The sequence below is a fragment of the Leuresthes tenuis genome, unplaced genomic scaffold (assembly GCF_036924035.1).
Source record: "Leuresthes tenuis unplaced genomic scaffold, fLeuTen1.0.hap1 SCAF_11, whole genome shotgun sequence".
Lineage (NCBI taxonomy): Eukaryota > Metazoa > Chordata > Actinopteri > Atheriniformes > Atherinopsidae > Leuresthes > Leuresthes tenuis.
In genome coordinates, this window is record NW_027325365.1 from 7618201 (window position 1) to 7690289 (window position 72089).

The window sequence follows — 72089 nt, forward strand, 5'->3', positions numbered from 1 at the left end:
TATCACATACCGTACGTCAGCACAATAAATTAGGCTACAGACGTTGGAGAGAGTTACCTTAGCGTTTTACCCTTTGGGGCATAGACAGGATAATAGTATGGCTTTCAATAACAAAGGTAACAATATAAATCGGACACGCATCGAATCCAAACTGCTGTCTTCAACTAAATCTTTTTTAAGTCAGCCTCACAGTCCAAAATCTAGTCTTTTTAGGTTATTCAAATACCTTGTTTCTGCCAACATGTCTCACTCATTGTCCCTTCTTAGAATATACATGAAAAAAGATTATATTTAATTATTGTACAAACAAAAAAAAAATTATATAACTAACATCAAAACAACACAACTTGAAAGAGACAGCTGAGAGCTGTATTCTTCCAAATATGTCTATTCTATCCGACAAAATCATTTCACATTCCTCACTGGAGTTAAATTTGCACACTGATGACAGCGGCCTCCAGTTCACAGCACCACTACAACTCACTGCACTCAAACTGAATGAGTCAACTGACACTGAACAGACAGTACACCCAGGCAGACTTCTCTGCTAAACAATAATCACCATTTTCGAGTAATTCAATCATTAATACTGGCTATGTATTTCTAACTTCTGTCATTTCGACAGACATTTAGAAACTTCCCTGGGTAAGTTTGATCGTATAAATGGCACAAGGCTTTATCAGTGGTATTTCCTGTTGTTCTGTACTGAACTAGGCTATGTTACATTAGAACAGCACTTAGGATCTAGGATCCTAGGATCTATTAAAGTGCAATAGTTCTCCAGGATTCTTGATCATCTCATCATCATTTCCCCTCATTTTCAGTCCAGTCCTGGTACCTGCCCATTTTCGGGGGAATTTGTTTATTTTTCCAATTTATTTTTGTTTTTTTACCCAATCAGTTTTGAATTGTATTTTTAGGCACTTTGTTGCTGCCATCCTGTGATAAAGACATATCATGCAATCCCCCTTTTCTTTCATTGCATCTGCAAAAAATGCCAAAGATAACACAGTTTGACAGGTACAAAATAGTATTCTTATACCTACAAGATTATTGCTAAAGAGCTATTAGGCATAAACCTGGCACATCTTAGCAGGGTGTGCAGTGTATTCTTAAAATTAATTGAGGAACTTGGACATGTTGAAGACTACAGAAGAAGAGGAAGGTCTAAAATAAATATAGTGTAATATATGCATGCATACTCCATTTTTAGTACAAAAAAAAATAAAAATGTAAGCATCTTTACATGTATACAACAATGCTTAGCCACCAAAAAATGCTTCACTGGCATCTAATTAATTGTGTAGAATATTTCTATTTCCACATGCAATGCTGCAAAATTATAGTGATCACATAATTTATGTCAGAGATACTAAAGACTAAAAAAAAAAAATCTATTAAATGTAGGGACACTTATATTTTCTTTCCATTTTAATGATTCGCTATTTTCTTAATTAATTATTACAAGTTAATTTCAAACAAATAAACAGGTGTTTGGTGTCATAAGCTAGCTAGGTTAGCAAAGCACTTGTTTAAACAAAGTCAAACATTTCCTCGTGTTGTAATACTATGTTTTGTTTTGTTTTTCACCACTTTTGCAATTAGTTAATTCTCATAAAACGTATAATCTTTATAATCTTAGATGAGCTACAATGACCACGATACACTGTATGACAGTAGTAGTAGCTTTAGTAGTATGACACTTTACTTGAATGTAGCAGTTGAGAGCACAGTTAGCTATTTAGCCAATAATCCGTTTAGTCAAACTGGCAAATTCAGCTTTAAAAAAGAAACTCAAAGTGGTTTCACACAGCGGGATTTGTCTTCTTCCACACGTATTTCCCTATCCAGTCACAGCAAAACATCAAAATTGCCACACATTAGGTGAGAGTGTTTAAATCATAGACATATATACATGTTAACTATATAATAGTATATATGTCTATGGTTTAAATCCCTCAAGAGTTTGAGGCTTAAACTCTTTACTCTTCCGGGACCAAACAAAGATGGCACCCGGATGTGACAGAATTTTGTAGTACAACGGAGAGAAAAATGAAAGGTCACTTCTGGTTTGACCTGAAAAGTTTTCACTGTTTGAGTGGTTATATTAAAATCCAGGTATAATTAACCACAACTATATCATATAGTATAATTTATTGGCTTTGGGCTTTAATGCTTTCTTATTTTTTGTAAACCCACCCCCTCATGTCCTAAAAAACTACTCAGCCCAATTCAAGCTAACAACTTAGCATTTAAGGTGTGATGATGAAGTATCAACATACTTCAGTGATTTAGGAAAAGTCAATATAGCATATAAAATTATCACAACTAAAAGGCCTGCATTAAAGCTCTTTCTAAAAAAGTAGCAACATGTTATTAAAGGTACTAAAGTAAAATAAAAAGACCAGTATTACCAGTTGGAATAATGTGATTATTAGATTAATATTGTAGAAAGTTTGACATTCTTAGATGATTAATACTAAAGTGTGTAAGCAGCATTTTATTGCTGTAGCTGTTGTAGTTGGAACTATATACATTTTATATCAAGGGAAACATAAAATAGGTGAGATAACTACTGAGGAAAGAAAGTTCGCAAATTTGCTTTCAATCTTTGTTTTTCCACAAACTTCAGATGTTCAACATTTAAACAGACATCTCACTGAAAATGGATGGGAGGTTTGGAGGGATATAATCTCTTTTATTGAGCACAGAAAACTGAAATCTGACCCATACAACACACAGGGTTGTGTGCTACATGATATCAGAAGCCAACAAGGCTGGAAACCACTGTTTTAGTCCTATTGTGTTGGGTTTTGAAGCCTTATTTTACTGTCAATTGTTTAAAACACTTGCTTAGGAAGTATCTAGTCATTGTATAAATGTAATGGATTAGAACTACAATGTTTATCTAAGAAGTGTAGTAGAATGTGGAGTGGATGTTTACAGGTACATGAGATAAAGACACTTGTAAAAATTGTTCTTAAATACGTAGTTTCTGGTTTAATGTGCACCTGTCGCTTGCACAAACAATGTACCAATATTTTTTAGGAGTGTTAAGAACCACATTTTTAAACACAATATTTTTTAGGAGTGTTAAGAACCACATTTTTAAACACGCAAAGGTAAATTGTTCTGATTTCAAAAGAAAGATCTTTTCATTTAACAGTTTTACACAAATGTAGTTAGTTTCAATAATAAAGCTTTATTAGACAAAGCACCACTAGGGGCAGGCCAGTACAGTTGAAGTGTACACAGATCGGATTCCAGTTGTAATAGTGTATTGCTTTTTCCTTAATAAGCCCATTAGCCTAATTATTCATTTTCCATTAGTCACATGTACCACCAGCAAATTGTATCAGGCATTGATACACAATGATTTTAGTTACTCAGGTGGTACTAAAAGAGTAATACCAGCTGTAGAGATCAGGCGTGTAGCATGACTGTTCCATTACTGCTACACTGAATCAATGTTTGCATGCATACAAGCTTGTGGTCAGCTCATTTGGTGAAATACAGTATGTTGACTATCTAGAAGTGATAATCCCCTGTAGCCTTTCTAAATATTGTTACTTGAAAAACTGCCAGCTTCATCTTAAACTGTGTTTTTTTTCTTTTTAACTTTCAGCACCAAGAAACTGATTATGAATGTATATGCAATACCAGGAGGGCACAGACAAAAAAGTGAACACCACAGGTCAACTTTTTGCACACTTTGTTCATACATTAAGTTTCTGAGCAACAATTGTTTTCTGACACCGAAACAGTGCAAATGCACAATAGCACAACAGACACCAATTAAGGATACATACTATTTCTTCAATACAGCAGTTTTTGACAATTTGCATGTTTGATTTTTTTTTTCTTTTGCTAAACATGAACGTTTGCCCTCCGTTTATCCCTTCAGTGTCCATCAGACTGGTTTTCCTCACTGGTAGGGACCCTTTAACACAGAGAAGTGTCTGGAAATCAATGGCAGGCAATTTCCCAGGTGTGGTCGGCAACTTCTGCATGGTCAAGACAAGAGGTGAAGCAGGGCACTGTCAGCATCTGTTCCCAATCATGGCTAAATGTGGCGTGTTCGTCTGAGCGGTCCAATCAGCTTCAGTCTGTCATTCATACTTTTTTCCTTAATTATCAGCCATACTGTAAACTGGAGAAGATGTTAAACATGTCTAATTGGTTTTGATATGCATATTATATTAGAAAGAGATAGCCTGAGACCTGAGAAAAATGATAACATTTCGCAATGTAAGACACAGACAATACAGTGCTGTTCACCTAATCAGTTTACATCAACCACCAACACTTCAGCTTCACTCACTCACCAGCGTCTCCAACTTTTTCTGTCAAAGATCAAACCAAAATAACAAACACGAACAACAGAGAGACAAAAACTCAGATGGCTCACGTTAATGCTGACGCCATCCATCTTCATATGTACCTTCTTTTTCATGTCAATAATAAATAGTTTCTTGTAGCAGACGTCATCTTTTTACTCTGATAAGTTTATCATTTTGTCATATCTTAGTTTTTTTTTTAAGTATTTAATGTGAATTCAAAAGGGGAGGTTTTAAACTAGACAACACATGATGGCTTTTGATCATGATGGCGCTGCTTCCTCTGCAATCGCTGAAGAGAAAAATCACCTCAAATGTTTTTTTTTGTTGTTTTTTTTTTTAGATCTGCACATTAGTAGTAATGCTAAAGCACAAACACCAACCATTTCATGACCCTCCCATCCCCACAATACACCCAATCTCCTGGCCTCCATGCCACATCTCTGTCATCCCATTCATCTTCCAAGTTATTGGTCCCTGTTCTCCCTTTTTTTCCCTCCAATCATCTCCCTTCTTCCCATACTTTTGGCATTCTTCTACTCGCTTTTCTTGCCGAGAGCCATAGCTGATGATTTGGACTTGCCGATGTAGGCTTCAATGAAGAACTGCACAAAGAGCACAAAGTAGCTGAGGTACATGAGGGAGGACCACACAATGTTCTGCATGTGGGATGGACACTCCTGGCCCTGCTGCATCCACGAGTAAACCAGGTAGTTGACCACACAGCCCATCAGCATCTGGGTGATCTGGGTCAGTGTGATGAACATGGCGAACTTGCGTGACAGCTTGAAGCCGGCTGCCCGCAATGCGTAGTAAGAGTACATGACTGCGTGGACCAAGTAGTTCATGGTCATGAACCAGCCGCCTCCAGCTACCATGTCTTTGTATGAGTACCAGGAGTAGAGCAGCACGGTGATATGGTGGTACCAGTGGAGGAAGATGAGCTTTTGTTTCCTCAGGACGATGAAGAGAGTGTCACCTGCAGGTAGGACAGGTTTGGATGAGACATGAAGAGTAGAAAAGGGAAAGAGATCAAGGTTTGTCCAAGCATTGCAGTGTTCAACAACTTAAGCAGCATGCCAAGAAAATAACAAACAAATTGCAGCAAAAGCTTTATTTATTACCCTTTTCCACCATCGATACTGATGCAAACACCAAGTGCTGTTCTCATTATTTAAAACATAAAAGATGCCACGATGGAAAAGATTCCTAGCTCTTAGTTTTCAGCTGCTACAAATATAACTTCAGACAAACTGTCTCATCAGTCGCTGTTTGTGATTTTATTTTATTTTGTATATAATCAGAAAAATAATATTTCTATTTCACAAAGAAAACTGCTCATTATTGTGCAGCTGCACCATTCATTGAAAATGAGTACGTGTGGAGCAACTTTTGATTGGTACTTCATGTGTTTCTGCTTAATGCGAATGCTTTGAGTTTAATCTAATCTCTGGTTTTCAGCCTAGACATGTTTAATTGGGCAATTAACGGGTAAAAGAAACAGGGGATATGAGAGCTGACACCATTCATTCCCACAGAAAGGAATAAAATGCTCCAGGTTTAGGTGAGGAGTTCAACCACGAGGGACACAGAGATGGCAAAAACACTCAAAGTTCCTCATTTTGGGAATAAGAGTAAACTTTCCCTGATTAATCGAGTTATATGTAACATTTCATGGGCAAGGTGAGAACAGCGTGTTGTTCAGTGGTACAAGAAAACATCGATGAGTTTTTAGGACTTCACTAAGAAAGTTCAGTGAAGCTGCCTTAAAATCAGAATCTAAGCCGATCACAGAGTTAAGCAACAGAAATTGATTAATTCATTCTTTATTCATTGTACCAACATAGCTTTGCTATTTGGCAATATCAAGGCTTTGTTGACTCCAAGTGTTATCAGTGAGGAGCACGTGAATAAAATTGTGACACTGACAATAATCCAAAGCGATACGCTATGTGGCACACAATACTTTTGGCATGCAAAAATTTGGGCACTGGAGGAAATTTGAGCTCTCGGATAACTATTACAAAAGCATAAGATCTTAATTAGTTCCATTTTTAGAACTGTGGCTTGTTCACAAGCATCAGTTGGATAGGCCAGGAGATACAAATTTAAAATCTCATCACACCAATAAGAACCCGTGGGCCCTTCTAAGAACCTGCCTAGTACTTTAAAAATTCATAATTCAAGCATTTGAAGCATGGATCAATTGCCCTTGAAGTCCCCTGACTTTAACATCCAATATCCCTGCATAGATCTCACAGATATTTGATCATATATTTACCAAGTTGAGATACTTGTGCAAAGGGGTGTTTCTAGATTCTGTCTCTGCAGGGTGCCTAAACGCTGGGCTTTCTATTTTTTGTCTGAACCCAGGATTCATTCACTCTGGATTAAAGATTCATTCCCTCATTTAGTCTTAGCAGAGGTATAAATCTGACTTCTCTTCTAAACACGTGAATTATTTTCTGCCTTTTAAAGAGCATGCTGTCTTTTACTCGTTTTGCAGTTCACAGTAGCAGAGGTTTTTTTCAAAGCCTTTGCATGCCACTGTATTACACCCATTACACAGAAAATATTAGACATGTCACTAGCATGTCTTGACTTACCCAGTTCAGGTGCTTTACTAAGAACAAAGGCATATGCCCAGAACTTGCTGACTGGCCCGTTGTAGAAGCTCTGGTCACAAACTGACTGTTTAAGTCCTTTCGTCATCAGGATGTACGTCATGTAGCTCCCAGTACGGATGGCACCAAATATACTACATAAACAGAGATAATAAAGACACAGAAGATCTTTGTAGTGTAAAGAGTGTGCAGGTACTACTGGCATCGTAGTTTAATTAAAGATGTCAATGTCAACTGCAGCTTTAAATGTTATAATATGAAGCACTTTTTTTTCATCTATGATAGAGATCCCATTTTTATTACAAGTCCCCACATGAAATTCCATCTAATATAATGACAGCTGTAAATACCTCCACAGATATGACATACCAGACTACTGAGTCACCTGGAAATCATTGTGAGAAACTTAATCTGTGAATGATGCAGATAGCTGATAATTCAAACGTGGATCATGTATTATATCAGACTACCTGACTGTCTAACAGTTCTTTACATTAAATGATCAGGGTAACTCTCTGTTTTTGAAGATTAAAATGAGCTTTTTATCCATTTTACCTGAATACAGCAAGTGTGAGCGACCATAGCACCAGTGGTTTTCGCAACTCAAACTTCTCCCTTTGTTTCATGACATGACGGCCACCCAGGATACAGGCGACATACAGTGCAGAGAACAGAAAGGACTTCTTCCTGTAAACACAAAAAAAATGTGTTAAGTGGACTTCTTATTGCCTTAATCACGCTGGGAAATGTGATGACTGTGTTTGGTCCTTATGAGCTGCACAGTTTAACCTTTTCGGACCAGTCAGTTCATTTTGAAGGCCCAAAACACAGAGAAATGAAAAAAGAGCACATCACAGTTTTACATGTACTTTCTGAACAAATGTGGCAACTGCCACAAAACTTAGTGTTCAACACAAAACAAATGTGATAAGTCAGTAAGTTAACACGTTCAGAAATGTGATTTAATATAGAATAGCAGCTATTCGCCTTGAATTCTTCTTGTTTTAGTTTGTCATGTAAGCTTTCGTTCAACCAGTCTGTTCCCAAACGCTTCTCTTTCAGAAATAACAGTTTGATAAAAATCAAGTCACTGCTACAAAGGCCAATAAATGTTTAACTTTCAGATTAAAGTTATTGCTGTCATAGACCAATGAAGGGGAGGCCCGGTGCTGAACCAGCACCTGGATGCAGTAAATCTAAAGAAAACACTTTTTCATGCTCTCAGCACAATTAACAAGCACAGGTGGTGTGACCTGACAGGCTGAATGCTGAGTAGGGCCAACGAAGACAGGTGCATGCTGCTGAAAACTAGACCAGCGCTGTCCAAAAAAATACCATCTGGTCTGTTGGATTGGGAGCACAGCAGCTAAAGAAGGAAAAAATAAATGGATAAAGGGATGCAGGGTTCTGGGAATAGTAAACCCAATAACTTGGGAATAGTGAAGAAATGTTTAAATAAAACAATAAAAAAACATTGCGATGTGGGGTTTGTGCTGCTGTTTAAAAGAACTTCAACATCATCATCAACAACAACAAAATGAAAAGATATCAACCAGTGAGAATTCAATTTGAATTATTTTTATCTAAATCCCTTGTTGTTTAATACTGTCTAATACCAAAAAGAAGAATTACTTCTCTGGGTTTAAACAGGGAACCGTTCTGTTCGAGTTTTCAGCAGAACACAATAACAGCTATAACCTGGTGTTGCTGATCGAGTGTGTAGCTGAACAAGAAAGAATGGGCTTTTACTGCAGCTTGTGGTAATAAGAGACTCAACTGTACACTGCATGATAGAAAAAAGATGGTTTCTGTTACAATGTGACAAAAAACTGATTTAACTGATTTATTATTCTTTTAAAAATGACAGAAGCGTTTTGTTCTTAATAAGCCAAGCATAAATTAACAGTTTTGTTAGTGCCACCAAACATCAGATTATTAAAAAATGCCATGATCTGGGTCACACCAGTGCTGCACATGGGCTTAGCACATCCGTAATGCTCACCTGCACTTACTTTTTAAATGTATTTCAGATAAAACAAGCTCAGTTCCAAGAAAATGCCATCAAAGTCGCACAGTCGATCAACATTCTTCACTTAAAGTGAGAAGGCAAATAATGTGATGCCTACTGGATGATAATAAAGCAGCAGATGAGCCAATGAAGAGAAGAACAAATAACATGCAACAATATTGCGGGTTGTTTATAATAAAAGACATCATTGTTTTCAGTGTTCCGAGGATGAGAGATGCCACCTCACTGATCTTGCACGAAACCCACAAACTGATGTGGGCCACGTCCACAGAACAAAAGACAAAGCGGTCCAGTCAAAGTCAAAAAGAGCTGCTTTCACAGAATGACAACAGGGTTGGACTGCAGAATGACATCACTGTTTCTCAAGCACACCGGGAGGAGGGAAGAACAGAGCAACACACAATACAGTGGCCTACATACTGAAGTGTGGCTGAAGGGATTGCAGAGGAGGAACAATTTCAGCATTCCTCCAGTGCTCTGCCACCCAAGCCCAAAGGTCAAAGGTTAGGGTGATTATATAGCCTGAGCTGCTGAATCTGCAGTGCTTCATAGGTATAACGGGATCCTGTAGATAAAGCACGAGCAGAGATATCTTCCCTCTTACAAATAAAAACCTGTTGTTGCAAGCCATCAAGCACATCCTCTGCTTTGCTTGCTCCGATGTAGCGATTAGTCAGAGGTGGTTAATATCAGCTCAATTTAAGGTGTTCAAATAGACAGATTTCGTGCTTACAAACATTAATGGATTTACGCACATCCAGGGGACAAAACCTAAAAGACTGTAAAAAAAAATCCTTCAGAAATGCATTTCCTCATCATTTGATCATAAAACTTTATTTCACAGTTTTGATATAGACTTGTGAGCTCATTTAACATTGCTTTATAGTCATTGTACACAGTGCATTCAAATTTCAAGCAGTCAATAATGATGAAAACCAAACTGCGCAGTCCAAGCTAACGGTGTAATCAGTTCAGCCACCGTACCAGACTGAAGTTGCGGTCACATTTCAAAATGAGTACTTCTATGTTCTGATATCATTGAGAATGTCACTGAGTGCTGTTACAAAGAATTATCTGAACACAGCCATACCCTAAGATGCATAAGAACACTGCTCTGTGTAGTTTTAAGAGATAAGTCTTGAGACAGGATCAGAGTTGTGCATTTTGAGACATAAAAATGAGCACTGTAGAGACTTTGGGACTCGTGGGACTGCACTTTTATTGGCCTGGAGTCAATCTTCTTCTGCTCTTGGCAAAATGGCTGCGACCCCATCAGCATTTTGAACAATTTCCTTCCATCTTTTCAAGCAATTTGTAAAGTTAACTTTCTCGTTATTTCTGTCCAGCAGCTTGGCTCTGCCAAAGCAAATCAGGTTGAGCATCTCTTTCTGCCTCCTGGTTACACACACACCTCTGCCATCATCACTGAAATCCATTTAATAGATAACTTAGTTAAGTTAGTCAATGAAAATGTTGCTAATTAGTAAGCCATCAGTGGCTAATTTGAACTACTTCTATGAGATTTTTATTTTTTAAAAAGAGACAATTAACTTTAACCAACAAATAAACAAGTTACATGCACCCAAGTTAGCAAAAAAGCTCATTTTCCACCCGTAGTCCCTTTCCCCCCCTATTTTTGCCATTTCTTTAAAAAATTAGGTAGTGATTATTTAACTGTAGCAAACTTAAGATTTGTTCCGTAAAGACAAATATCCAGTGAGTTTTCCTGTGTTACTGTAACAATGTGTTTCACTGTTTAATTTTGTGTGATCATCACTTGTTTTATTCCTCATACAGCATGCATCACCACAATGAATAATATATGAATAACGAATAATATACACAATAAACCTGAATCTACAGTGAATTTCATAAAAACTGTGTCCTGCTTACAATCTAAATGCAATGTTAGGTTTCCACGTGTGGCTAATATTAATAGTTTCATACACTGTGTATCTTTATTTCTAATTTCCAGTCTTTGAAAACAATGACAGCTAGAAGATAGGAACCAACTCATTAGACACATCATTTTGCAAGCAGGCAAATATCACCACAAAAACAATCATCACAAAAATGACCTCAATGACTGTTGTAGTGTATGATACTTTTAGATATATAGCCATTCACAGGCTTCATCTTTGTTCTTGATGCTTGGTAAAGTCATCCAAAGATTATGATATGCACAGCCTATTGTGGTATATTCAGAAGATGGATTACACTGCTGTCAGGAAAATAATAATGGGTAAAGAATCTTAAGGGCACAGTCAGAGCTGATAAGGTAGCTGAGGAGGTGGTTGGGGGGGGGGGCTGCTGCTGCTGCTGCTGCTTTTTGTGCAAAGGCCCTGGAGGACCAGCTACTGACTGCAGTCACAAGAATCTACGAGCCATCTTTAACATGAATCACTTTAGATTAATCTGACTGTCTGAATAAGTACCCTGGTCACTTCCCTTATGCTGGCCTTGTTAAAATGTATGCATTGTCCTTAACATGGAACAAGCCTGAAAGCAGAACAAAGACAGAAAGAAATATCTGCCCAAGTTTAAAAGCTCATCCTTCAACTCTCTTTAAAGAGGAGGTTCAAATCTTTAGGTGACCTGAATGAACATAACAAAGGAAGATCCAAATAAGTGGTGCAAAGATGCTAGTTAACAACACCATAAATCAAGCCCGGTTTTCCAGCTCTGGATATGTGCGCATCCATGTGCAGCAAGTAGAGACGGCGGCAGCTGGCCAATTGCAACAAAGCTGCTGCAGGCAAAGCAGGAAGGAAACCTGACGGCATAAAAAGAGAAAGAAAAAAGAACGCCCAGTGTGTGAATGCATGAATTAATGAGCCAATCAATATTCCTTAAAAGTCATTAAAGCCTGAGTAGATCTAAAATGAATGTGCTGCAGGTGTCTTAATGCAGCATGTCAGAAAGTTTGTGTACAGGCATCATTTGTTAAACCTTTGCTTTTGGCTGTACACTCATACACTATGAGAAAACCACAAGAAAACCTATTTCAACAAATAAGGATGATTACAGATAGTTCCAAATCTTGAAAACTTAGTAGGAACAAGCTTTCGAGTAATCTGCCTTTGTGTTAGGTTCTTTAAATATTCTTTCAACAGTGAGATTGGTGAGAAACGTAGAGAAAGACTCTTTGTCAAGGTGATGTTGTGTTTAACCGATTGGTCAGGAAGCTTTTACATGTGGTGATTTCTTATCTCAAAAGCTAATCTGCTAGGGGGCGGGTTAGAGTTTCCAGCATAAGTTACCTTGGTGATACACCTTGGGAAGAGGTGAACCAGCTTTGTGATGCTGAAAATCCAGAGATGAACCTGACGTTACCTCAATAAGCCACTAATCCTGCTTCATAACACAGGCGCCTGGTTGATGCTCCAACATGCTAGGGGATGTTATTGTCCATTAACACTGGTAGCCACCCATCTTAAAACATGGAAAACGCAGAAGAATCACTAAATAGCTACATTTCCAAGCCATTTTAACAAGCTAAAGCTGCACACACCAAGTTATGATGTTGTGACCAAGAGCAAAAAGAGCAAAAATCTCCTCCAATTTCTTATTGTCATTTCACTAGAAGTTTCCTTTTGTCTGTAACATACATACCACCACCCCCTTCTGGACTGGCAAATTATCAAATACTCTTACACAGCCGCAGATTGTACAACCATTAGTTGGATGTTGTCTGTGTGGTGTGTTCAAGTGCTTTTTCCTTTTCCCAGATGCTAACAATGTGAGAAGACACAGCAGGGGGTCACTGCTCATTTTTTATGTTTGTTTGGTGTATAAAGGGCTTTAAGTGTATCATCATAGCAAAGTTATTGCAGCATTGGGTTTGACAGTATTTTCTCTCCCCTGGTTATGTATTAGCAAGGTCAAAGAAGTGAGAGTAAGCCGGGGATTAAGGTCCGTTAATACTGTTTGAGACAGTGAATAAGACAAGAGAAGCAAACACGAATGGTGGATATCAAGATTAGGGCATCATTAAATCACCAGCTTACTTCACTGATAAAGAACTGTACAGTGGCCAAGGTTTCAAGGACTGATGAAAACAGTTGTTAAAGTTGTTCAATGCAAGTGTCTTTGTTTAATTTGACGATGTATTGATGACTGAGCCTTGTGGATCAAGTAGAAAGCAGGATTCAACTTCATGCTCCTTTCTAGTTATAGCCAACAACTCTACACCTTTCCAACCTCATATTGTGAGTGTAATTAATCTCCGAGATAAGAAGTTAACGTTAAGAAACTCAACCGATGAAACAGAATTTTGTACAAATATGAGGAGAATGTTGTTGTAAATTCCTATGGCCATCAATAAAGAGATGAACATCTTTACATAAAGCATGAGAGCAAAAAGGAGTTAAACTTAATGTTTGGTCATCCACTGTGCGTTTATGCTCAAATATGAAAAACAGGCTCGAGAGTTTTCTATCAAATGACAAACATATCAGGTCGTGTGTCCCAACATAAGTTAGGAGAGAACTGTGTTCCTCCTAATCCCAGCGCTGCCTGCTCTCAGCTCTCTGCCATGTCACCAGGTGGCAAATACTGCACAAGCATGTAGCTTTTTCTGTAAATGATGATGATGAAGGCCTGACAAAACAACCAATGTTGCATATCAACTGTCTGAAAATAGTATATGACAGTGGATTTACTCCATACCCTCAGGCTCGTGCACCAACACAGCTCCACCCGTCATCATTCAGAACCACCTAAAACATTAAAAATGGGACTTTCCACTATTTGAAACAGCCTGCAGTATTTACATTAAAGCAACATAAAGTGATACATTTCTAAATGGCTAAAGAGTCAAGGATGTACTGGCACAGCTTTGTAAAACAAAAAGGAACTAGATCAATCAACATAGAGATTGATCTAAAAAGGAGAGATGTTGTAGAATCAGTATGCATGAAAAAAACTTGTATCATGTGTTTTACTTTTCTTTTGTCAAGGGGTAACAGAATTGGAACCCCTCCTTTTCTCCTTTATCAACTACAAGACCAGAATGCTATAAAGAAGATAGGTCTAAAAACACCTGATAAATCAATCCTTTCATTTTCAGTACAAGGCCAGAAAACTAAAATAACTCAATATAAAAGCAATCAGTCTGATTTTGTCTTGTGAAAACGTGGGGCAATAAGCATGTATTAGCGGGTTCCAGTAATAGGTTTGACTCGGCTGTTTGTCAAAGTGGACCAAGGCAGCACAAATGAAAAACTACAGCGTCAGAGCTCTTTTGGGAAGGATCAGCATGGAAGAGTAACAGAATCAGCAAAGATTTGTTGTTTGCTGAAAAGGCTGGAAACTTCTCTGTGGCTGGAAGAGTAAACAGCAGAAGCATCACTGAATAAACTAAAATATGACATATCTGTTTAGAACTGAGAAATCAGTGCCAAAGGAGTCACAGATTCAAGCATTCATAACTATTTCTAAACACACATTATTATTATATTAGTATGCAAAAAAATGAGTAGAGACAGGACTGTATGTAGGAGCTGCTCTGGTCAACACATAAGGCATCTCTGGCATGTCTTCCTCTTATGTGTGAGACTCTTATCTGAGTGAGATACCAGGTGTTGGCCCTGACTGCACAGCTGCTGCATCTTTATAAATATCTTATTTCTAATGTAAACAATCAAATGCAGACAAAACTAAATTCCAAAGCTGTTCTGTGTCATCACAGCCTAAACACAAACCAAACCAGTGGCTCTGAAAATACTGTTTAACAGCCTGCAGAAGGTTAACAAGCCTATTTTCATATAAGGCTGTCAGACAGCTGGGAGAACGCTTTTTCTTTACATTAATTAGTAGGTTTTAACATTAGTGTGAAGTTCTGTGGGAGCAAATGACAACACGAGCAAGCACTTTATGCTCCTGGTTTTTGATGTTCAGGTTATTTCTATGTAGCATCTTTAGTAAAGTGTACACCCCAAGAAGAAGAATTGATCCTTTAGACATTCCCCTCCCCCCCTCCCACTCGAGTGTCGTTATAAAGCTGCTGGCTAACCTGCTGTGGAACCTGGATCTGTATTAGCAGGCCCAGGAGATTTCACCTGTTATGTAATCCTGTGTTTGCAGTTTGGGGATGAGTCTGCATGCCTTTGACAGTGAGCTGGTGTTTAACTGTCGCACCAGTGTGTGTATTACTGCGTCATATATGGGCATGAAATTACACGTACAGCAAATATGTGACTGTGTCTCCGCATAGGCATGCTCATTCAGTTCACTATCCTGGCAGCGTTACTTGTATCTTGAGCAATGGAGGTATGAGTTACCGAGCCAAAGAGTGGGACGAACACAACACCACAGAACAAGACTAAGAGCTGCTGTAAATAAGACGTAGCTGTTACAGAATAACCTGCCACCCAGGGCCATCCGCATTTTGTCGAGTGAGTAACAAGCCCACTAGTCCTAGTCATTATATGCAACTATATAAATAACTTCTCATTGTCATGCTGTATCACTAACTAGTTTTGGTATTGCTGCATCGAGTGGTCTGAATGATCTAATCAGGGAAAAGAAGAGTACTTTTGTTGATTGGCAGAATTTGACTGCAGAATGTAAGGCTCTGTACACATAAACATGGGTATTTTGTCCACATGGAGAGGCAAAACAGGCCATCTACACTGAAACTGAATATTGTGAATAACAAGCACTGTTTGGACCAAAAACCTGGAGTTTTTGCCTTGTGATGTCAGATTGTATCCTCAGTTTAACATCAGAAATATTTGGCCCTTTTTATCCATGGCAGCAGTAAACTAAGCCAAGAAAGCATTGGTACTAACCTTGCTATAAGGACTTTTTACATATTTACACACAAATGTAGCAACAAGATTACTTATTAAGAAGCAGGTGCATCAAAAACGCTTCATGAAGTATACAGCTACATAAAAACACTCCAATAACACAGAGTTTGATGCCATCACCGACGGTTTTGGACCAGACACAGTCAGGCCTCAAAATACAGGGACAATTTGGAGAATTACATGGTTTGCTGTTGAAGAACGGCGAGACCTTTGTATGTCCAGAACATTGCTGCTTTTATTTAAACGAGCTGCTTTGCCCCTCCTTGTCAATCCTGTCTAAAAAGGTACATACACACTCTGAGTTTTCCTGTGGGTTGTGATGTGTGGACATTTTCTTCTTTTTTCTGTGAACAGTGCTGCATTGATGTGATATTTGTTGTGGAAGGGAAGAAGGCAAAGGCCTGTTTTTAAAAATGTTCATGTGTACTCAGCCTCAGAGTCAAGGCAAATGGAAGCTTAAACCGTATAGTACTCAACATATGAACAGCAACATGCACGTTTTTACCTCATCCATGCTCCTCGATAATCCCTCTGAAGCTCTTTAGTTTTTAACCTGGGGATCTCAGGGTGATTGTAGGAACTGTGCTGTAAACAAGTGAATTTGATATAAGAGCATGCCGAGCATGTCGAAGACCAATAACCACACATGAAATATTTCTTAATCTCTTGTTCCTGGTCAGGTTTCCAATCTTTTGTAAAGTAGTAATAAAGAAATGTTAATTAGACAGATTTCAATTGGATGGTTTGGAAGTATAGGTTACGTTTCTAGGGGTTGTAGTATAGTAGAAGTAGTTGTCCTAACCAGATAGAGAAAACCCCAGGTAGAAAAAAAAACAACAACTGCGGTGGACATCCTCAAGATGAAATTGGAGACATCAATTTTTATGTCTGAGAATATCTGGGGCATTTCATTATATCCTCAGAAGACAGATGTCCGTCTTTTTTTTCCTACTGAAAAACAGCTGGTGGATCCCGTCATTGCCACATCACACATGATTTGCCAGGTTGCTTCCATTCCCCCTGATGTGTATCAAGTCTTCTATGATACAACAAAAAACACATCAAGTGAGCGTATAAACCTCATCAGTAGAAGTTATTTTTGCTTTTTACCATTTCCAATCACCTTTTCTTATTGACACTTTCTAAATGCTAATCAAAAACAGCAAGCTGGAGAATAGTAAGGCTTAAGGCAGACCTTAATTCCTGAGCCCACATCTTCATCTCTGGCCTCACCAGTCATGAGAAGGAGAGCAACCAAGCCAGCATCAAGCCTGAGGAGGTTTATGTCTTAACGTGGTCAGGACTGATCAACGTCAACACTGCTCTTGTTAAAACGACAGAAGCAAGTAGAAACAAGACATTGTACATTTGTCTGGACTATCATCAAAGGGAACATCTCAAATATAAGTGATACTGAAAATAAGAGGCATTGGTTTCACACATTCAAGCTGAAAATAATACATAATAGAGTTTGCCTTAATTTAGTTTAGATGTGAAGATTCATTTGACCTCTGTTTTTTAAAGTGATTAGTAAACCACTACTCACAAGTGACACCTAAATAATAAGCATCTAATTGTTTCTTCCACCCAAAAGGAGTGCTCAAGAAGTCTGAAACAAAGGGATGGACTGCTCATATGCCAAGAAAGTAACATGAGACTTGGAGGAAAGAAAGTTATCTTCTCAAGTCCAAGCAACCTGAACCCCCCTCCTAGGACGAATAAATGAGCAATGGTACTTTAAATAACAAAAGAAAAGATCAGCTGTGTAGACGTGAATGACACAAGCTAGCGTCAAAATAAAATCAACATTGCTAAACCTCTCATAGTCCTGCAACAGCTATTGATTATTTCATTTTACCTTAAAGTTCCAGAGTCGAGCAGAAGAAACATAAATAGTGGAAATAAAATTTCAGACCACAACAAAGCTCTCGTTGTTCATTCTCACTGAAGTATTCTGGGACGCTGCTCAGCTTGCTATCAGTCCACAGGGCACAGCCAGCAGGGATTCATCAACAGTGCACAGACCAGTGGGGATGCAATCTACACCAGGTTTTTCAAAATACAGAACACAGATTTCAAGCAACCAGCATGGCAATGAGGGATGATGACGTCTGCGAGAGTACAGAGTGAGTCAGCAGGGTTGGGATGTGTGCTTAACATAAAATCTCTCTATTGTGTCCTAAAAAAGTTGGTTCAAAACCTGGCCGTCTTAAACAGAGACACTCTCTAAGCAAGGAAGAAGGGTATTCATGTTGGCAACAGTCTTAATACGTTTACTACTTTGCAGAAATGCAAGTTTTACCTATGAAAATAAATGCAACCCTGTAGGTAAAAAAAATCCAAATTTCAATGGGGCTACACAATCTCTGTGATACATATACTCAATAGTGTATCATAGTGTTCGTATGTGTTTGCCATTACAGTTCACTGCTATAAACTGATGACACAAGCAAGATATAAGCCACTCTGCAGAGAAGTCGCTTGTAGTAACTGTAACACAATATGTTACTGTTTTGCAAAACACTAAATGCAATGAGTAAAGCTTCCTGTTCAGATATGATAAGATATGCTTTAAGCGACCACAAGTTGACACTGAATCTCAATGGGCTGATTTTTCATGTTTCGCCGTCTGACAGATGAAATGGAAAAAACGTGCACGAGAGTAGCTTTATTGGGAATTCAGCTGTATAAATATATACCTGTGCTTTACTGTTTTATCAATAAGAAGCAAGAAGATGGAACTTTGAAGCATGCATGGAGCCTATTTGAGTCAAGTTAAGTGTTTACATAAAGGAGTGATTCAATCAACAGAATTATCTGGATGTCTTAGACCAGCTTTCAACTTTTGTATGATAACAATCTGACAAACATGCTCAACTGCCTTTTTGGTCGGAATAGGACAATATTTTCTTTGTTTCCAGTATCATGAAAACATGCTTGATGTTTATTGCTAAACAAGGTTCCAGGTGCAATCTGATTCTGACACTGCTGAAATGGAGGGAAGCAGTGATGACATCTGAAACAAAGAATGTTTTTTTGGCTTCGTATGCAGAAACTCATTTTGTCAGCTCATTCAGTGCTTCCAGAATCTCTCCTTTTCAACCAATGGACGACATTTCACCGGCAATTAGAAAAGCATGGGGATCAAAATTAAACACTGCAAGGGATATGTAACTGAAAAGCTAATTGCAGGCTGTTTCCATCACTCCTGAGTCATGCACCCATGCTTTCATGAGAATGTCTGTACTTTCTAGAAGTGTATGCATTAGATTTTTGCATGTATATATATATATATATATATATATGCATTTCTGACAATATCATAAATTTGCCTACTCTCTAGTCCAGAGTCTAATAGATTTCCTGCTAGACAGTCATTCTTAAGGGTCCTCTTTCTCTTGTATTTATCTCAATACTGAAGCTGCTGCTGCTAAGCACCTTTTTTTTCACTGCTTCATTGTCCACTAGAGCTTGACAAATGAAACATCTAGGATGATGCATTATCTATTAATAGCAGCTATATATGTCACTTGCTATTGCTGTTATTCTTTATCATGGTTACATGGGATAATATTAGCTCAGTAGTAGATGTTAGGTAGGCTAATAGTTTTATTGTCTGTAAATATTGCCTGAATTTATGGTTAGAATCCTCCAGGTCAATACATAATACCATTGAATACACTATTGGACATGTACAAATGATATTTTTTCTTTTTTTATTGAGTCTGATTTCCAATTTGAATCTGACTTGTTAATTACAATATTATTAAATAAGCCTAAATGAGTGTTTATGAGTTTTAAACTGCAGGAAGAATTAAAAAAAATCAACTCTTTACAAAGTTAATAACAATTACACACTAACAAACTTCCATGTTCAGGGGCAACTTCTCTGTCAAAACCTAAGTTAAAAGGAGACATATTATGCCTTTTCTCACAAGCAGATGCAATTTCCTGAGGTTTAAATGAAAAGTCTGTGACATGTTGTGGTCAAAAGAACAGAGAGGGATCTACAACTGCTCCTTTTTCTTCTATCAATATACATTTCTGTTCAGCTGGATCAAATGAGGGGCTTGGAGTGATGACTTGACTCTACTCTGCCCCTTTCCTCCTCAGGTCTCCTCAGGTCTTGAGATCTTTTATTCTCAAATACTTTCAGTTTTCTCATCTTAAATTAGACCATAGACAGCTTGTAGGCTGCTGATCCCCCTTTTAGGCATAATATCCCCCTGAGTCAAAGGCTTTTATTATGCTGCAAATGGAAAATAGGAATCTCTGACCTTTGACGAGCAAAAAAAATAAAGAATGCCAAGCAAAACTCAGATTTCCTTGTTGGGATATAAAACATTAAACAAAGCACTGGTGGAAAATTATCAGCCTATTTATGCAGACAATGAGACCAATGATGAGATTTGATGTTAACAGCAAAGCAAAAAGCAAAGAGCAAAAGAGTTTCAACTCTGTAGCATCATCTTAGATTAGGTGGAGAAACAGAGGGAGGAGGCTGAATAACCGTGTAGAGTGACATATGTTTTCCCTGCAAATGTGAACAGCTCACTGAATGACAGGACACAAGGTTTTTGGGCGGTAGCGACTTTAGACACTCAAACACATGCTCTCAAACACAGAAAAAAGTAGCTTTTTTATTTAATTTTCTCATTTAACGCCACTTGCACTTAAGTCTTCTAGATGTTAATCTGAACCGCAGTGAAGATTTGTAAAATGTGCCTTTACCAAAATTAAAACAGATAAATTTGCCAAACCCAAAGTAATTCAATTTCAGAAGACATTTCAGCTAGTTTACATGGATTTAAACTTGCTCCACAGACAATACCTTTGAGCCATAAAAACATGTCATAATCAGTTTCTCTGTGAACATTATAAATGTAACAAACAACCTATCAAAACCCATTTTCTGTGGTTGTTGCCTAACGGCCATGTGCACTGACACATCCACACATCCTCCACTACAGGAACAACAGAGAGAAGTTGGCACAGATCAGCTGCGCTGTGATTGGCTAATTCAGTGTCAGCAGACATCAGAAGATGAACTTCATTGGTCGGTTGTCAGTACCAGGGCATGGACAGCTCCTACTCACTGCTACCACGTTGTCTCCGTCTCCCTCTTCCTCAATTACACACACACACACACACACACACACCCACCCACCCAAGCACACGCACACACACTAGACAAAATGAAACTGCTCCAAGAGAGGCACCAAGAGTTCTATTAAGGAGAAGTTTGTGTTATGGAAAATATGTTAAATATGACTTTTTTTTTCCACCACAAGTCCAGGCTTTTACTCATTGTGTGCTGCTTTATACAAACCCAGTGCCAACGCTTGATAAAGCGTATGCTAACTTTACGCATGAGTCATTATGTTTTCCTTGGAGCAATTCCTTGATCAACCCTCCAGTGAGTCCATGCAAAGGGTGGTTGGATGGACCTGCAACTGACCTACATAGGACATGCACTGCTGCACACAACCAAAAAGCAATATTTGTTGTACAGCAACAGTGGAACATCATTACAGAATATTGTTGAAGGTTATGCAAAGTCTGGCAGACACCACCCTGGGCAAACACTGACACATCACAATTTTATTTTTTCTTCTAAAGTCAAGGTTCAGTGATTTCAGTGATGTTTCATAAGAGTGACCGCAAGTAACTTTGTTTACTCGTCAGTAAGGTATACATTAGGATTCTTATGCTCATTACTATTAAATCTGAAGACAAACTTAGTATTAAGTAACTATTCAAGATTTTTCTAGCAAAAACAACTAATTGTCTGATATTCAAGCGTGCCCTCTTCATACTTAGTTTAGTATTTTTACCCCAATATGCACTGAGTATATTTGGGTTGAAAAAAAAAACATAAAATGTAATCAAATACATTTTTAAAAAGCTGCTAGAAGATGTCAACTCAGTCACTTTTCGCCTGGTTATCGCCTTTAAACTGAAAGAAAATAAAACATTTAAAAAGCAATCGAAATATATACTGTAAATATATAATTGTGACTTTTAAAAGAAGAATAAAATAAAAAATGATTCAGAACTAAGTCTTAAAGAACCTTACAGCAACGTGTAAGATGTTCCCTATTACACTCTTCTGTAAAACATGGGATGAAATAGCGATGTGAGATATGTGTGGATTTCAAAAACCATTCTTTAATTGAATTACGGATCAGGCCTTCTCCATCAAAAAGCACTCGAGTGATGGGCATGTTGTGTGTCAGCATAATGGCAGGCTTGGCTTAATAAACTACTAGCCCAGTGACTGAGTGGATGAGGCAGCTGGAGGATGGATGACCTTTACGATACGGTACTGATGTCGGGAGAATAAATCACAGGACTTCAAGGACAAATCCGACCAGTGAAGGATGCACAACGCACCGGCGGTGTGCCAAGTTGAAGCCGATCTATTGTGTCCAGAAACCCAGACTGGAGTGGAGCAGCCTAATGTATTCGCAAGCGGCTAAAGGCCTGTGTGATTTCTTTTTTCTCCCGTTTCTGTTTCATGAAGCGCGCTCAGCAATTTGCATCCGATGACAGAGACGCTGATCTATCAAACGCAGCTCGATTTAATCCCGGTGAGCAAAGCCGTTGCATGTGTGCTAACATTACGGCTTCCATGTCCGTTTTAGCACGAGGGCACCGCGCTGAATTTGCGGTGGATCCCCGGTTACAGTAACGTGGGATTAAAAACGAGGCGCTAACGTTACAGTGTGCACTCACCAGTTCTCCTGCATCCATCGGATGGCTTCGTCCTCGTTAAACTGTCTCTCGAACTCATATTCTTGCAGAGCTAACACCGACATGCTCGCTGTGCTGCGTTTCTCTTCACACCACTGAAACAAGACGATACTCGGACGAAGCGTTTGTGTTTTCTCTGTTCTCTTTCAGCCCGTGACTCGCATCGCTCGCGCCGCTGTCAGGACCTCGCGGTTGTGCGCGAGCACCTCGGCAGTCCCTGCACTTTCCTCCTCCGCCACCGGTTGACCGAGCCTACGCCCTCTTCCTGAAGAAGATGAACTCCAGGTCCTAACGCCGTCATATTAGTCTTTAACATGTGACTGAAAGAAGGACTCACGATTTCATGTCAAGCTTTTGGAGTCCAGCTCCTGCACAATTTATCCCTCAAAAATTCAGACGTGTTCCTCACATTTGCACGTGTCGAAACTGTTACTACAGTTACTACAGGATGAAAAAAACTAAACTAAACAAAACAACAAACTTGCGAACTATGAATATTCTGATATGGCCCCGTTCATATCAATGCTAGGCAAGAACCCAATTCTTAGTGAAGGGGATTTCATACCTTTTTCTGTATTATTTATTGTAAACAGACACGGTAATGTTCAGACTGGAAAGTGGTGTGGTGTATTGGGGATGGTTGCCTTCAAACAGCCTATGTGTACATGATACAGGAAGAACTCTGCTGACACAGACATTTTAGACTGCTTGTATCTCTTATTGGGTCACCCTGCCCCAAAGTCCCTGCACAGCTGGTAAATATCAGACACTACATATCTCTCATCTGGTCACACCATATCCGTCACTCCTTTGCAAAGCTGGTAAGTATCAGACACTACAGTGGCCAGTGGTTTGCTGCTCTTGCTGCAGTGGCACATGCAGATCCTTCCATAATCGGCCACTGCCTTCGACAAGTATCCCACTTATAGTTTCGTGACACACACCATTTTCCAGCAGCAGCAGGGATGCTTCATTTTGGATGGTCTCTTCTGTCCGATTACTAACCCTAACCCTAACCCCCTGTCACATGAGAGCCTTAATACAATAATCAATAAACTACTCAGAGGAAAAATTCACTGCTCAAAGTTTGATCTTCTAATGCCCGCTCAGAAGACCAAAGGTCTGGTCTAAATCTAATTTTCGTACCTATCTTGTCCGATTTGTTTCAGATATTAGTGAAATCTAATTGAAGAAAATAAACAGTAAAACACATCAGTGTTTAACAATGAATGTAAGAACATTTGTACAGAAACTAATGTTATGTTAGAGTTACAGGGTCAGGTATGTTGTAAAGTTTGGTCCCATTTCTATAACTAACCCCTTAATACAGTGGCTGAGAAAAGATAGGAAGACAAATACAGTATTAAAGTATTTTTTGTCAGGAGTTGAAATGAAAGACCAAATATTAATTTGAGTTTTGATGTCAACACAGTGTTGACATCTTTATTCGCTCTGTCTGTTCATCAAGTTTAACAAGTTGGGTGAGAACAGACTGAGTTCCCAGGGAGAGCTCTCTGGTTTCTCTGAAAGTCTGCAAATTACTTTGACTGCTTGATTATTATCTCTATTGCTACTTAAAAGTAGGCCACTTTAAGACTTTGTGCATCTCTCTGTTATGAAGAACAAAATGAGAGACAGGAGAATTAAGCCATATTCTCATTCTGGTTTCACACAGCTCATACCTGACCAAGATAAATACATGAAGCAATATGGAGATAATTTTTTTCTCATTTGTTTGCCCCTTGGCAGATGTGTCACTTTATCGCTCAATAATTTGCTATAACTCAAGCTTTTGAAAGACAGTTGTATAATAGCTTTATCAGTTTATCAAGGTAACAGCTTTTCATCATCTGGCATAAAGGTAAATAGGTGGGGTGAGCTACGCTGGCACCACGACTGAACTTTCACCCAGATAATAACATTAGGGGTGCATACAGACACACACCTTACATGTTTTCCACCAGCTTTGAATATTATCAGCCCATTAAATGGCCTGTATCATGTTGAACTAGGTGTCCTTCCTTCCATATTTGTTTGCAAGTCTCACGTGTCATTATGCTATTCTCATGATCTCCTGCACAACTTTTGGCAAAAATCTCCTAGTTATAACACAAAAAACTGTGTTACATTGAACTTTTTTTTTAGAATAGCTAATCTGATGTCAATATGTTTACTGTAAATCAATAAGATAAAACATAGAAAAATATCTTGAGCTGTGGACCATGATACAACCATAAGAGAACTGTGATAGAATGGAGAACAAAGCTGGTCTTTTATTTTAGGCCCTCTAGATCTGAAACTGTGACATTTAGTAAATAATTTCAGGGAAACTTACATCACTCCACAGGTGCATCCACAGGTTTATCCCTCTGTCGAAAGTGGGAAGTCTCTTTCGGTCTTGCTTTTTGCTGTGATATTAACATACAGTTTCAACAACAGTTTTGTAGTTTACTTAATACAATAAATATTTAAGCTGATAATATTCCAGCAGCACTTTGATTAAGGTTTCATATCGCAACAAGAAAGCTTTTTGGAAAATCCTGGTTTCCCGTCAGCTCAGCACCTTACCTGTTGTTACAAAAAACAAACATGGGCAAAATATTGGACATATTCGCAACAGTTCTTCATGTCAGCTGCTAAAAATGTAGAGGATTGAAACAAAGGTATAGTCCAGAGTTTATGGAGCCAAAATGTGACGGAAGAATTACTCCATGAGCTCTAAGTGGTGTTATTAACCGGTGGTAAAGTTCAACCTATTTTCATGTTAACTGGCAACCTTCAGCCAAGTGCATCATGGATGCTGGGAGCTACTAGAGCAATTAAGAAGAAATTCAATTCAATTCATGTGTTCTAGGAGCTACAACAGCTGTTATAAAGCAATGTTTCTGACCCATTAAAATGTCAAAACATGATGATTGATAGTCATATAGAGTCTTTTAAATAACTGTCTCATACAAAAAATAGTCAGTCTTTGCAAATCAACAGGAGCTGCCAAGAGCTCAAATGTAGCTCAACTTGATTTTATTGTAATTGGAAACCATTGTTTTTGGTTGGATTTTTAGTCTGACACTAGTTACACTGTGTTACCTCAAACCACCCAACATCCATATTTTTATATGTATTATATAAGAACATGTATATTAGATAATGAGCACAGCCACCATTATGTCACCCGTTGGTTGTGAGCTGCCTTTTTGAGACCTTCAGTTCAGGATTTGGTTGTTGCCATTTTTGCCAAAACTATAGGACATGAGCAGTAGGTCCTGAGTCTATCCATTTTGTTAGAAGGTGTAAGTACGAGCAGATTTTGAACCCACTTTCTTTTTTGTAATAAATACAGGAGAATATTGTAGGTTTTACTATATAGTAATGTGGTAGCATTTCTATGATGGTACAATACAATTATCCAGTACCTTATAGAATCAGTAGACGTATGACCAGACAAATTATAATGATTTGATGCAATTTAATTAAAGATATGAACTTTAATTTGTAGAGTATTTTCACATTTTGAAAAAGGTGACAGAGATAAAAGCTTGGATCTTGTGCAGTTGAATGAAATGTTGTCTTGAAATTGTTGAAATTGAAAAGTCACAGAGCATTGATCACACTGTGGATGATTCCCCCTCTTCAACAGAGAAACTGTCCCTCTAACTTAAGAAACCAGAATCATGACTTGAAGCAACTAAAGTAACAAAAGTTGCAAAGAATTTCAGAAACAGCTAGATTTTGCCGAATCCATCCGATAATCTATTTTATTTGTTTTTTTAATCTTTTCAGTGAACTACACAATAATGTCATCATTTTTTATATAGTTTAAGAGAGATTGGGCCCTGAAGCAGACAGACTCTAAGCAAATAGTTTCAAAAGGTTAATTCAAAAGGTAAGTATTTCCAGGCTCTGAGGGTGAATTTCCCCAGGCGACAGAGGATCTATGAGTCGGCCTGAACAGGCTCTTCAGGATTCTTCTGGTTTGGTGACTGGGCCGGTGATTGTTTCTCCTCTGGCAGTGATTTTCTGAAGTGTTAAGATTCTTCTTGTCAAAGCCAGCATTTTGATGCTGACTTTAAGTTGTTCAGTTGTCTAAAAGCTGGTGAGTAAAACTGTATTTCTGTGGTCATAAACCTGGGAAGAGCAGAGCACAAAAAGTCTTCACTGAACACAACATTAAAGGTTAGATCTGCTGAGTTCCACACAAGCAAACTGACAAACTGGTTAAGAGACAAGAGGTGACTGAGATATTTAAGAAGCTGAGAGGGAGGGAGCCACAGGTGAGTTGAACGAGCAGACTGCCACGCCTACGAAAAACAGAGACCGACTGTGGAAAACAAAAGGAAAAAAATAAAGGAAATGGTGGTAACTGCCAGATAATGACAATTTTTAAAGCAGTACTGTATTTCTAAAAAGTAGTCAATTCCCGTTTAAATAAAGCAAACACTTCCAGATAGCTTTGGTAGGCAAATAAGTGTGCTGCTGCTCCTTTGTGTGGCTTTCTTTACCTGTCGTAACATCATAAACACATTTTTGCAAGTGTCCCTCTGAACTGGCCATGTCCTGCCAAGGCTGTTGTAACAGCCACAACTCATCTCATGCGTTTGCGTTGTGCATTTTTCCCTAAAAATGAATTAATGTCGCTTTAAAATCCCCCAAAATTATTCAAACCATCTGCAAGAAAACATCCCATCCACTCAAAATTAAGCTCTGTTTCCAAAGTTGCTGCTTGTTCTTGAGTATTTCACACCAGAGAGATCATACAAACACTGAGCATACACGGCGATAAGATGTTTCTGCAGGTCTGTATGAGACTGAAATTGGGTGAACAACCTTTATGCAGCCATTGTTCTCTTGCTCTCACAGTCCCTTCACACTCATCTCGCACTTGTGCTCAGCCAGATGCATTGCAATGTTAAGATTACATCCATTCTCAGCTCATTAGAGCTATATTTTGTAGGTTATTTAATACCACCATAAATTTCTGTGATTTATGAATCAAATAACTTGTTGCTGCATTGCCACATTATCATGACTGCTGGTGCATTTTATGTCAATTGCTGGGTTTTAATTTATTATTCTACGTCATATTTTCTGCACAGTTTGGAAACAGTTGATGAATGACGAATAGCTAAAGAATGATGTGATTCCACATAACAGGTGCCAGACTGTGCATATGTAATAGTTTCTTCAGTACAAAGTTGAACATACCAACTGTGGGCTTGTAGGGAGTGATGAGTCTAGCTGCCAGATATCTGGCCTCCTGAGCCAGCCGACTGAACTGCACTTATATTCTTGCACTTTTTCACTTGAGCTCTCTCTCCCTCGTTACCTAATTATTCTTCCTAAAATATCCAGCTTTAGAATTTCATCATTAGTTTCTCATCAGTCTCTTGAGTGTAATTACGCTGTAGAAGTTGAAGGTGTGACCTCTCACCTGTCTGTCTAAACATATATCTTTGAGTCTCCCAGCAGAACATCTGCCGCTGAGAGTGGGTGTGCACAGCAGCAGCTGGGAGCAGATGATTCTCTCTGCAGCAAACAAATCTGTCAGATGGGGCGTGTGCATTTATTTATCTAAGTGCATGCTTGCCTGTGTGTCCTCTATGTTTTATGAGTTCAGGATTGGTCTGAGTAGTCGATCTATAGTAGAAGAAGTTGAAATTGATGTCTCACCAACATTTTTGATCATGGATTACTAGTTTTTAACAATAAAAATTACCTATTTTTTTTTAATTTGTTCCAGTGTCAGCATCCACACCTTTCTTCTGCTCTATTCAGTTGTAAATCACACATTATTTATGTTGTATGTGACTGTCAGACTGATTATGTTGTGCTATAGCACAAATAGCTTTTTACATACCAAACAATTAATTAATTATTTTGATTATTTAGATCTAGATCAAGACCAAGCATTGAAAAAATGATAAGGGAACAATGCTTGTACGGACAGGCTGCCAATCAACCACAGACACAAACAACCATGCATACTCACTATGATCAATTTAGAATCATCAGTTAACTTAGAATGCATATTTTTGGAATGCAGGAGGAAGCTGGAGTAACTAAGCATTCATGGGGAGAACATGCAAAGTCCACACAGAAAGGCCCCAGCCTGGATTTGAACCAGGAATCCTTGTGGTGTGAGGTGACAGTGCTAACCACCAAACTCACGATGCCATAGTTATGATAGCAGTGATCCTATTTTTTCGGCATCAGTACAAGACCTTGACAGTACACAGCATGTACCAGGAATCACTGTGGCACAAAATCTGCAGTTGTTTTCAGCAGATAACAGCAAACTGTGGGTCTGCTCCTTTTCTTGTTGCTGCTGCATGAGCTGGCTAAAAGTGGTGATCAGCAGTGAGTGAGGAACAGACAATGTAATTGCAAAAAATACACGGGGAACCAGAGTGAAAATAGATGTTTATTTTAGAAAGAAAAGGTAACCAAAGTGTGAAATTTAGGCAAAGTGCCACAAATTCTATCACGGTGCAGTGCAGCAGAAAGAGATGTGATCTCTGCAAGTCTCCCTGGGCTGGCCTTTTATCCACACCCTCACAAGTGCAGCCAGTAAAGACAATGAGGCCAAAGCACCGCCTGGAGCCTCATGCACTGTCACTGCAAGGCCATTGGTGATGGAGAGGGATGTTACAAGGTGGTATTTGAATAGCTATGGATGTAAAAACAATGTAAGACAATGTGGCCTCATTCAAAATGCCCCCTTGCTGACAACAACTGTGGCTACAATAGAGGCTTTATGATTTCAGGCTTAACATCTGTGTGATCCATTTGTGTGAATGCCATTCCTCAGAATGCCTCGAGATTTTTTTTCTTTTTGTAAACACTGTCGAAGCCAGGTCTGGATGGACCAGCTTATAAACCGCAGCTTCATCATTTGAAGTTGACTAGTCATGTGAACATCTAGCAAAGAGAAATCAACAGTTTCACATAAACTCTGTCAGTTAAAATCAGGTTTACTTTGAAAATGAGCTTCAAGGCTTCAATTTGATTTTCTGCACAACAAACAACATCTTCTAAAAGTGGATTAACTTTTGTCTGTGGCATGAATGAGTACACACACACTACAAAGTGACTGGTTGCAGCATAAAGTAATTCTATTACTTGTTTTGAAACTTATTAAGCACCTGTTTCCTTACATTTTATAGACATTAGTTGAAATATTTACTACCTGTTTTGTATTAAACCAAATATCCGAGTTCAGTGAGTACAGGTGAGTACAGTGGACTGAAGGGTTTGGTTTCAGTGTCACAGAATTACAAAACAAGAGCTTCTGTTTTTATTTGCCTCATAGTACATCTCAAAAGATCAGAGAATACAGTCATAGAAGTCTTTCCAGATAACTCAGTTAAATGTCCTCTTAACTGTGCTATGCCTGCTGTAAACTGCTGATGTTTATCTGTGCTGAGATGTGATTGGTGGCTTGGAACTTCCATTTTTACTGTTACGTGTTATCTGGTTTTTCTTCTTGAGGACAACAACAATTTTTTTCAAGGCTCTCACACGTGTCACATACATCAACGTGATGCACACTCCCTACCTCTGCCTTTGTAGAGTCAGCATTTCCTAACTTGCTCTGCTACTTTTCTTGGTAAGCTTTAAACAAATATTGTCCTTCAGGTGAAAAAATGTTGTGAAACAAGATTTAGTTTGTACATTTCAGAGGCCACCTGGACACCCTGCATAACTCATTCTTTTGAAATATGAACTTGCACTTGTTACTCTTCCTAATGCTTGTATTGCAAAAAAAATGAACATAGGAGTAAATATTTAGTGAAGTAACACTTATGGTACCAATTCCAGCATCTGGAACGTGCTAATGTGCTGCTTTTATCCAATATTAACATATTGGCTTTCTCAAACAAGACGCTTGGCAAGGAAGAGTTCTTCAGTAATGGCATGTTATTGGGGATCTTGTGTAAAAATCTATTCAAAGATGTTTCAAATTCAAAAGCTATACGGTTCGTTGATTGACGTGAAGCACTTTTTGAGAGAATATTAAATGGAATTCAGAGGGAGATATTTGTAGAGGATAGAAACAAATGCTAAATCAAGGAATTTAAATTGTTTATCTGTTTCCTGTTGAAATGGGCTGCAAGGTTTTGATTTAACCTAGCTGCAGTGAATTTAGAGGCTTTATGTTGTTTTCTTGTGAGTTATTAGTTGACCTTCCCTGCTGACAGAACTAGGAAAAAGATGCCCCCTTAATGCACATTTGTAAAGTTGCTTTGTTTTGCTCAGCCGCTGGATCCCAATGGGATAATGGTTGTGTTATTTGATCCAAAAGACGCTGAGTAATGCAACAAATATTGTCAATTAATGCTTCTCTAAAAACACCAAAAAAGGTTATTTTGAGAGCCTTTATTAGTCTTTTGAAGTCGAAAGAGAAAAAAAGTACCGCAGAACCAAATCACACGGCTGTTTTTTTGTGATATTGTTTTGATAACTAACATGATGATATGTTGAAACTTACATTCATAACGTTTGTAACTTACATGACCCTCCTATGACGCTGGACCCCTCCTGCAGAAGCCTGTCCCACAGTGAAAACCTCTAGTGTATCAGTTTCTTGCCCATATCTTTATAAAGATTAGATCCCTTTCTACAATATCTTACACAACAGCTCTGTGAGGTGAACGTTTAGGAGATGACACAAAGATGAATAAACATGCATTTGACAATGCAAAAAAATGTCATGCTTTTAAAAGGTAACCTGGCATTGTATGCCCTGTGTTTTGGGTTGTGTATGAGTGCATTGCTGTCACCCTTTAAGAACTTGGGGTGACTTCTATTTCACATTAAGGTGAAATATCAGTTCAATAAATATCAGTCAACATTTTAATCATAACCCAGAAAATTATTATTGTTACTCCAGTAAATTAACAGGAAATTAATGACGATTAAGTTAGAGTGATATTCAACTAGTGATCAATTATTCATCATATTCTACAGAGCTGTTGCAATATTTTCCATTTTAAAACACACAGAATCATGGTATCATGTGAGATTTGAGAAATGGCGTATGGTGTGAGGAACTTTGGGGATATTTATTTTCAAATGAGCCATCATTTCTAATTCAAAGCTCTCTATTTGTAATGCTTTAAAAAGTGGCTGAGTTTTTAATGTAATTCTGATAGGCAGGTATTTCTGTCAAATACAATAAAACTACACAATGAAGGATAAGGCTCCAATTCAACAAGAATACTGCCATCTAGTGGTATCTGTGCATATCTATCTAATACCTCAAATACCTGATCTCACTCAAACAAATTGGATTCATAATGTATGGCTTACATTACGTTCTGTTCATATAATATCTGAGGCTGTGGATGATCCCTTGCAGTGAATCTATTTTGTAATGTGCCCAAGTCTGCTGTGTGATATTACCAATAAGATGGGAAATTGATGATACGATGTATGACTAGCCAAGGTGAATGTATTGTTTTAACCAAAAGGGCACCAGCTGCAGTCACAGAGTTGTGGCGTGGAAAGTGGAAATGTGGCCTATTGGTTTAGTGCAGATGAAAACACATTCGCCCTGACCTTTCCGCTTCATTACCTGTCATGATACCTCATAAATTGATGAGAATACAGTGCTGCTGTCACGTTGAGGAGGGTCCTTCAGTGTTTCTTTTTCTTCACACCAGTTTTTCCTCATGATGCGAAAGTCAGTCGAGTTGACCTCGTTTTTGTTGAATATGTTTCATGATCTTGTAGGCAAATGGTACGTATTGAATTACCACAGAGAGGTAAAACCAATAATGAGCATGATCAAATAATCTAATTACTGATACATTTGTGGGACACTAAAGTTGGAATGAAATGTTCTGGGATGTGAAAGTCTGACCATAGAATAATAGGAATGAGCATGTAACAATTCATGAGTTCACATTGAATTCATAAGAAAATTAGGTGTTACGAAGATGCAGTTTTTATTTAGCAAAAACTCCACAATCTATTATGATTAAACACAAATGGAATATGTATGAAATTGAACCAATTTTAATTAAGAATTTATTTCAATACAAAAGTTCATTGTTTTATCAAACTCAATTATCTTTGGCGACCTCTGCTGGTTCTGTTAGACTTAACTTCAAGACTGAAACTGAAAACTTGTCTTTTTATGGTGCAGTCACTAAAATACAACATAATGTTCTCACTGCACTGTGGAGAAAATACTTTATTAATATGCACATCAGGCTATATTTAACATTTCAAATGTTTTTTCAGTAAAACATCTGGAACATAAACTTTAGTTTTCACCCACAAATGTCTCTCTATGTAATGGACAGTATTTGTTGCCATAATCTTAGAAAAATCTTACAAAAAAAGCAATGCTTGCTCTCCCCACGAATTGCTGATTAAACTAGCTTTGTAAGCTTTGTAAGATAGTTTAACCAAACGGTTTACAATAAAAACTGTTTACAAAAGAAGAATCATTCACAGACTTAATTTACTTAATATTAGATGTGACCTTAACTTCCTTTTTGGGATTCAGCAGACAACAAGGTTGGTTGCAGAAGTAACTACTAAAATCCCCAAAGGACTTTCAAAGATACAGAATTTTTTCGATGCTGTGCAGATCAAAGCATTCCACTAACAAAGCAAACAGCATTAAACCTCACAGCAGTATGACACATTGTATATCTTCTTGTATATGACATCAGTAACAACAAATAAGACTAGTCCATGCCTATAACTCACTACAGAGGATAACTGTGAGCCAGCATAACACCTCCTGCAGAGAAGTATAAATCTTTAGCTATAGTCTACAATATGCAGCTACTACAACCCTGTATCTGTGTGAATGTCTGCGTGAGAGTGGCATCCGTTGCAGTAATGACATGGTGACGCCTTCCAGCAGAGATTACCACACCGTGTGCTCTGGCTCACCCACCGTGTGCAGTAATGAAGGAGGGCTGTGGAGACTGGAGGTGCAAGCTGCAGGCTGCTTTTCAGCAGACTTTAACAACTCTGAACGTGACAGTATCACTGGAGATTAAAACTTTCTGAAAGAATGACGAGGAGGGAGGCTGCTGGGTGTTATGCACTTGCTCCTTTGACTTGCTTCTGTGGGACGAATAAAGGAATTCTTATTCTTATTATTCGTATTGCTCATGTAGTTAAACAGCAGATCACAAATCAACAGTTCAGGAAATTAAAGGAAAACTATGAGAAAATAGTTTGTTTTCATAAGTCACTTCTGTGCTAGGTTTAAATAGCACTACTGTAGGTAAAGCTGCACCGAAAGCCAAACTAAACTATGCCTTAACATCTCAAATCATTTAGTGTCAGAAAACCAAACTCTAGATTAAGGCGGAATGCCTGTTTGTTGACAAAACTCTGTATTTAGTGATCGTGGGATTGGAATTTCATTTACAGTTATCAACAAGAACTTGTCTCTCTGCGTTTTCTTCCTGAGCAAATACTTTGTAAGCAGTGCACTGTAAGTGCATGAGATGTTGCGTTTCACTGCAAATAAGTAAAACTTGCCAGTAATTTATAATTTTATATTAAAGGACAATATTCTACATTATTGCAGAATGCCAAGTGCTAGAAAAAGAAATCCTTATTAAGTAACATGTTTAAGTTTATCTTTAAGGAGTTATTTGCCAGCCTGTTGTACTTCATGTTGGAGAAATCTTTGAGGCAAACTGATCATTACTAATGAGGCTTTAAGCGTAATCTACTTGGAGATTTGTCGCCAAGCAAACAGTGAGTTTCTCTGGATTTTCTGTTGCTAGAGATTGAGTTGTTTTACATGTCATCCTTATTTTTATTCTGCCCCCTGTCCTATTCTGCCAAGATCTGCGTCTGAAATCATTTTGAAATTTTCCCTGCATGACTCTTACATGTCTGGTTACAGGTTGATTTATTAGTATGCAACAACAAAGAGCGGCAGTGCTGACTGTGTGACCATAACATTATTTTTTTGTGTAAAAACGTGCACCGCAACACCTCAGCTTTAGCTATGGAAGATAAAATGAGATTCCAGCAGCTCGTCTCCCTTCCAGGTCTCTGCGGATGTTCAGATCCTGCGGAGATCAGGCAGTGAGAGCAGATCTTGGAGAGATCAATACTCCTTAGTGGAGTTCCTATATCAACCACACAGAAATCCTACCATCTGTGACATATAGGTTGAGCATATAAATCACTGCTGGATAGGATCCAATCCAATAAGTCTCTCTCCACACCGTCTGTTCTTGTTGGATTGGAAATGCTGAGGACCTGAGGAAGAGGAGGAGCAGCTACCAGGTAGCTACACCAGGTGAAGCGTTCACTTTTTATCTTTTCTGTCACTTGTTTGAAGAGGTTGGTGATATAGGAACAATAACGAGAGTGGATTAACATCCGAGCTTAATCTTGCTCTCTTTATGGGTGTGTTTTGAGTGGTCAAATTTAGCTGCTTGGGCTATTCTCCCTATTGGGGAGATTTATTGTTCCATGTATTGTTTACACTTAAGATCTAAAAAAATTATTTTTTTTCATGTGATAAAAAAAAAACAAGTATACAGTGTTTCACTGGCATTGAGTTTATATTTCAAAGTAAAGAATTAAATGAAACAAAATCAATTATATGCTTTTTGTGAAAACATCTATGTATTCATACGTTTCTGACAAATGCCACTTGGGCTTGTTTTAATCTAGAATGGAAAATAATTTCTGTGTTTTAATATTCTGAAATTTAAGATAGGCTGTATCAAATTCAATCACTGTTTAAAAAATGTATTAATCCAATAGATTTAGTAGGTATAGAAATGAATGCATGGATGGGACAGTAACATTTAGAAATGGCAATCCATTGCTGTATCCATCAACAAATGACAGACGTCACAAGATGAGAGGATGAAACATAACTAAACAGACAAGATGCATGCTCAAAGGGTGGATTAACATTAGAGCCTAATCTGACAGTGACAGTGATGAAAGTGAACCAGACGACACTGCAGATGGAGAGCAGCAGAATATTTCTCATCTATGGCTTTATTAAAGTCAGCTGTTTGAAGTTGTTGGCTGTGAGTACGATAATCAGGGATCTGTTTTATATTTATTTTATGGTGTTTTATTACAGTATGTTCCTAAATCAGAAGGTTTTCACTTAAAATTGTTCTATGATGTGAGGATCAGTTAGCTTTGCAGTGGGGTTAGGGTAGGTGGAATTTACCTTTAAAAGGTTAGTTTTTGCTTTTATAATCAAAGCAGTGACAATTATATTGATATAACACGTTTCATTGCATGTAAACCCAATGTGCTGAACAAAGACAAACAAACTATTAAGCTCTAATCAAAGTACATTTCAGAACCTCTTCTACTTTTAGAAAAGTTTTTTTTTCTTTCCAAAAGTACGTGTATTTCTACTTGAGTACAGATTGTCGACACTTTAGCAACCTCTGCTGCATCCAAGTGTAACTACTTACAACTTAATGTTTCCCAGAGCAGGTTTTTATCCCCACTTTTTGGAAATCAATTTGATTTAAAGCAATACATTGATGGAGTTATAAGGGAACTAATTAACTTGATGGAAGAATTCTCAAATTATGTTTAAAACATTGACGGAACACGAGAAAAAACATTTAATGCAAAGGGACTACAACAAAGCAGAAAGATTAATTATTTAGAATAACAAAATCTAAATCAAAAAGCAAAACATATATGTGCATCAGATGGAATAAATCAGCAATCAGTTTACATTATGGCATTACCTCAAACAAACAGGACACCGACATTCCACTTTTGTGTGGCTTACATTTGTTTACATGAAAAGAATTTGATGCTTGTTTCAATAAGCTGCTCATCAGCAAAAGTTTATACCAGTGCTGGGCTGTAACTATTGTTTTTTCCAGCAGTGAGGAAGTGGATGCCAGAAACAGGAAAAAAAAAAAAGAAATGTCACAGTATATATTAGCATCGGGGAAACTTAAAAGCGCAACATCTGGTTTCAATAAAAGCATAAGCCAAAAAAATATTTTTACGAGGCGTAAATATTTTACACTTGAGTCAACACCAGAGTGACTTACAGTGACTTGTATGAGTGAGTCTGTGCGTCCTGCTGCCGATTGGTGCACCGGTTTTGGTGAGTTATTGGCTGGTCTGACCGCAAGCTGCTGCTGGCAGGATGGTTGCACAATGCAACAGGGTCTGTAAGTAGAGAACAGAAAAATGTGTTGATCTCCATGTGCAATTTAACAAAAACACAGTGAATCATTTGTAAAAGTGATAAGCTGACGATTTCACTCCAGTTAAAACAATGCTAAACACTTGTTTATTCATAGGCATGGCTGGACTTCTCTCAGATTTAGCTCTGTGTGCAGTCTGCCGTAGTGCTTGATCACTCAGCACAGGTGTCAGTTGAACACAAGGACAGTGGATTGATGATCACTATTTGATATATTTGCATGGCACAGAGTGTGATTTTAAATATTCTTTATATATACTCTCAGAGCTAATTGTCAGTTTGAGCTACAGAGTGCAGCGTGGACCACATTTTTCACATCATGGATGCAGAATGACAAAAGCAAACAAACAAAAAATATATTTGTCATTTTGCATAGTTGCTAAACCATGACCTTCAGAATTGTGCAGTAATAGTGAGTTTTTTAAATTTGTATAAACTCATAGGTGTTCTGTAGATTGTTTGATCTTGTAATAAAAAATTTAACAGTAATTGGACAATGAAAAAAAAGCTGTAGCTTAGAAATGAGTTTAGGGGAAGAAGCAAATCTTGAAAATCTGTTTGAGTTCTCAATGAAACCCCTGGGATAATCATTGCAAAGCTAAAGCAGGATCATTAACAAACTTAGCAGATCTCAAGGTGTGAAGAAAGTTTGAACATACCAGTTTGTGTAAATTCTATAAACTATTCAGGTTTTGTAGTTTTTAAAAGCTTGCAGTATTGCAATATCCACCTGAAATTCAAGACACGTTCAGCAGCACTGTTGTTGCTTTTGTACCTTTGTGGCTGGGCTGCCACAAACGTGAATGCTCATATCTGCACTATATATAAAAGGTGTTTGCCTTTGTGATGTTCTTCAATTGTTCGTGCTTAAGTTGCAAAACATTAAACATGGCAGCCGACTTTACTTGTGTTATTGGGAACAGTGTAACAAATGAATATCATCCTAAATTAAAGGTCAGGATCTCGACTAAGATCTACCAAATAATCTGTGGACCGTGGACATTAACATCTGGCCAGAAATTGGGTTTCCTGATGTTTATATTTATCACATGCAGTGAAAATTAATGAAGCAAAGCCTGAAAGACCATAAAAGTCTGGTTAACTGGTCGTACGTGAAGACAGATTTATCAGCAAAGATTAAGGTGGTGAAGTCTCAAATCAACATTCTGGTTGTATACAGACTAGTTGTTGATAACATATTTTGTTCTATTCTAGCTTCTGTGATTAAAAAAAAACTTAAGCATGGATGAAACTATAGTAGAGAATCCACTGTGGAGGTGCCGCTGTTACATGTGTGCTGAATTGCGACTTGAGACAGTTCACGTGTTTCTCAAGTTTCTCAAGTTGGAGCTCTATTATAGTCCCTAACAAGCGTTTCCCATTACATATTCAATTTAAAACATTGGTAAAACATCTGATTTGTTAAATCAGGGAATCAGGATTGCATAATCTGGTTACAGGTGCATCCTAGAAATCCCTCAAAAATAATTTTAAACTTTATTTTAACATATTTGGACTTAAAATGTTAGGCTGAATAACTAAACTGCTTACAAAACCAAGTGGTTTTGCACTCAAGTGTGTTGATAAATTTGACTGCTGTTACTGGTTACTAACCACAATCAGCCTGTCAAATCAAAAAGGTTGAATATAAAAAACAGAGAAGCTCTTAATTTAAAGCAAATATTGTTTGAAAATGATAAAGCGTGGATTTTCTTAGAAGCCACGGGACCTGGACACCTTGTAGTCATTGATTTGAACTCTTCTGCATACCAAAGTATTCTGTAGTCAAATGTGAAGCCATCTGCCTGACATCTAAAACTGAAACTGGGTCATCAACTGGACAATGGAAAAATTAAAGAATCACAGCGTTGAAAATGCTGTGGTGGGACCTCCATGGTGCCACAGATGGCAAAGAGAAGAAGAAGGAAATTGAGGACCCAAATCCTGGTTGCCAGGAAGGAAGGTGAGGACTGACGGTGTTGAAAACTTGAGCTTTAATTAAATAAACAAAAATGCTGCCAAAGCAGGAACAGAAACTACAAACTGAACCCTAACAGAACAAAAGTGGGAATGAGCAACAGAATACACACAACAAAACAAACATGCAATGGTCTGTCGAAGAAGAAATGAAACCCAGAAGAATATATACTGAGGAGTGATTACGAAATGAATGGCAGGTGAGGCAATGAGCCAATAAAATCAGGTGTGATGCAGGAACCAGAAAACCAACATAAATGAACAGAGACCAGGATTACCAAAATAAAACAGGAAATAACTCAGACAAAGCGCCAAGGTGATCTAACTAAAACTAGAACATAGAAAATCAATACACAAAATCCAATTATCATGACATAGAGAGCTGTGTACAAACAAGTGTCTGCAGATCTCAATGAACTGAAGCAACATTATCAGAGAAGAGTGGACCAAACTTCCTCTTCAAAGAAATGAGAGACAAATAACATCATTCAGAAAGGTGGTTCAACAAGATGCTGACGCTGGAGGTGTACTAAACTTTCAGTGAAGACAAGATGCAGCTATACTGTCATATCAACAATGCCAATATCATTTATCAGTTTTTCCCTCATGATGGAGTTTTCATTTATGTAACACTGATGTTTGACCTCTTGCTTTGATGTTTATACACATTTTTTTCTTATTTGAATTCTTGGTAATATTGTGAATTTTCTGGTACACCATGTTTGTAGAGCTGGAATCAACCTAGAGTCTGACATTTACACTGCAAGTATTCTGTTTTTTGTACCCTCTAACTCTTACCCTTATAAAAATCGTACACATCAAACTGTTTTGCACATACTGTAGGTTTCCACATCATTTGTATTGTTTTGCATGATTTTATTCAGGCCACAAAACTTATTGAAACCAATGTGAGAGTGAGGGCTGACATTGTTCTTTTCCACAACAGTTTTTAATTTGCCCTGCGTGTGAAGTTAAGATGTCATGAAATGAAGAAAAAAACTAAAACAAACAAAGGTGCTCAGGTGTAATTTTCTATCTGGCTGGAGCCTGGGAAACTATTCAGTCAAGCTGCTCTTCAGACACAGACTTTGGGTGGCTGACAGCAGCAAACTGAGGTAAACGTCAATTAAGACGTTACAGTAGATGACAGGCCTAAAGAAAACAGTGGTGAGGGATGCCATCTGAGGCAGACTGTGTAAACTGAAGGTGTCTGAACACGATGCCTCAGATAAAGCTAAAAGGTTAGCAGCTTTGGATTCATCAGGTTAACATGAAGAGGCATGACAAAGACTTTTGAACAGTTTTGCGCCTGCAGGCCACCTCTTTCTGAATTAGGGTTTCTACACATCAAATGGCTGTTTTGGTTTTATCAAAAATGCAGTTATCTCTGCTGGATATGTGAGACATAGTTGGGTTGTTGTTCATATTGCAATCGCGTAACAGAACACAGACTGACTGGTGTTTTGTGCAACTTAGCAGATCACCTATTGTTAGCCCTAATGCTAATGCATTTGTATCCGAGGGAAGTTGAGCGGGCATGCTCTTTGTCTGCATTAGACACGCACAAACACATCTGAGCACTCCTCACACAATTACTAAAGAGTAACATTTTTTTATATGAGAAGGCAAAATGCTTCAGTGATTCCTATGATAGATGATGATGGGCTTCTGTGTTTCAATCTAATTATGCCAGTCAAGCTCCTGGACTCTTAAAACACTGCTGCTCACTCTGTATATGGCAAAAAAGGAAAGATTAAGTGCACTCTTAAAGATTTTTTTAAAACGGTGTGTGTTTCCCGTACCAAGTAAATTTATAATTCTCCTCTGATGGATTATTTTTTCCCCCCTTCGAGCTCCATGAGAGCTGCACAACTGATCTTTCCAGCATGTTCAATGTGTAGGAATTGATTTGGAGAGAAAACATCTCAGAAGTGTGTGTTTTGTTTTCATCCTTCTTTAATAGAACTTCAGAGAGCAGGAAGTGTGTGCGTCATGAAATTCGCCCTGGTTATCTGCTTTCACACGCTCTGGCCTGCCGCCTGCCCTCAGACTGCACCAAGCCCTGAGAGGGGCTGATGATACATAAATTCATACTCACACAAATGGAACATGTATACTCAACAAATATGCAGTGGACACCAGCAGCGAGCAGGGTTGAACTCCCTTATGCACTTACTCTCACGCAGGCAGAAGTAAATCAAATGATTTTTTTATATGAAATCCTCAGAGAAAAAAGTAAAAAGTACATTGTACAATTTCATTTACTTAGTTTTTGCATGAGTTCCCTTTATTAGATGCAAACTTTGTTATTTTTTAGAGTTCACCCAAGATGGATGGCAATGAATCTTGTCTTGAGCTTCTCCTCAGGCCTTAGGTGAGGGTGAGAATGTGTGAGGTCGCACCATGTGACCTTTAGCTGAAGCCACTGGTTCACCATTGGTTCAGAGCCAAACACTCAACCAGCCACCTCCCCCAGACACACCAGCCCTCTCTGCTGTTGGACTTAAGGGCAAAGTGATGAAACTAATTCTGTGTTGGCACAATCTTTTTCCTGTGTGCAGCCATATTTGTCTTACTGAAAACTACATACATGCATGTGAACATATAGTACATACATATATATAAATCTATTTTTACACACACACACATATATATGGGTACAAATGTATGTGTGTGTGTGTGTGTTTCTCCTGTGAAACATCTATCTTATCTCACCCACAGACAAATTTGGCTTTAACAATTAGCGGCATGTTGCTGCCTATTTGGAGAGCTGCTGTGGTTTAATTTGATTCTGTTGCTTCATCGCCCTCTTTTTAAAAAATAAACTATTGATCAGAGTCACCCTGCTGCTCTGATACATCCGGAATCTGTGCTCATTATCTTAACCCATATCCCACAACTCCCACATTTCCTGCTTATTACATCAACCCAGCGTGACGGAAAATATTCAAAGAGCCTTTAAGGGAGCGAAAAAGGTTGTCAGTAGAGAAAGAAATGCTTGTTTAGCATAATTGTTTTTAAAATACCAATGGATGAAGAATATGAAAAACCATAGGATTTAGGTGCATTTAAAGAATATGTTAATTTCCAGCAACAACTGGGTATGAAATTACCCCCAAACCAGTTTCCTAAAATTAGATTAACCCAGAGATATTCCCAGTTGAAAAACCACGCCAAGCGGCTTCTGTAAGGAGTATAATTAGAAAACATTATTCCTGCTGCATCATTATTAAACCACGTCGTGTCTCTTCACAGCCCGCCGCTGCATGAATATTGAGAGGCTGTTAATTATTTAGACTGGAGGTGTAACGATACATGTTTGGATATTTGCACTTGCTGGCTTTTTTATTTGAATTCCCGGCAGAGTGGAGGTGCTTTCCACTCACCGTGCATCACTTGTTTTTTCTCTTTTAATCAGTAGGCGGAACAAATCTCACATCAAGATGTACTAGTGTGTTTTATGTGCAAAAATGAGGCTGGGGAGGTGGGAATTTGCTTTAAACTGGGATTGCACATTGCATCTTTGTTGGAGCGTCACCTACATGCTAATGAATAATATGTTTATCGTTGTTGTATTTTTAGCTTCTCTGGACGAAATGCATCTTTTTTTTTATATTAAACGTGAGCAGAATTATAGCAGCCAAGGTGCAAACAAAATTATTATTATTATTAACAAAAATAAATCCAAATATAAGTATAATTATCTTGTGCACCTATTGCAATTTAAAGGCACATTTATAGTTGTATTTACTAAATAGAAATAGGTTCTTACCTTGCACATTTGCTTGAAAGAAGGGAGGCAAAAAAGGCTGCAGTCCTGAGCACCATCTCAGCCAAATGAACAATTTCCCTCTGAAGCCTCTTCTCTTTGGGTCACCCACTGATCACATGTTGATTCTGTGAATGTGTATTGAGACTGCAGACTTGTGTATTCGTTCAGACTTATCCCCTGCCAGCTGATTATTGCTCTGCGTTACCAACTCCATCAAAAGGTGACACTTGTGCAGCTTCTTGGCAGAAATCCTAACTACAAACCGGTGGCGAGCTGAGGCCGCTGGATGCGCACTGTAGGCTCAGCATGTGAAAGTAGAAGAATGCTGCTCCTTTGTTTGTTATTTGGCAGTTTCGTAAAAAGGACACTTGGGACTAATTGCGATTTATTTCTCCTCATAATGTTACCCTAGAGAGAGGCCCTAAAGTCTCTTCAAGTGACATCAGATCCTAAATAAAAATTAATCTTCAGATTGCATATTCTGGAGATTTTGATTACAGACTCATCGTTACACGTCCCATAACTATTTCAAAGCATGAGCATCTTATATGTGAAATTCTGAAGATACACATTGCACCGAGCTCGGGCTACACCCGGGCTACACCCGGGCTGATTATTTCTCAGCCTCCTCCTGCGGGAAGTGTCGCGGTATGTCCTCCCCGGCGTCTCCGCTCCGTCTGCAGCCGTGAAGCTGCTCTCTTCCCCCAGCCTCCTCCACTCAGCCTCGGCCATCATTCCTCCGTATAACTCTCTGCTTGTTTGCTTATGCTCGCGAATCATAGTTTGTTTTGCTTTGTCGCGTTCGCGCGCTTTAAGGCACAGCTTGAAAAAGCACAACGCCACAAAAGAAAACAATAGAAAGACAAACAGATGGTAGGTAGGTTGCAGGATTAAAAAGAAAAAGAAAATATTTAGATTTCTTGGTGATAAAAGAAGCAAGACTATCTTTAGGACGTGTACACACGACGCCGAACAAAGGAGCGCGGATTTGCTGCATGGCAGCATTTCAAGTTAAACAAATTTAAAGTGAATGAAAATAAAATGTTTAAGGTTGTGTATTGCAGGGATTCTAATAATCAACTTGAGAAAGCTCCTCTGAGATCAAACCCAGGGAGAGAGAGAGAGAGAGAAGAAACTCTAACAGGGTGTTGTCTTAGTTGCGTGGTCCAACTCCTTTTTGTTGATTCTCGTGTTATTTCAAGCACCACTGACCAGCCGGGGCCGTTGTCTGAGCAGGCAGACATGTATTCAGCAGTTAATCTGACGGAGCATCTCGGTGCTATGTGTATTGGAGCCGCCCATTGTTTTCCTCTATAGATTAGCCGCACAAGCACCTCACATAATCGAAAGGGTATAGACACACTGTCATTGCTTTGCACTCCACTAACAGACCTCTTGCACAAAGATTCAATAAAAAAAATCTCCCAGCAGTATGTTTTTGAACAATATATTTACTTCCATTAAATAAAACACAATAGTTTTTTTGGATGTTGGAAAAAAAAACATAATTCCGTACCAAATATTATACACAGAGCAAAAACCAAATCATTTGTCGCAGGAACATTTTTGGATGCTTCTTTTTTTCTTTTAAATCCAGAACGGCTATTCTAAATCGATATTCACACAGACATTAATAATAAATTTATAATATGTTAGAAACACACAACTGGTGCGTTTTAGTATGTACATTCCCTTTTTGTTTGCAAGCAAAACATGATTCCTTCTTAGGGGTTTCTTTTCTTTTTTTTTCTCTCCACATGCGTTGATAAATTGAACCCGGAGAGGACTGGAGGGTTATAGCGCATTCGCCTCGACAAACAAGAGATGATAATTCAAATATATGTACAACCTTTTCAGTCAACAGTTAACGTCCAGAGTCCATCAGAAAACCCTCATGAAGATATGAAAAGTGGAACAGACCGTTTTACCGAGGCGCAGTGTGAAGCAGACCTGGGCTCATCAAAGCGGAATTAACCTAAAAACTCCCGTTTCAGTTTGACTCCGATATGGAGTTGAGCTTGTTTCAGTGGTTCAGTCTTCTAGTGCCCTTTTTTTATTTTTAGAAATGACAAAAGTAGTTGTAGTAGTCTCTTGTTCCTGTGGACGGCTGTTTGTGATTACCCACACACTGCAAAAAATTACCACCATAACAAGCCATTTGGTTTCAGAATCACCCTCAAAATCAGACTTCCCCTCTAAAAAATATGAATGAATATCAACGTACCAACTGGATGCGATGGGATAATCTGACATCATCCTTTAAACGATTTGGATTTATTTATGGTAAGTGGCATAACGTCAGAATAATGCAATACCAACTGTATCACGAAAATGCCAGATGACCAAAAAATGTATAAATCAAGTGAAAACGATCAAATGATCTCACTGCTGGGTTTCCTGATTCCCTTTAAAGCGAACAAACAAAACAAAAAAACATCATTTAAAGTTACTTCTAGCCTCTAACACCTTGCTAAGATGGTTATTTTTTGCAGTGCGGGTAGGTATTAGACTGGTCTGTCCACGGCGTATTGGCAAGCGCTCAGATTGGTGGCCGGATTCTGCACACTGGCGTATCCAAAACTCGAGTGCTGCTTGGCTTTCAGTCTCAGGCTGGCCAGGCTGGAGTTACAAGTGTCCCTATACACATAAGGAGGGGTCGGAGGCGCGTAGGGACACGCCGGCGTGGGCACCCCAGAGTTGAGAGACGGGTTACTGAGGTTGTTCAAGTTATTGAGGCTATTGAGGCTGGATCCCGGCACGCCGGTGACCGCCGATGGCACCATGCTGGAAGTCATGGAGGATATGGAGTTGGGCGGTGAGAACATCGTCTGCGAGGATAAAGGGTTGACATTCATTGAGTTGAAGAAGGGGAAGCTTTTGGTGGATAAAGAGGCGGACGTGAGGCCTTTGGCGGCCCAGTTGTTGTACGTGTAGCTGGGGTACATGTCGTCGTAGGGCTGCATGAGTCCATTAAACTGCGGGCCGAACCCGTTCTTGCAAAGCTCGGCTTGCTGGTTTCTTTCCCGTTTCCTCCACTTGGCTCGCCGGTTCTTGAACCAAACCTGGGGCAAAGGAAAACGAGAAATTAGAGATAAGATTTTTTCTTTCTGTTTCTTGCAGTCGACAAAAAAGAGAGAATTAGGTGATACGTTCAAGTATCAAATCAGTTTGCTTCGAAATTAAATTAAAAAGCAGCTAGTAATAACCATTTCGTCAAAACCCAAAATGAAAAAGTATTAACCTTCCCTTTGCTGTGGAGACAATCCCTCTTTAATTCCGTCTTTATCTTAGCAGAATACACACTGTGGTCTCAGTGGAGCATCTTAATGTGGAGAGGATGTGTATTCCTCTGCATGCTGCCACAAACACACTGACCTTAATCACACAACGCCAGGGCGACAATCGCAAAATACAAGCTTTGAACAGAAGAACACGACCGGTATCTGTCTCCGACTAATGTCAATTAACTATTAACAGTGTTATTAGTCTTTAGTTACACTTAATAGACTAATGTGAAGTAATATTGTTCCTCTTATTTTTTCCATGAAAGATGGGGAACGTTTTAGCCTAAAACGTGCACTTTGATCTAAAATTATTTTACAGCTTGTGCTCGGAATTGTAATTATATTAATCATGATAGATAAACATTAAGGCCTTCAATCTAATTAAATATAAAATATACATTTTTGTTTTCACTATCAGTATATTTAAACAGGGCCCTGATTATTTGTCTGTCTCGCATTAATTTGTTGCATTTCAGACATGAGCGAAGTTTCCCGTCCGTGCGTAATTCTGTTCAAGTAGCACATATTGTACAGGATAATCGGGCCATTGGTGCAAATTATCCGAAATTATACACACTTCACACACACACACACACGCACACGTTTTTGTTTACACCCAGGAGAGCACTCACCCTGACTCTGGCCTCTGTGAGATTGGTCCACACGGCTATCTCCTCCCTTGTGCTCATGTCCGGATAGCGATTCCGCTGGAAAGTAGCCTCCAGTTCCTGCAGCTGCTGGCTGGTGAAATGAGTCCTCTGCCGCCGCTGCCTCTTCTTTTTGGAAGGGTCATCTGAGGAGTCGTCGGTTTTATTTTGATTTTTTTCTTTTTCTGCGAGGGAAAAATAAAACGAGATGCTTAAATCACGATCTGGCAGACCTAAACAAAAGAAACAGAATAAAATGCGGATCCGTTCCGTGACGCTTGTGGGAAATGACTGATAAAATAAACCAAGTTATTTATATGTTTTGGGTTTTGTGTCTTACTTGATTGTACGACATTTAGTTCCCTTTTTAATGTCATCATGATACAATTTAGGAAAAAGTCTGACTTATTACTAGTAATGACTTACTAGCTGGCATAAGACAAACAGTATTTCATTTGAATAACACAGAAACTTTTCACTGCAACACTACACAGGCCAGACAAATCATCTGCTGGTAAAATGACAGCCTTCAGTCGCCGATTTGCATGCAGGTAAAGCTATCTTTCCGTTAGCTGAGAAACATATATTTTTTTATGTCACAGTTACATATATGCGGTGCCTTGCAGGGAGCATCTGTGCCCCGGTTCTTACCGACAGACTCTGGGCTTGATGTATCCGACACAGTGTGCACCTCTAACCGGTGCTTTGAGTCCACAGACCGCTGCAGCGGCTGTAAACTGGAAGCCATCGCCAAAGCCGTGTGGTTTGTGGCGGTAAGTTTATTCCCTGTTAGGTGATGGTGATCTACGTTTAATGGATCCCTCATAGAGTTCATGGGTAAAAGATCGCACAAGCTTTAGGACAGGAAGGAAAAACGGAAAGTCCGACTGCGGAATGTGTTCAGCTCTCCAAAAAAAAAAAAAGCACAGCAGCGCAGATCCTCTCAGTTGAGATGAAACCCTCTTTCTCTTTAAACTGGAAAACGCTTTAAAATAGGCCATTGAGTTTTGCCATCGTACCGGTGGAAAACAGCGGCCACCTTGGCTGACTATCAGAGTGACAAGGACAGGTAGGTGATATTAGATCCAGAGGCTTACACACACTACACCGCTCACTGCTCATTTCAGCTGTTGCCTGCTCACTGTCTATCCAACTGCACCTCTCTCCAGACCTCCACGTCACCATTTTGCGCCCGCCCATATTATCTCTGACAGGCACATCCATGTGGATGTGACGGTGTGCCCAACCAACCGGAGCTTGAAGAAACAAGATATGCCTGCCAGTGTATTTATGCCGGGGCTGGCGCTTATTTTTCCCCTCCAAATAAAAAGCATGTAAAGAGAGATGGGACGCGCGGTGTACCCGTGGTGTTGCGCAGCAGCCCAAGACCAAATAAAAATGAAAATAACACAGTTTGGCCTCATTTTATGAGACGGGTCCAGTGGCCCAGTAAAGCGATGTAGTGCTATTGATACCCGAGCTGAGCTGCGTGCTCGCAGGCTGTGTCACTGCAGTTTACTCTGAGGCTCAGTGGGTAAAGCCAGCCACGGAGCGGATTGTAATGAAAGAGCAAAGAAAGTGGATGGACAGTGAATATCAAAGACAAACACCTTACACACCACAAAGAAAGGACAAACGAATGTTAACTTTAAAAAAGGGCTGTGCCAGCGCCAGATTGCTCCAAAACCGCATGTGCGCCACTTGCCAACCTACGTTAACTGTCTGATATGAAAACTAGGTAAAAATGTATTCATTTATAAATCAATAAAAAGATCAATGCTGTTTGTGAAGTTCAGATAGGCGTGATTCATGTAACACGAGTCTAATTAGTTTAAAAAGTAAAAACAGATGCAATATCACAGTCCAGAAACGTGACCAAACTGTCTTAAAATGCAAACTATCCACGCTGCTTCCCTGTATTCAGGCTGAGCGTCAGTCATGCTAGTTGTCAAATAAAGCGATCTTCTTGACCTCCGCAGTGTTAAAGCTCACATATACATCAACTCAACCTCACCAGTGCCACACAGGCCAACAGTTCAGGATTTGCGGTTAACCGGATCTCTCCTCATTTTGCTGCTGTAGTTTCTTTTTTTCTTAAAAAAATCTGACAAAAATTAAATGTGCCCATGAATGTTTGAATGAAAAGTTCGGTGATGTTCAACTAATTTACCATCCTTGAAAATAATAACGCAATTCCCAAATTCCTCAAATGCATTATCAAAAAATAATTAAATAATTAAATTAAATAGATCTAATAAAATAATTACGACCTCAATGTTTAAAGTGGAAGCTTCATGTTTGAGAGCATCGCAACTTTTGGGGTCATTTCTACCTGTTAACAGATGAGAGAAGTGACGAACCGAACTTAAAGACACCCAAGCCAGTCAGTGCGATTATAACAATGTGGGGGAAAATATTTATTTGAATTATTATTCATCTCCATCAAAAGCGAGGCTCCAGCCTCCACGTGGCCAGTTCGGCGTCCATTCAGCCTGCGTATTTGGACTTGGCGCAGTTAAGAAGTTACTGGGCTAATCCCGTGAAAGCCCCACATATATAAATACCAGCAGACCATGGAGTTTACGCAACACACAAACACACACACACCAGCCGCCTCTCATGCAGGGCAATTACATGATGAATCAATAGTAGTGGATTTATTTAGCTTAATTTGTTATTATGGTTGTAAGTAGGAATAAATGATCAGACATCAACTGGGTGACAGTGAAGAACAGGTGAAATACTGTATTATTACGGTCCTTTTGAATGTAAACTACTACCACTAATTATTATTATTATCTTTATAGTCAAACATGTAGCAATGTGTTGTCCTTTTTTCCCTTCCAGGAGTATTGTAATACTAAACTTGAAGTGGATTATCAGTTTCCTCTTCATTTCTACCTTCTGCATGCTTTATCTCTCTTCTGCGGATTACTGCGTGCAATAGGCCTTCACCACAGAGAGCCATTAATTAGCAATTCAGTCAATATAGGGGGAGACGACAAGGCTTTTTACATAGGATTAGGAAGACATCAGATTCCTCCATTAGTATATTCCTCCTCACGAATGGGCTTTCATTATACATTTAGTTTTCCCCGGAGTCAATTCCACCAAGCACTGCATATATTACAGCAGCGCAGTTGAGGCTGGTGGGTTTGCAGCTCCTGCTCAGTTTTGATGAGCGTTATCTTATTATTCTTAATCAATGGTCATTTAGCAATAGCAATGTAGCCATGACTGAAGCTGTTCCTCTGTCACACCACCCCATCAGCGTCGACTTAATGAAACAGAATGAGAGTTATCGGTTATTAATTTATTACCTTAACAAGATCTGATGTAATTTCCCACCACATTAGAGAGTAATGGATTTATTCCAGGTCTTGTTTTTCAGGATTTCGGGTCTGAGTTACATCATTGTTGGTTTTCAAAGGATGCTGAAACATAATCTGAGCTGATTTTGATGAGTACTGGTAAAACGACGGCATTGCTGGGACAAATCCCAGTAAAAGTAAAACTTAAGTATTAGAATAATGTGAAAGCGCTCCTAAATAGCAGCGTTTCGGTTGCATTAATCATCTTCGCCGTGCAGAGCGGCTTGGATGGTGACCAATGTACGCCTGCTCGTCTTTCACCACCGAAGCTGAGCCGATCCACATTTCTAACCACTGGGTGTCGCTCTAAGACAGTGAACAACTTATTTTCTACGGCACTTTCTCAACTGACCCATCAGAGAGGTCAAAATATAGTACTTTTTTTTAACATAAATATGAAAACACAGCAAAATCCGCAAAACAGCAGCGTGGAGACAGAACTGCTGAATTATTTTTAAACGACACTAGATTTTACTGCTGTCACATAAGAGCACCTCCAGTCTGTGTAATAGCGCTTTAATGATTTCATAAGCCCATTAAGGGTTGAAATGCGGTCTTGGCAGAGGTCGCGAGCTTGTCTGCCCCCCCCCCCTTTTTTTTTTATTGGACATCAGAGGTTTAAAGATGTTAAAAACAAAAATTAAAAATAGAATAATCTAGGTGTTAAGCATTCACTGTAGCCACTTAATCAATTTAATAGAATATTTGGAGAGCAACAGGCAGGGAAATCAGTATTTACTGTCTGCATTATTAAGAGGACCATCATGTTTAGGGCTATGTATGTATATGTGTGTAATTATTTCTTTAAAGAAATGCAATGGCAAGAAATTGCTTTTTAGATATTGTTTCCAAAAAAATATCAGTTCAGTTCCCTTTTTTACTTGTAGTGGAATAAATGCATCATGCTGTTCTTTGTGCGGACGCTGATACCTACCTATTTGCGCGCAGGTGGTGGCCAGTTTGCGACAGTGGGACTCCATTATGGCAATTTGTGGAGACTTCTTCTGCAAGAAAAACAGACAAAAGAGTCATAATTAGCTTTTAATACGGGTAAATAACCTCCTGCATGGTTGTCATACCTTTACATCGATCATTTTAGAGTTAACAGAAAACCAAAAAATAACTGCGATGCGCTCAAAGAAAAGCCGAAGAACTGTTTGAAAGTAAAGTGAAGTGTTGAACGCGTTTATGAGCCGTCTTATTGTTGGCGTTATTTTATCTTTAGAAATACTGGAATAAAGTACGGCTGCAGCGGTGACACTAGTTGCAAAATGTACATCTTGATCAGTCGCTTCCAGGTTTCAAGGCGTAATTTCTGAAAGACATCCTTTACTGCCTGAGTGAAAGACTTTTTCAAAAGTAATCCCACGCGTGTCAGGAAACATGCCTGTATCAATCCACTTTAAAGTGATACGGAGAATTTCATTTGAACGATATCCTCACTTGATAGGAGCCGAATGATGGTTTAAAACCGTCTCATTGCGCTTTGCATTGTTATATTTTTGGTGGTTTATTTTTGTGCAGTCTGTAAAACCTGTCATGTTTTGCATGAGTCGGATTTCATGTTGTGAGACAGTCTGCAGCAGTTGGAAGTGGAGTGATTCCGTGGTAAAATCACGGGATTAGAGTCTGATTGAGATGTCTGTCGGTGGGATATTACAAAATTCATTATCGCAGCCCTCATACTACCTCGATATGAAGTTACACAGATGGGTTTTTATTAGTCCAGGCTCACACTGTTTGCTTATGATAATTCAAGTCAGGGGGAAATTTGCATGCAGTCATGCTGTTAACCATTTTCCCCAGTTCCTCTCTTCGCCTGCTCTACATGATCTGTGTGGGTTTTTCCCCTTTCATTCCAAAGATGCAGATATTGGAGGTTAAGTTTTACAAGGTGTGTACCTGCGCAGCCTCTGCTCTCCTCCCTTCTCTATATCTCCGCTGCAAAATGAAATAGTGGGGGCCATGCTGTAAGGTGGAAAGTTATTGCATGCGGCTCCGTGTTATCTAATCAGAGAGATTTAATGAGAGGTGCCTCCAATATTTCAAATGTGGCTGCTCCATGGCCTCTGAAGACAAACGCCTTTTATTCATTCATCCTTTAAAATATTTGTTTTATAAAAACGTGCGCAAAATCTATTGGCTGTGGGCAATAAATTATGTTTAAAAAATCATTTGTTCTCTCTTTTTACTTCTTGAAAAAAACGAATTTCCCATTGGTTAAAGGGAAAGAAAAAACAAATAAAATGAGAAATTTTACCCAATCAATATGAGCAAATAATGTAGGATGTACTTGGTACAATATAAGGAAATTGATACAATAATTTGATGACGAATATGGAAGGAAATGTCAAAACAAAAATGATTAGACAATTACAAGAAGAATAAGAACAATAAATACCCAGACAACACACAGCTTCTTTATCTCTATTTTTAGATAAATTGCCCCTGGAGCGTTTTAACGTTAGCTGCATAAGCATCTCCATTACTTTTATCAATCTCCTTCATCCATTCATTCTCACTTCATGGACTCTTCGCTCTCAGCACCAACAGTTGATATGAGTCAGTGACTCCCGTGGCATCAGGCCCAGTGCAGACAGAAAGTTGGCAATGCCTCACACTGGCTTTACTTCTGAAATTAACACAGCAGAGCATGAGACTGCAGCCTTTACCGGGAGATGATTCGACTAACCTCCACCATATGCTTCTGTAATAATTAAAGGCGTGAGACCGTGAACGTCGCCTCTTTTCTTTTAACATTTACAAAGAAGAGTAGGCTACGCAAGGGAGTCTAACGCACCTGGACTCATTTTACGCACTCCCTGTTAACATTTGGATCTTGATTATTTAAAGACAATTCCCTTGTCGTTTTATTCTGGTTAGTTTATTAGAATTTAACGGCTTTTCACGCGTTTTAAGGTCAGAACAGAATTGAAATGCGCATGTTATCTCGTTTAAAAGGATATTTGATATTTTTCAGCAGTTGTCAAAGACAGCAGAGCAATGCTGCCGGTTTTTATCCCTTTCCTTTTAATTTGCCCACACTCCATCACTGCTAACAACACATCATTGTCGTGTGCCGACCCGTGAGGTGAACCTTGTCCTCACATCACTTCATGCTCCTTTATGTTCCAGCCACGGCTTTGAAAATCACATCAGAAACGCACTGAGCGCAGGCAAAAACACGAAGTGGAACAAATTCCTTCACTTGCATTAACTCACATCTCAGTTTTTTTAAAGTGTCTGTACTCTTCCACTGTACTTACCACTTGTGGAGACCGGTGGGGATAAATTTTCCCAGCCGTCGGCTTTTTATTGCAAAACTGAAGAGATAAATCCCACCGTCCAAACTCACGAAGAAGCCAGTGGTGGTGTTTATAGCGAAAGGAAACCTCGAGGTCCGGCAGGAGTCAAGTCTAAGTTTCTGTCCGTAAATGTGAGCGTTGCATGGATGTGCTCCGACGCAATGTATCCAAAGAGACACGCAGCCCTACCTTTAGGTTTGTTTCATTTATGCGCATAAATAACCATCTATTTACAGTGTGAGGAGAAATAGCGAAGGAGGCGCTTTCGTCCGAGTCTCCTGTTAGTTCGTCCTCTTCTGTCTTCCCTCAACTTTTTCCTCCCTTGAAAGACGCTCCAAGAGTGGCGCAATTTTTCCAGCTTTTGAGCTCAGAGAGGGACCCTGCGCGTCTGAGTGTGTGCGCGCTTATAAAGGGGTGTGTATGTTTGTGTACGCGTCTGTGTAGTCTAGCGGAGGGCAACTCAGAGCCTCTCAACTTTCAGCAACAATCAAACAAAAATTCAGAGGCAACTTTAGAAAGCGAGTGTCGGGTGCGAAAAAAGGACTGATGCTCCTCTCGGCCCTCCCCTGTGAGTTCTATTGTAACAGTGCACGCATGCAAAACACACACCGGCTCCATTTGCCTGTAACAAACCTGCTATTTACAACAATTTAACGCTTAATATCTATTCGGCGACTGTTGAACAACCAAAGTTTCATCCACGAACAGTTAATTGAGATGAATTATATTTCAACACAGAAACTGACTCTTGTTCAATCAGTAACATTGATTGAATTAACACTCGAATGAGAGAGATATTTCTATTTTGACGCAGATAAAATCTGCATGATTTTGAACAGAAATAGTTTAAAAAAAAGTATTAAGAGTGATGCATTGGGCTCCTCCAGGGCCAGACAGAGCGCTATCGTGTTGCGGATTTATGTGCAGATGAAGTGAACAGCTGGCTCGGATGCAAATGTTCTTTATAGATCCGTTTCGTTAGCTACAGACTGATTTTCCATTCGCATTTTAAGTGAGGTGAGCAGACCGGACGTAGGCCTGCCTTTCCCCGCGCCTAATCCGTCTTTTACATTTTTAGTCATACTCCCATTAAACCAGTAATTAATGCACACATCCACACGGGAATTTCCTGGCAAAGGAGGACACTGAAGCAAAGCGGGTGCGCATCATTTGTCCCTCCACCCCCGACCAAAATTTGGAAGAACGCACATGAGCGCTCATAAATAAACACAACGTTATAGAGCCATACAAAGGTGGCAATGTGGCAATTTATTATTTGCTGTTTAGGTTGGGCCTAAAACGAGTGGAGGGATTCTGATAGATTTCAGTACGGAAGAAAAACCCTTAAGTTTTTGTAGACCCATGAAAATCATTGTTATTCTATTTAGTCTCATCTTAACACACCTGCAGATCGAGTGTGATGTGATATGAGAGAAATATATCAAATAAGCACCTTTGCCTAAACAGCTCCCTGCTTCAAAATGTAACCTTTAATATTAGTTGTTATGAAATGACAACATGAAAAAGACACCCCCCCCCCAAAAAAAAACCCCCAAAACAAACTAAATCAAAACAAAACGCGTGCACACCACACAAAATGAAAGTAAACAACCCCCGAACGCTTGCAGAAAACATTAGCCCTGCATCATGTAGATCTTCACATCACGCCCCGCCTGCACGAGGAGAAAAAAAAGGGTGTGCAGCGTCTGAAGAGGCATGATGGTACGGCTACATACTCCTCTTACCTTCTTATACAAAGAAAAAAAAAACACAGTCAAGAGCCTCCTCTTTCTCACGCAGAAAGGTGCAGAGGAATGCCTGAAGTTCAGAGAAGGCTGGCGGGTATGAAATCTTTCGCCTCGAGGGCAAACCGGCGGCTTCTTTTCATTTCAAGCGCTTATCGATTTGCCGTTGTCATCTTTGGCGACGCAGAAGGACACTTGAAAGAATTTCTGATGGGGCTGTGATGTGAGAAACAGGGTGACCTGCTCCGCTGATGTGCTCTCCTGATTTTTAACGAGCACATCAGCCCGCTGGTGTCAGTATAGTTGGACACTTCAACTTTTCCTCCTCTTGCATACTGGAGAGGATTTTAGAACACTCTTTCCGGCTTTTTATGTATATCAGCACAGCATCCAAGCTCCACTTTAAGGAGGAGAGATGATAGACTGCCCAGCTTGTCAGCCACAATAACCACGCGCAATCTAAAACAGGTGTTATAGGACTGTAGCTACAAGAACTTTATTCTTTTGATATAACTTCTACTTTGAAATAATTATCTGCTCAATTTTCATTTAGACTGATTGCATGTATGTCTGTTAAGATTGACAGCCATTTGACTATTTACATTGACTTTATATTCATATCGATACTAACATTTTCCATTAAAAACTGCTATGTTGACATACTTAGTTATATGGGCTCCTTTCTTATACCTTTTCCCATCTCTGTTGCACTTTTTTAGTTAATTCCCTTAATTTTCCAAAAACATTCATTAATATATATATATATATATATATATATGTATGCTTATATACATATATAGACATACACATATAGTCCACCATTACTTCTTGACGCTTGACTAATGTAGATATGAAGTGATTTCATTATTCATATTGTCTTTGCCTGAGAAACACGCTTGATGTTCTTTTTCCCCTCTATTTCTCCTTAGATGTAGCCTCAAACCACATGTGATTGTCGTCTGGTGCTATGTCTGGCCAATACTCTGTGGCCATGTAATAAAACTTTAAGTCAAATTGATGTTTCCAAAGTCACAAATCTTGAAACAAATTAGTTTATGCACTGCTAATATGTTAGAAATAAAGTAATGACTAGAAATGTAGTTTTATTAAAGGTTGTGTCTAATTGAAAGGGGGATAATTGTGAAGAAAGATGGAGGTCAGAGAGAACAAAAGAGAGGAAGAAAAAGAGAAAACATTAGCTAGGACTTTCTCCTCTAAGACAGTAACATCCTGTGTGTATTTCCACTCGTCAAGTATCACTCCAAGAACGTTATTAGCGAAAAAGCTGCCTGTAAATTAACCAAATTAAAAGGGTGGATCTTTGATAGCTCTTGAGCTTGTTGAGCGGCTTTATGCCTGATCCTTACTATTCCAGCTCTGTCACAGTACCAAAGGGAGATGAGCTACACCAACACTAAGCACTCCAACTCAGCAACATGGCTTGTGGTTTAGAGCGTAATAGGCAAGGCCTGTAAATGACTTACATGCTACCCTTACTGCTCATGACATGCCCAGCTAACATGGTGTATATTTAAAAAGTACTCAGCTCTTTGTCTTAGTCTTCTTCTGTAATTATCCTATCCTCAGCTCCCAAAGCTGATGTCATTGTGGTTTTGGCCCCCCGACTGCTCTAATATTAATCCCATGCATGAAGCAGCTTCAAATGAGTAAGGATTACTTTGAATTAAACTCTGCCCTATGTTTTTATGTGAACACATTAGCTCCTGTCATTGCTGGTCAGTCAGACGAGGCTGTCTCCATTTTTCTTGACTTTGGACACGACATGGTTTTGGTCAAGCATAATTAAAAATGTCCCTGAGACTGGGACAGCATTCATTACGCTGACAGTCTTGGACAGACAGCACAGCCGTGTTGTATATGGTACAGGGTTGATCTCTGCAAAAGTAGTAGTGGATGCATGCATAAACACATGTGGCCTCAGCCTTAATCACAGGTGCGAGTGGGCCAATAAATTGCTTGAGCAGGTCTCTGATCAATTACAGGAAAAATCAATGGGAAGCTGCCACTAACTTGCCTAAGGGGAAATCGGCCAAGAATGAAATTGGTGTGATAAAATGACTATGATGCCCCCCACCCTGTCGATAACATGTAAAACAGCTTGGGTACATGTTAACACTGCTGTCAGCAGACCTGAGGAGGACCCAAAGGTCAGAACTGGATTCAACTTGTTTCTAATTGGTCTGCTCTGGCAGAGAAGGAGGGCATTAGCAGAGGGAAGTGAAAGAGTAGGAGATATGCACTAGAGGCAGACAGTGGTGAGTACAGAGGATGAATAAAATGTGGAAAACAAACACTTAAAATGCACATGTGGCAAACAAACAAACACATGAGGTATAAGTAGAATTGGAGATGATTAATATGAGATATGGTTAAAAAGGGAAAAGCAGACAAAGCACATGTTCATGCAGATTTAAATGTATTTGGTTTTGCCACAAAGACAAGGGCAATTAAAATGAACATTTGTAAAAAGGTTTTTTTTTCTACGGGTCTTGAGCTTGTCATTGAAAACCATTGTTTTTGAAAACCTCTTCCAGCAAGAAGAAGTGGGTTTTGTCTGGACATTTTAAAACTTGATTTAGTTGCTGTAATGTTATGGTTTGTAGATGGTGGAGAGATGAGGACCCAAATGCAGAACAGCAGACTGGAAACTGATGGAAACTTAACTTGAAGTTTAAAAAACTCACGTCAAAAATGCATCCGAGCTGGAAAACCACAAACCAAACTGCAACAAACAAAAACTAAAGTACTGACGAACCAGATAGTGAAAACAGACAAGCAATGAACTGAACTCCAGAGAAAAAACATGAAGATATAACAGCGATGAACACAAAGCAGTTGGAGACAAGTGTGGAGCTGATGATCCAACAGGGAAAGTAAGGAAACTAGGAGTAATGACAAGATCTAAACACACGACTGAATACAGATATAAAATAAGCCTAACCAAGAAAATGCCTAACAAGAACCAAAAGACGAAGAAATGTTTACAGAGAAAATATGAGAAATGAGAAAGGATAAGAAAGTCAAAACCCAAGAGACCACGAGAGCAACTAAAATCAAAAAGACAAACCAAGACCAGACAAATACAAACAGAAAACAGAATAGAAACAAAACACAGAAAAAAAATAAAGTCCAATAATCCACAAACCCTAACATGTGAAGAGTGTAAAACCTTCATATTTTTCATCTTAGTGTTTTACAGTAGATTAGTGATTATCTACAGTGGATGCCATCAAATGCCATTCCTGAATAGGGTCAGTGCTGCTATGTCTTCAGTCTGGAACGGTTATCCTCTTTTAAACATGGTACCTCTGGCACAAGGGTATGATTTAAGTAGCTTGTTTTAATGACTTTATCTGTGTTTGAAAAAAAAACTGTTTAAACATGTTGTTTCTGTAGTAAAAATTACTCTAACTTATACAAAGATCTGTGCCATTCTTACAAACATCTAGCTTAGAACCTTGTGTGAAGAATTGCCTTGTAATTTTGGTCCTGCAAATCTTGGGAGAAATGATCTAAAAATTCAGATAGATGACAGAAAAGGTAGACTTAACAAAAAAGAGAGACAGATGTAAGAAGATTTAAGGAAACAATAGGCAAATATAGATGATCTGACATGATAAAAGAAGACCTCTAACTGGCAAAGATAAAAGCTATAAAGATAAGGAGAAATAAATCGGGAGGAAGGAGGAGGCAGAGTGGGTACAACATAGCTAATCTGAAATCAGGATGCTAGTCCCATGTCATGTGTTCTGATTAGTTCCAGCGTTTCATGGTTGTCTGTTCTTTTCATGGAGCCACATCGCCTGGCTGCACCGCACATGAGCGTGCAGTATTCCACCACAATGTGACCGACCTTACAATCATTACACTACAAGCGACCTTAAAGACGACTCTGGGTCAACATCCACTCACACTGTACATCTTAGTGTCACATAGCAAACATCATAGAGTGGAACTGTGGCAGATTTTAAGAAATAGAATTGCAAGTGTTAATCTTCGGGTGACTTTTTCATGTGGATGATTTTTCATATAGACCTCGGCAGCTCTTTGGCCTTTTCCTTTCAGTCAGTACTTCAGATTCACTACTCCATTGTGAGGAAACATTCCAGAAAGGATGATGGTGGGAGGTGTGTGTGTATCCTCGAAACCCTTCATGGAGGATGCAAGATTTGTGTTTCAGTCACAGTGTGTGTGTGCAGGGGTTTCAGTGTAAGTGGTGAGGAGGAGAAAGGAAGGGTGAGTGAGGCTGTGTGTGAATGAGGAGGGTGGGGGTGTCTAATCCAGTCCCAGTGTGAAACTGTTGACATTTGTTCTTTTTTTCCCTTCATTATGTGACTGGGGCTGTTTTGCGCTGGATTAGCTACAAATCTCCCATGCAGCACATTCAGCATGCCACTAGTAGTTAACTTCATTAATAATGGATGAAGAGATTGTAATCCAGAGGTAAGAGAGCATGTAAGAATACCGTACACAGGGAGAGAGGAAGACAGGGACAGAGGGCACCCCTCTTACAAAATGAGGCTTTCTTACAAGACCTACAGTCCAATATAATGGCAACATTACTGATTACTTCATTACAATATTACATTTGTCTCAGGTTGTAATGACCCCCCCCCCCCTCCCCCACCACCACTCAAAAAAAAAAATACTGCAAAGGTGGGGGTGTTTGAATGAACAAATGGAGGGAGGAATAAAAGTGGGGAGACTTCAGAAGTCTCCCCGGTGCATATGCTAGTATGATCCATTGATTGTGTTTACTAAAGCTTATCATTGCAGACTATTATAGAAGTCCAGGGGACAAACCGTGACCTAACAGGAGGATAAGGGGGATTAAAGGTATACATATGCACAATTTCTGTCTGCTCTGCCTGCTTTGATTTCTGCCAAAACAATAGAGCCTGAGCACAGTAAGCTGCAATGTTGTTAACATTAACTGAAATAAAGGCCTGTTTTTACAAAAAATAGCATGATTGAGGACAAAAAGAACAAACAAAACCAGAATGAGAGGTGAGCTGTATCAGCTTCCATCTCAGAACACATGGTACACCAGTGCCACACTGGTACGGACAACAGACAGATATAGAAGGCCACAGTTAAACATAGCTCCTTTTTGGTTAATGAAAGACCAAGGATCATTAACCATTTGACCTCTGGTTAAGAAGTATATAATCCTTATAAAAGTCCATCCTTGGCAGTTTGGTAATTATGTGACACTGCTTGAGAAGAATTATTCAAGTCAGGATAACAGGAAAGGAGAATAGGATAGGAAAGTGTGAAGCTTTGATCTTTTTACTGCACTTAGCTTTGACAGTTTCAGAAAGTTCCAATCTAACTGACCAAGCGCTGCATGTATATAAATGATTAAACATAGTAAATTTAAACATGGGCGCTTTCAACCATGGGACATATAGTTACCCTTCGATATGACAACTGCTCTGGCTTACCTTCAGCCAGTAACACAGCAAAGCTTTATTAGAACACTTTAGTAGCTTTTTTGTTGAGTTTTGACAATTACATTACTTTATTTGGGTAAGAAATTGACCATGATTAAGGCAGAAAGTGCATTCTTTTTACAATGCAACCTTTACCTTAAGTTTCCTGTCTACCTTGGTGACGCGTTAAAGGCTATACTTTACGATGACATTGTGTCACTTCCTGGTTGGGATTAGGAAATAACATTCCTTAGTTAGAAATCAAAATGACTTAAGTTAGGGTTAAACAAATTATGGTAAACATCTATATACATTCTTTCTATGACATTGCTGTCACCTTAACGGCCACCATTTAGCTCTGCACATGTAGGGGGGGGGGGGGGGGGGGTCCCTTGACCACACAAGGTCACATTCTGTTTGAAAGTAATACATTTTTATTGCCTACCAGAACAAATGATCCATAGGATCTCAATGGTTCTTACTGTTGTTTGCAGTGTAGATCCTTGTCAACATTTATGTGCATTAAGCAGATTACCAAATAAGAATGGCAAGAGGTTGAAAAGAGAAGGTAACTCAGAAATAGCATTGCCTGTGAACTGAATATACCTCATGTGGAAGCTTGATTCTTATGAGATTCACCAAATCACAATGCAAAGCCTTTTTCCAAGCTCCTTGAGGCCCAAATACAAAAGTCTGTACCAGTCAGCATCCTATGCTGGCACCGTCAACTGTGGTGACTCCTATTCCCTGGCTGGCTGTGCTTGTAGCACTTCTTGGACCTGACTGGATGAAGTTATCCAGTGAGTTATGTTTCAAAAAAGCAAAATAGAGAAACACAAGGGCAAACATTTGCATCCACACAAGCAAAAAAAAGAATGAAAAAATAACAAATTAAACAGAAATTACGAAGGCTCGCCAGGTCTCAAACTGAACTTGACTTTAAACCAGAAAACTATGACACCCATACCAAAATATAATGCCATCTTACTTGCTTGTGCTACACTTCTTTGCCAAGTTTCATGAACAATCAGCACCATAGTTGTTGAGTGATCTTGCAGCCAAACAAATTACAATGATCACATCTGACAGTAACTCACCATGTTGTCCCTCTCAGCCAACCAGTGGTGTTTTATAATACTCAATGCAGGCTTCTGCACATACTCAAATAAACATGGCAGGTTGTTAACTGGGATTTGGGTTTGATATTGTAGGCATGTGGCAAGAAACAACTCAGCACTAACTATAGTGTGCCATGTTTGGTTGTCAAACAGTAGAGTGTTGTTTTAATTCAGCAACTTCATTTGGATTACAGAAATCTTCAGTTCATTTTTAGACACCACTGTGTAAGAGATGACCTTTACAAAGATGTGAGAACTTAATCTGAATCCAGCAAACATCTTGCAGATGTTGTGATACATAAAAGTCCCATGAAGAAACAAAAGATATTGATTAAGAAAACTGCTTCCTTAAGGTGTCCAAATTTAATCCCTACAAAAGTAGCTGGTCTTTTAATACTTAATTTTCTAAGTGGAACCAACGTCCAGGTATGATAAGGCATCTAAACTCTTTAATGTGACAGTTATATGACTTCTATTAGATATTTTACAGGAAAGGAGGTTGTGAAGCTAAAGGCCATAAGCCTTTTGTATCTGCAGCTCAACAAATCCATTTAGTCTCAGTTCTTCTTCAGTGAGGTTTCATTCACCTAATTTAATACACCCACAAAAGCAATGTAATGTACACATTTGAAGCCCCTGCCTCTCTGATACAAAAAGACGGTGCTATGCTTTGACGCATTTGCGGTAATGATTACCTGAAGTGTTTCTGAAAACCAACTCTTTGTGAACTTCCTGTTTTGAATGAGCAGACACTTTGTTTGTTCCACTCAGTCTGAAAGGAGCAACACCAGGGTTGCTCCTTTTTCAAGTTGAAAGTGATATCATCTTGTGGGGAGATTTCTAAACAGAACAGTTTATCAAAGCTTTTGCAGACTCATATCTGAAGGTCAAAGCAACACAAGCTATAATTAGACAACATTAAGTGTATTGTACCCGGTGGGGGATCTCTTCATATCTTGACAGTTCTATGGAGAAACCATAGTGTATTAGCATGAAATAAGCTTTGTTTTCTGGTGAGCAGCTCCTGGGCTACTTGCTGCTTAACTGTTTGCTCAAGGGCACAGCAGCTGTTGTTTTTGTGGTGGTAGTGGTGAGCTATCCCAACAAAACTGAGCAACCAGCAGCGAGCACCCAGTCACAATCCTCCTTGTGTAACCGTCACATCATGTAATTAGCTGCAGCCTGTTTGCGGCACCAGGGAATACTCGGCGGACAGCTTGATGTGTGAGGTGCCACATTGCTGCAAATAAATGCTTAATGGACTAAGCTTAGGTGATGTCATAGTTCATTGTAATGGCAGTTGCCAGTCTCATAAATAATACTTAAGATTGTTTCCAAGTTCGTCCTTTGACTGACATGCCAGTTTGCTCTGGACTAACGCTGCTGACCCCTGGCATGCTGTGAATGTCACACAACAGTTTCCATTGTAATGAACCAATGGGACAGATGCACGAAATGCAAGAGATGACTTCCACTGAGTTTTCCAACATATGAGACTCTTAGAAATGGTACAAAATTAGAGCAGTGGCAGCTTGTCATTGTGAAAAATTAGAATGATAGGACTGTGTCTCATGCTAGCACACAATAACTTGCTTAGTTTAAGCAACTGATTCACACTTGTGCACACACAATAACTTTTTAAAACAGTAAAAAGAAAAATACCAACTCTCTCAAACCCTAACAGATGGCCTCATGAGGGAAAATAAACTTTTCAAGACATGAAGCTTATTAATTTCTCTATCCCACAATAACTGGGACAAACTTAGAAAACAAATGTTATGACTGATAGACCTTTCAAAGTATGTGATAAAAACTGATACTAATTTACTGCTAAGAAAAAATAGTAGGAAATATTGATCACAAGTAAACTGTGTGTTAAGGTTTTGCTTCCTTATTTCATGAAACCCCAAATACATTCATTTCAAGGTACCATGAAAGCAGAATCCTTGCTCTTAAGAGGCTAAAGGTAGAAAAGTGGGTCAGGGACTAAATTGTATTTACTTTGATTTTAGATTTATCAAAAAATTTTGTCAGCATTTCAAACATTTGTAAATGTTCTCTATGTATTCTGTGCATTGCTTGAAGACACGCCAGCTGTAGCTGGCATTAAACCTCTGTTTCATCCAGCCACTCCATATACTTTACTCCTTGTCACCCTTGCTCCATACCACAAGTCACTGAATCACATAAGCACCAGAAACTAGATGCCTCCGTTTAAGATCTCTCATCTTTAATACTTGTCTGCTTCCAAAAATAATACAGAGCAATAACCTTATCACGAAAGGGCCATTTCCGGGGTGACTGCCTTTACATGATACATGTGCTAATGCTGAGTACAAAGTTACATCTGGTTCCCCCTGACTGGGAGAACAGCTAGCCTACTGACACTTAGGCTAAGCTAATCTGCCGCTGGATAGCTCAGGCTTTCCATGTCTTTTGGGGGCTGTAGTGCATGTGACATGTCAGCCAAGGCCACATAAGCCCAGGAGTATTACCCCTCTCTCAAATGTTTCAATTAATTGCCGGGCTCTCACGAACTGTGTTCACCTAACATGAAACACATTGGTATTGACGTGCAAGCCCCCATTGTTGATAGATGTAATTAGAAGAGTTAAATCTCATTCCACATCGTTTCACACGATCATACTCCCTCACTATCCATCCCTCCACTCTCAAGTGTAAGCTTAACAGGTTTTAAGTATCATAGAGAGTTCTGTTATAATCCTATTACAAAATATGGATTGACCATCCCCTTAGTGAGACACTTCTGCCAAAATAAATGTGGACTTTTATTGTTTGGTTTGAATTTCTGTAAATTTAGATTCCTAATCATGTGAAAAGGGATTAAAACCGCCCAGAGAGACTGGGAGAAGACAACTGAAATAGATCAAAACCTAAATGTACTGTACCAGGTTTTTGTTGAAAATGTCAGAATCTGACAACAGTTTTGTTCAGTTACAAGAAATATTCTTAAATTTTCTGGTTTTCTAGTGTGTGAGTACTGCTGTGAAGATAGCATGAGAACCAAAGCATTCATCATATGACTGATGATGTCCAATGTGATATCATTGTGCAACCCCATATTGAACAAGACTTCATTCTGCTTGTGTGGTGGGACAAACAATCACTCAAAGCAGTTTCAGAGTCTCTCGCTTTATTTTTGCTTTATAGTATCAAAAGTATTTAAAACAACATATGATTGTTGGCTGACAGTCTAGAATATCAACCACATTAGTTGTCAAAATGGCGTCCATTATCATAAATTTAACATGGTGTCGTACAAAGAATGTATTTTAGTTTTAACCATGTTGTTTTTTAAACCCTAACCAAGTGGCTTTGTTTTCCAACCCAAAGCGATGGTTGTTATTACCTAAACCCAACCAGGAAATGACAAAGTGTTGTCGAAATGGTGTCAATGAAAGTAAAATATTATGTAGAGTAGCTGTCCTTCACCAGCATCTATAAGTTCAAAATCCTGCATGCTGTCATACTCATTTAACGTTAGTTTAATTTAGTTGGGTGCTCAAAATACAATTTAAAAACAATTCAGACTTGTCATGTAATGGTTACTGTTATAATTTTCTCCTCAAACTATGATAAAACATTTATATCTGTGTTATAAAATTGATGACATTGTTGTGATTATATTTTGTTGTATCAGTAAGTCAGTTTTTTAGCAATTTCCACTCATTCTGAAAATGAAAAATTATAAACAAATATATTAACTCCTATTTATTCCTATTTATAAACATTATAAAGAAGCACAATATTAGTTCTGTATTAATACTAATAATACTGTATTAACATGTATTAATTTAGTCTAATTTAAACCAACCACTGTTGCTCAGATTTATTGCACATTTGAGGTTCCACTCGCATGACATCAAGAGGTAAATCATTATTTTCTGCAAGAACAAATTACCCATTGGGTTGTTTTCAGGAAGACAGTCTGTATTTTTTACTAACCCGTAACCTGATTCATTGACCCCTCCAGTGAAGAATCATTCATACATACATAAAGTTCTTGTACTACATATTGTTGGCGCAGTTTATCACTGCTGCACTATTAACGCTACTGTCATAAATTTACATTTGTGGGTAGAATTTTATTTTAATTTCATTCTCTGAACTGACTGGACAGTGAAACATGGTTGTAAATTACCATAGAAAATGAAATATCTATCCAAATGGAGTTGTGCAAAGTTGGATGTTTGTAGAGAACTGCTGGAGTTCATTTGTAGAGACTGTTGCCATTTCTAGTAAATTACACTGTAGCATATCTGTTAAAACTTCAATCTGAAAAGAAAATCTAAAAGAAGACCTTTTTTAAAAGATGGGCATGTTTGCCAAGAAATATACAATGTTTACAGGATTTGATGCCTTGAGTGGTTGGCTTCAGATAATGATTGATTGATATTTTCCACTGGCTGGTGAGACATGAATTCAACAGAGGTTGACAGGTTACAGGTCCATGATCCTTGCAAAGAGAACTGCAGATCCCTTAGTATGTAGAGGCTTGGCCCTTGAAGACAAACCAAGCCTTAACCCCTTCTATGGTGCAGATGGTTATAACGCAGAGCGTTCTGATCACTGGACTAGAGGGGCAGTTCAAATACCGCCAGGTCATTGGGGGCCCATATTAACAGAACCAAGGCTTTGTCACCAATCCCACTCAACTTCAAGGATCTTTAGACGAAACAAATCGATCAATTCCTGACTCCATAACTGCCCTATGGCCACGAGGAAGCAAAAACACCTTCAAGATATTTTTATCTTTGAAGCTCCAGTATTTAGCCTTACACAGAGTACGTCTAATTTTAAATCAGGGATGATGGTAAGCTCAAACAATTATGTTTGAAATAAACTGCCATCAAACTGGCCTAATTTGTACAAATTTTGTCAGGATTCACACATCATGGTTTATTCTCATATTTCAAAGACAAAGCTGACATCAAAGGAAGATTGTCTCTGCTCTGTTTCACTGATAAACAAATGAAGATTGATGGGGTGAACACCTGCTCCATTTGCTCATGACACCCAATTAGGTTTTTGTCCAATTACCTCAGCATACAAACCACAGATCTCTGTAGCTTTTGTACCGGAGCAGCCAAATCAAATAGTAAGTTGGAATCAAATCAGTTTCTTCAATAATATAGACAGGAAACACTGTATGAAAGTATTTTTTTTTTAGTTTAATATCATTGGCTTCTGTAAAAATGCCAGGTTGGAGGCTGACTTTTACCTTGTGTATAAAAGCTGCAGTGATATATATTGCTTGTGTTCTATAAACCTTGCACTGATCTTTTGCTTTTTATGTGATGTCCAATTGTCTTTGTGCAAGGAACTATCTGTCTTTAATGTGTCTTTTCTCAAAATGTCTACAAATGTATCACGCCAAAAATAATGTAAAGTTCTACCACACAATTTATGATGCTATTCTTATTATATCATGCATTATATTTACAAATTTTCACATTGGATTACTTCAGTCATATGATACTGCAAGTATCCATACAGTATCGAGTATGAACAAAAAACTGACTTTTTCATTTGCACTGACGCAATATGTAGGACCACTATGATGCAGTAAAGGGCGAATAGCTATTGGTAGCTTAGAAGGTCAAAGATTAAGCTTTCATGTCCTTCCATACTCCGTCGGCATGCTGTCCTATTTCCTCCCTGCTGAGACACAAAGCAACTCTGTCCTGGCCACAAAGCAGGAACTTGGAAAGCGAAGGCGTCAGCTATGCAGCTCCCAGCAGGGATAGTGGAGCTGTGGAACAGAGTAGTGCAGTGGAAGAATGGCGGTTCCACCTGTTCCCCTCAGCTTAACACTCATGGTCAATGGAAAGGAGAGAACAGGCAATTTTATTTAACAAATAAACAATTATTCATATTGTCTTCTTAAAAAAATCTGCTCTATTTAAAAGCTCATTTCAACATGTTCATGTTTAAAACGTTAGTCTGCTGATTTGTTACCAGAAACATTGACAATGACCTCTATGTTTAGTGAAGGGGCCTACTGATTATCACGATAGTTTGTCAAAGTGAACCTTATTGGACTTGAAGAGCCAAACAGTTCCCAATTACTTGTTGGCACTCACCAGCCTAAGAATTATTAGCATCTGTTTCAGTCTGAGCAACAGAAAGCACCTCTGTCAGGAGCCAACATCAGATTTAAGCAGACATTTAATTGTGACTCCTCTTGAGTGATGGTCTTTGCTGCAAGCTTAATACAAACTGCCACTGAAATAATGAATCCCCCTCTATCTCTGAATTTAAACTTATGTGTACCTTATGTTGTGTTCGACTATTATATTCCAGTAATTTACTAAATTCAATTAAATGCAACATAAAGAAAAACAAGACAAAACAAAATAAAAACAGATCTATCAGGGAGATATGTAGTTAAGAACTAAACCATTTCAGTCCGATCGTATGACATAATGCAAAATATCTCCAATGGTCAACAGCAAAATATGTTGCAGTGTCAGTGCTTTTAGGGGTTTTAAGTTTTAAAATCAAAGATCAAAGTTATAGTATAGTAGTTACAGCTCATATGAACACTTTGCTAAGCAAAACGACTGCCCAGAGATTAGTTGCCATCTGTCAATTTTTTGCCAGAAAAGTTGCCACTACTACATTTTGGGCATGGGAAAATGTACCTATTACTTGTTATAGACTACGCTGAACAGTCAGTGTAGGACACAGAGCAGACGGAATGAAAGAACTCTTCCTCATTATAAAGCCAGTTAATTTTTTAGCTGAGCGCAACATACTGAAGTCAAGGATGATTGGATGGAAAGAAACCTGACAATGTTTCTGCCTCACACAGTGCAACTTTGAGCTGCAGCATTGTGTCAAATCCTTGGTGTGCTAACAGCTAACTGGTGGATAACTGCCACTAGAACCGATTTAAATCCAATCTGGAAAAGTTTTGGACTAATCTTAAATCTGACCTGATGATGGTGCTATATCAAAAGTGAGAGATTTTACCTAAAGGGGACAAAATTTTGAAAAAAAAAAAACCTGGCCTTTTATTTTGGAGCCCATATATCTATGAGCTGTTCAGGTTTGCAGGGGCAACTTTCATCACTCTGTAGGTTTTCCAGTCTTTTCTTCTTTATTTTGTTTCCGGCTAACTCTACCCTCAGATGATGTTGCATTCACTTTTTTTCTTTGATCATTGCTTTGCTCTTAACATAATTTCTCACCTTTAGTTATGTACTTAACTTATGAAATAAATGAGTTAAAGATTAAAGAGTCATTACAACAGATTTAAAAGAGACAGATCCTCAGACGCTCCCAAACTGACCTGACTAAAACAATGTGTTCATTAACTGATTAAAAATCAGCTGCTGCACTGTCTCCTTGTGTTATTTTGACCAAATTGTGTTGTAGATATTTCATAAACATCTAAGGAGATTGTGTCAACTTGTGATAAAGGGCACATTATATCTCTTTTAAAACCATAAATGTCATGTTCACAGCAATGATCACAGAGTGGAATGTCAAGGGAATATGAATTTATTTAGCTGTAAGGGAAAAGATTACTTCTTGTATACAGTTGCAATACAGTAATCGCTGAATACCAAAACACTGTGGGTGTGTAAAGGTTAAAATTATTTGAATTTTCTTAAATAGTTATTTAGGTGTAAATTATAAAATATGACGAGGGGTTGTCATGGAGACATGAAGTTTGGAAGAGTATTTCAGCAGCATTTGTTGTAAACAACTTGACACTGTTAGTGTAGTAACATACAGGTTCACCATGAGAAACGGCCCTGTGTTTCCATTCAACTTCCTCTCAACCACTTCTCACTCTTGACATCCTCTTCCTCCACATCTACACCCTCATTCATCCCAAAGCTCTTTTACAAGGTGAGAAGTGTCATTTCCAACATCAATTGAAAGCAAAGCTGGTGCATCAGCTGTAGCCATCAATCATACTTCGATCAATCACTGTCACCTGGCCCTGCGCCAACTTCACACCAGTCTCTTCACCACACCCTCAGCAAGCAGCCCTCTGGAATGTTGGGTAATGAGGGATGGTGAGGGGCATCCAGGCATCACATTACAAGCTATGTTGGGAAGAAAGGAAAGATGTGTCATGTGAGTGCGTGTGACCATGTTTACGTTTACATTTAGCCTCTGCTTTCATGTAGAGAAACTTGCATTGCAAACATTACGAGCAACTTTGACAGGAGAGAAAAGGTAACAATAGATAGACATGTTAAGAAGTTTATGATAGGGAAAGACAGGAATTATTTCTGTCTAGTTAGCTATTAAGCAATCGTCCCTCACTGTTTTATGTTGTGAGCCCCTGTCAATCAAAGACAGTCCATTACAATTCTGTTTTTATCTATTGTTTGCCTGTTAACAACAATGCTTAGCATTCTGAATATAGAGTATCACTATATATATATATATATATATATATATATATATTATCCCAATGTCTCAGATAATCTGAGACATTGGGCCTAATTGTGTGCTGGTGTGACAAACAAATTAAAAAGAAAAAAGATGGGGCAGAGTAAATGTAATGTTTGCATTACAAAGACTGCTCCAAAAATGTTGCTACCTACCTAAACAAAGATGTCTCCACTATAGTATGAAGCATTTACCTTTGATTTACATCTTTACTAACAACTAAGTGTCTATTCATGTTAAAGCGCCAGTCTATCTCAATTTTCTGAGACCTAATGGCTAGGTGCTTTTTAAACACACCACATTTAATTATACTGTGTTATATCAATATCTAAAACATGTATATCATGGCGATCATAAAGGCTATGTATATGATTATGAAATGCTGATCATTTCATTACCATTCATTACCATTCCTTGTAGAACATCTCAAACCAGATTTCATAAGATTTTTGACATGCTGTTCAGGTCTTCTATGTTTATTTGTATTAAAGTTGTATATTTGTAGATTTGATGCTTTACTTGTTAAAGGGTTAGCAACTGTAATTCAGTGTTAACATCTAAGATTTGAGTCTTCAGACTAATAGGTGCTTTTAAAATGGCAGCAAATATCACATCAAGCCATGGAAGAAACAGATTAATCTGTGCTACAAACAGCAACTGTTGGAGAGGGCACCATGAGGTATTAACTGTAAATCCTCTTTCCTGAAAATTGTTCACAGCGCAAATGGAAATTCCATCAGAAAATTCAGGCTCATTTATTATTCATTGTCACCCCTTCACCAGAGGTGATGAAAAACGATGGAGGATACGCAAGTATATCATGTGGGACTCTAATATATTGGTATCAAAAGCAGTGAACTGGAAAAGACAGGGTTTAATATGGTATCTGGTCCTAAGTCCTTACTAATTCAATAACATTATGCCACAGATTTATTAGGAATCCCATTTCCTATAAACACCTCTGCTTGGTTGCGTTTCATGCAGCAATATGTAAAATATTCCAGAGATATTTGCTCTGGGACAAGGTGAAGAAATGTATCTCATAAGGCTTTTAAAAGAAAAAACATGAAGATTTACTGTTCCTCTTTTATTCCCTTTGATCACTTGTGACAGATTTTCAAGGTAATGTTAATGTAGATGTACAGCTGAAAGCTACGAACTTTCAAACTAAGCCTTGAAACAAAAGTCACATCGCCTTTACATTTTTCCTCTTGACATGTGAGGCATAGTTGCACAAAATGATCACTCTAAGACTTTCTGTCTGATCACTTCTGATTTAGAGATACGAAATGATTTCTCCTCCTGAAAAGCATGCATTATTTTGAAGAAAACTACAGCTAAAAGGGAGTGATCTGTCAAATCTCAACCAGAAGAGTTCACGTCCAGAGCAGATGCTACACACTTCCCTTCAAAAAGGTTGTTTTTTCAAAAACATATATCAGTATTTTTGGACTCAATTCAACCAAATGCTTTTGAATCTTGTTTTTGAGTATAATTTTGGAATTGCATTTGCTGTTACTAGATTCCTGCTGAGACTGTCCCATCATTCTCCCTCACCTATCAGACCAGAACTAACCTCATTACTAAGGAATGTGTCTTTCTCATACACACTGCAGCCTCCTGTTCTCTACAGTATATCTCGGTGGCAGGATGTGCTACCTTTGTGGATGCAGATTAAAAACAAAAATGTGAATCTAGAGGAGGATTCCTTTTATCTTCTCACTTGTGCTCTCTCCTTAGATAAAGATTTAAAAGCCACGTGGGACTTTCAGAGAGGCACATAGGATAGTCAAGAGCCACCTCTTTTCTGGAACTCATTAATAGAAGTATAAAATATCTTCCTACCAGTTTGATTTGTAGTTCAGGGTTAACCCCTTAAACGTCTTTCTATGGCTCTTGAGAATTTGAAACCTCAGTACTGAGTGATTGTTTCAATGTAAATGGGCCATGAAAGCCACTCTATAACTTTTCTTGAGGGTCTTGTCTTACTTTATTATACAACCCACGAGTGACTCTTGGTTTTTAAGTGGCCTTTTTTCTTCTTCAGAGTTAAAAATCTGTTCCTTTTCTTCAAATATAAGGATGCAATACCACAAATCAAACCACATATTTAAGAATATTACTCAAATAGTCATGACATGAGGGAGACCCTGTGTCAACATGGTATCTGCTTGTTGTGACAGTGGGGCTTCTGCATGCACAAATACATGGTCGAGTTTGGAGGTATAACTGATGCCAGCA

At 38.7% G+C, this 72089-nt stretch overlaps 2 protein-coding genes across 3 annotated transcripts; both read right to left on the bottom strand.

Annotated features, from left to right (window-relative positions):
• Positions 1 to 3182: 3182 nt before the first annotated feature.
• Positions 3183 to 22785, bottom strand: elovl6 (ELOVL fatty acid elongase 6). Its single transcript, XM_072395258.1, has 4 exons — positions 22538 to 22785; positions 7517 to 7648; positions 6944 to 7095; positions 3183 to 5316 (listed from the first exon to the last, which is right to left on the bottom strand). Exons 1-4 carry the CDS (start codon positions 22618 to 22620, stop codon positions 4874 to 4876), a joined length of 810 nt encoding a protein of 269 aa, XP_072251359.1. The 5' UTR covers positions 22621 to 22785; the 3' UTR covers positions 3183 to 4873.
• A 21438-nt stretch (positions 22786 to 44223) lies between these two features.
• Positions 44224 to 53490, bottom strand: pitx2 (paired-like homeodomain 2). Of its 2 annotated transcripts, XM_072395260.1 has the most exons (4): positions 53061 to 53490; positions 50729 to 50798; positions 46409 to 46608; positions 44224 to 45554 (listed from the first exon to the last, which is right to left on the bottom strand). In XM_072395260.1, the coding sequence occupies exons 2-4, from the start codon at positions 50772 to 50774 to the stop codon at positions 44997 to 44999; spliced, it is 804 nt and encodes a 267-aa protein (XP_072251361.1). In that variant the 5' UTR covers positions 50775 to 50798; positions 53061 to 53490; the 3' UTR covers positions 44224 to 44996. The 2 variants fall into 2 exon arrangements, with proteins under 2 accessions (XP_072251361.1, XP_072251360.1); XM_072395259.1 differs by lacking the exons at positions 50729 to 50798; positions 53061 to 53490 and adding an exon at positions 47075 to 47669.
• Between the last annotated feature and the right edge of the window lie 18599 nt (positions 53491 to 72089).

Bases quoted from the DNA above. Each gene is read 5' to 3' on its own strand.
- elovl6 (XM_072395258.1), bottom strand. From the start codon at position 22,620: ATGTCGGTGTTAGCTCTGCAAGAATATGAGTTCGAGAGACAGTTTAAC. The intron at 7,649-22,537 runs GTGAGTGCACAC...TTGTGTTTACAG, and splicing joins CGATGGATGCAGGAGAACTG to GAAGAAGTCCTTTCTGTTCT. The intron at 5,317-6,943 runs GTAAGTCAAGAC...TCCTACCTGCAG, and splicing joins TAGTAAAGCACCTGAACTGG to GTGACACTCTCTTCATCGTC.
- pitx2 (XM_072395259.1), bottom strand. From the start codon at position 47,258: ATGAACTCTATGAGGGATCCATTAAACGTAGATCACCATCACCTAACA. The intron at 46,609-47,074 runs GTAAGAACCGGG...TTTCCCTCGCAG, and splicing joins ATCAAGCCCAGAGTCTGTCG to AAAAAGAAAAAAATCAAAAT. The intron at 45,555-46,408 runs GTGAGTGCTCTC...CCTTTGCCCCAG, and splicing joins TCACAGAGGCCAGAGTCAGG to GTTTGGTTCAAGAACCGGCG.